Source organism: Culex pipiens, chromosome 1 (genome assembly GCF_016801865.2).
Source record: "Culex pipiens pallens isolate TS chromosome 1, TS_CPP_V2, whole genome shotgun sequence".
In the NCBI taxonomy this organism is placed as follows: Eukaryota; Metazoa; Arthropoda; class Insecta; order Diptera; family Culicidae; genus Culex; species Culex pipiens.
Window position 1 is genome coordinate 64,806,335 of NC_068937.1, and position 72,089 is coordinate 64,878,423.

General features: G+C 37.9%; 2 protein-coding genes and 2 long non-coding RNA genes across 4 annotated transcripts; 1 reads left to right on the top strand and 3 right to left on the bottom strand.

The window, feature by feature from the left end:
• Positions 1-22,510: 22,510 nt before the first annotated feature.
• On the bottom strand, positions 22,511-27,379 carry LOC120430166 (60S acidic ribosomal protein P2-like). The gene has a single exon (XM_052711145.1). It carries the CDS (start codon positions 23,485-23,487, stop codon positions 23,161-23,163), a length of 327 nt encoding a protein of 108 aa, XP_052567105.1. The 5' UTR covers positions 23,488-27,379; the 3' UTR covers positions 22,511-23,160.
• Positions 27,380-36,669: 9,290 nt separating this feature from the next.
• On the bottom strand, positions 36,670-37,687 carry LOC128093620 (AT-rich interactive domain-containing protein 2-like). The gene is made up of 2 exons (XM_052711142.1): positions 36,866-37,687; positions 36,670-36,805 (listed from the first exon to the last, which is right to left on the bottom strand). Exons 1-2 carry the CDS (start codon positions 37,160-37,162, stop codon positions 36,752-36,754), a joined length of 351 nt encoding a protein of 116 aa, XP_052567102.1. The 5' UTR covers positions 37,163-37,687; the 3' UTR covers positions 36,670-36,751.
• A 2,633-nt stretch (positions 37,688-40,320) lies between these two features.
• Positions 40,321-42,229, bottom strand: LOC120430167 (uncharacterized). The gene is made up of 3 exons (XR_005607570.2): positions 41,499-42,229; positions 41,306-41,443; positions 40,321-41,250 (listed from the first exon to the last, which is right to left on the bottom strand). It is a non-coding gene; the product is annotated as an uncharacterized LOC120430167 (long non-coding RNA).
• Positions 42,230-42,933: 704 nt separating this feature from the next.
• LOC120430165 (uncharacterized) lies at positions 42,934-44,637 on the top strand. Its single transcript, XR_005607569.2, has 2 exons — positions 42,934-44,320; positions 44,379-44,637. It is a non-coding gene; the product is annotated as an uncharacterized LOC120430165 (long non-coding RNA).
• The last annotated feature ends 27,452 nt before the right edge of the window (positions 44,638-72,089 follow it).

Genomic DNA, 72,089 nt, shown 5'->3' on the forward strand with positions numbered 1-72,089 from the left:
GTTTTGTATGCTTATTTAAAAAAAACTGTATCTCTTAAAAAAAAAAAAGACCAGTGTTCAAAAACCAATCCTGACAAGTCCAGATTTTTTTTAGGATTTTATCATGAAAAATTAAACGATACTGAAAACAACAGTGTTCGGACAATACAACATTAACAATGAAAAAAAGGTTTCAAAATGCCTAAAAGAAATTTAGTATATTTTTTTATGTAAGAGTGGATAGAAATTCAATATATGATATACCACATAATCATAGACAAGATAGAAAAATTTGCAAAAGAACTTTGAAAAGTTTTTTTTCTTCTCCCAAATGCAAAAAAATAATGGTTATAAATATACCAATATATTTAAAAATCTATTAGTACCTAAAGCTAAAATCAATGTATCAAAATGTACTTATAATCGTAATACGTTAAAATATAGGGTGAATACACCTTAAAACTATTGTTTACATCACAAAATATAAGGTTGCAAATAAAATGATTCAAATAGTGTGTGTCAACTAATGAAAAAATTACTCAATTAAATTTCATTCTGACTGTAAATTATAACTCATGACTCTCGCAAAAAAACAAAAATAATCATAAAAAGGTTAAAAGTGTTCAATATGATTCAAAATTAACTAAAACAATTAATTAAAAATAGTTTTATTTTTCAATTCAATGAAATCTTAAGTACAGCAAAAAACATTAGGAACATATTTTTCCTTTGACAACATATAAAAGAATAGGAATTTAATCATACTAACTTTCAAAATCAGAAAACGGTATAAAAAATATGACTATGTTGTCTTAAAACAAGTAACTGAACTTAATTTAGGTAAAAAAACTGTCATGTATAACTAAGACATCGGAATACATTGGATCAGTTTACAGCGAGAAATAGATGAAGATTTGAAATACAAAATTATGCATAAAAATCGTATGCATAAAAATCGGTAAAGACTACACATGAGTTCAAAAACTATTACAGATACTGTGTCAAATGAATTCTCAACAAACGATAACGTTAAGGATAATAATAATAAAAATTACATAAATTAAATCGGACAGTTATAAGCAATAAAAAAATGTAGTACAAAATAACCTTGATGCCAAAAAGGCTAATTAACATAAATTCATTTCTAAAACCAATACAACTGTTGTAAAAAAGTATCTCAAATATTGTGTTAACTGGTTGAGAAAACAAACTATAATTACAAAAAAAATGTTTATTTGAACAATTATAATAAAAACAAATCCACTTGTGTTAAATTTTCAAAAAAAAAAATCAAGAAGCAAACCATGAATAAAAAATGTATAATTACTCAGTTATTTCATGTAACATTTAATCTATTAACTCTTCAAACAAAAATAGATAGCCAGGAACACAAAGTTAAACAGATAATTTTTAAAATTATAAAAATATTTTGAATTATAGTTCAAATCCATATATATGAGGATCGCCTATGTTACTAAGCAAAACTATAATCAAAAAACACATCTTAATTATTTAGGCGTAAAGAACAGAAACACATTTATATTATAACGCATGAGGACATGCTTTTTCACCCCCCGGAGGAATTATGTTCCGAAGCAAGTCCGATAACACGATCATTATCGGACTCTCTGTTTTCATTCACCAACAAACCGAGCCCGATAACATGATCATTATCGGACTCTCTGTTGCTCTTTCCCAACAAGCCCAAGCTTGTTGATTTAGGCTCACCTGGCTAGGAAGGATTTGTCTACCTAAAATCCTTCCAACTAGCTAGCTAGCATAAGTTTTAGAAATAAGCCAGCAGTCTGTAACTACCTTTTAAGCGGAGCGAACACGGCTCAAATAAAAATGCTTAAAGACCCAAACTGTCTTTAATTATAATTCTTATTCGTAAGGTTGAAAGTTCCTTCTCACATGTCTGAAAAACTAGCAGTTTATCGAGTTAAATACTAACGTTGCATATTCATATGAAAAACTATCAGGTATTAATCCTCCTTTTTAATTTAGTTTTTAATTTATCTGCAAATATTCCAAATACTTCAATTTTGCTCCAGTAACACTCCTCTCTCTCTTAGTTTTTTTCTCAAGTATCTTGAATATTACATTCTCATTTATTCATGTTGTTTATATCTATATATGGAAATAGCATCTTAGTCCATCAAGCCTCTTATGTTGGCATATCAGCACTTAACCGTTCGATCAAACAAGTTTCTATCAAAAGTGTTGCAAAACAATTTGTTTGTTCTGAATATATCGTATTGTGACAAGAAACGTGACTAATCGTGACATAGTAACAAAAGTTTGCTTTCAGTATGATTTCTAATGCAATAATTATATTCTAAACTCACAACTTTAAACTTTTCTGGCAACTAGTATATAATTCTTAAATATTCCTTTTGTTGAATCTACACGAAACACATTTCAGAATTAAATCTATTATTGCCTTTCCAATTCTAAGACAATTTTCTTCATTGCAAAACACATCTAAAAATCCGTCTTATAATCTACTCTAGCGATTACATAATTCTATCCCTCATTCATTCAACATGTTTTGACTGAAATAAAGACAAATCCTTGTTGTATTAATATCAATTCAACCAAGTTCTATCTAAGTAATATCTAAAGCCTAATATCTGTTCCACAATTTCCAGTATGACGTTGACATAATTCATACCTATCGTATTTTAGTTCAACTACGGATTGATAAACATAACTACGGAGTCTGCGATCAGCAGAGAAGCGAGTCAGACGTGCGTCCCTCACAAACCAAAAAAGTGCTTAAAAAGTGCAAAAATGCCTCACGGCAAGAAAAAGAGGCGGTCCTCACCAGCAGGATCGGCAGATTTGAAGAAGCTGAAGAATGCCGAAGCGCTACCTGCAAAGCCAGGCAGTTTGAGCAAGGACGCTCAAAAATTGTCTGGAAACCAGTTCGCTACCCTCCCTGTGGACGTGAGCGAGAAGGAAGAATTTGAACGACGGGAAAAGTTGCCACCCATTTTTGTGAAAACATCGTCATCGGATTCGGTGCGAAAGTGGCTGACCGGGTTTATCAAATCTGGTGCTTTACGAGCTTCCATTCGCTTGTGTGCTGATGGACTCAAAATTCTGCTACCTAGCAGAAAGGATTACAACTACGTTCGGGATTTCCTGAACAACACAAAGATTGAATACTACAGCCATGACGATCCAGGTAAACGCCCCATGAAACAGGTCCTCCGAGGCCTGTACGACATGGATGTGAGTGTGCTGAAAGAAGAGCTCAAAACTCTTAAGTTGAACGTGATCGAAGTCTTCAAGATGACGAGACACAACAAGGACATCAAGTATCGTGATCAACTGTACCTGGTTCATCTCGAGAAAGGATCGACAACGCCGTCTGAGCTGAAGGCAGTTCGGGCAATTTTCAACATCATCGTGACTTGGGAACGTTATCGTCCAGTGCACCGTGACGTGACGCAATGTTCGAACTGCTTGCAGTTTGGGCATGGTGGAAGGAACTGTTTCATCAAGAGTCGTTGTGCAACCTGCGGAGGCGAGCACAAAACTCAAGCTTGCGAAACAATCAACGAGAACATTGAAGCCAAATGCTTCAATTGCGGCGGCGACCATTCGACCAAGAATCGAAGCTGCCCAAAACGAGCTGAGTTTGTGAAAATTCGGCAGCAAGCGACGACGAGGCACCAACCAAATCGTCGCAAAACACCACCAACTTACACGGACGTGGATTTTCCTGCTTTGGCGTCACCAAGAGCAGGATCTACTCGAGTGGTTCCAAATTTGCAGCCATTGCCGTTGAATCAGCGGCAAAGAGTTGCAGAGAATACAACACCTCCTGGCTTCAGTCAGCAACCGAGGGAAAACCAACCAGCATCAACGGATGAAGGCAGCAGTGACCTGTTTTCACCACAAGAACTTTTGAACATTTTCATCGAGATGACAACAACACTGCGTGGTTGCAAAACTCGCCAAGAACAAGTAAGAACTCTTGGAGCATTCATCTTAAAATACAGTTCATAGTTTACTCGTTCTAATGATTTTGAATATTTCAATGAATTTATTTTTTTAGTTTTAAGTTAGGATTAGTTGTTAAAGTGATTTTTTTTCTTTTTTACCCAAATGTATTCGATTCAATGCAAAAATGTAAAACAATTTGAAGCAAATAAATGAATGTGATCAGTTAATAATAAAACAAAAAATATAACAAAGATGAAGAGCATTAGGCCATACCACTTAGCATGTAAAAGAAATGTAATTATTATAAGAAAGTTCAATAAAGACATATTTAATTTCAAAAAATTTCATAAACATAACTACGCGTCAACTAATGTAGAAATTTAAGTTACACTCGTGATACAGATTTATTAAACTTAATAAACTAACAAATGGCAAAACCATATTTATTTACTTTTTATATCAACGTATGTTCAGAAGCTTCTCTCTTCATTCTCTAATAATTTATGTTAAATTTCTAAATTTGACTACATTAGAAACTAATAACACATTGCCAGGGTAAATCTCACAAGATCATCCACAATTTCTTTTTCGGATACGTTTAATCCAAGTAATGAACTGATTATTTAAATACTTACAAACAACTACCTAAAACCCCAAACATCTACATATACATTCTTTGAAGTGTAAACTTTCCTAATACGTTGTTGTACAGCAATGGACATCGAACATGGATGTGGACTATTAAAGCTTTCTACAGTGTCTTGCGAACCTTCGTGGTGAACGGACACTAGAGCTGCGGTATTTTTTACTACCTAAGCTCAGAGTTATTTCAAACAAAATCACAGTCTTTTTAAAGACTACCTGAGTTATTTTCCCAAATTCTAAACAGTCTTTTCAAGACTAACCCCACCTGAAATTTTGTTGTTTTTTACAAACGAAGCTATCTTTTTAAGAGAACTTTGCTTGCAAAATGCGTCAAAACAAAGGTAAACGCAAATCTTCTGAAGATTTGGTCGTTACGTCGGTGAAGCGTTTGAACGCTAAATCGGCTAACGGAAACAGAAAAAGAAAACAGCCTCATCCGAGGTCTGATTCTGATTCTGAAAGTGAGGTCAATCCTCCAATTCCATTGGCAAACAGTTTCGGTGTTTTATCCGAAACTGTTGACAAGGATCCTTCTCCTCGTACTGAGCCTTCTGCCGTCGAGAAACGAGTAAAGGCTCCGCCAATTGTAGTGACTTCCGTCTCCGATTTGGCCAGCTTTCGAACGCAACTGAAGAATTGCAAGGAAACTTGCAATTTGAAGGTTTCGTTCCAGCTTGGTCGAAGAGGAGAATGTCGCTTGTTGACGGAATCTTTACAAGATCACCAAACTTTTGTTGGTTATTTGAAAAACCACAAACACAATTTCTACACGTATGAGACCAAGAATGCTCGTCCATTCAAGGCGGTCCTGAAAGGTCTCTCCAACGACTTGTCGGTGGATGAGATCAAAAACGAACTTAAGGTGTTGCTTGGCTTTGCCCCATCCCAAGTAATACCAATGAAGAAAAAATCAAACGGGAATATTTCTCGCTTTGGTTTGACTTCACAATTTTATCTGATTCATTTCAACAGAAATGAAATCAACAATTTGAAACTTTTGGACAAAGTTCAGTTTTTGTTCCATGTACGGGTAAAGTGGGAGCATTTTAAGAAACATGGCGGTAATGGCCAGAATCTGACCCAGTGCCGGCGTTGCCAGGCATTCGGTCACGGTACTGATCATTGCTCCATGGTTCCAAAATGCATGGTTTGCGGGGATTCTTCTCACGACAAGGACAATTGTCCCGTGAAAGAAGTCACCCAATTTAAATGTGCAAATTGTGGTGGAAATCACAAATCAAATTTCTGGGATTGCCCCGTCAGAAAAAAGGTTTTGGATTCTCGTGCTAAGCATCAGCCGAAATCCAAACCGAAATTTTCTCAAAGTCAGGTTGTACCTGCATCTTTAAATCAAACGTTCGTGCTGTCTCACTCGAACAATACCCCTACCATGGAAAAGTTAGGTAACAGCAATGGTATTTCTTATGCCAACGTCGTTTCGGGTTCGGGTTCATCCACGAATTTTAAATCCTCTACCAATCTTCAAATTGGGCAGGTACCTCAAATTTCATTTGAAAATTTTTCTGCTGGCAACGCTTTGGGATCTTCTGATCTCGGCGATGTTACGTTTGAAAAAATGACTTTTTTGCAAAACTCACTGTTTGGTTTGATTCAAACAATGAGTAATGCTACATCCATGATGGAAGCTATCCAGATTGGATTAAAATTTGCGAATGATGTTGTTCTTACCCTGAAGTTTAATCATGGATCTAAGTAATTCCATCAATATTATGAATTTTAATGCTCGCTCTTTAAAAGCGAAAGAAAATGAATTTTTCAACTTTTTACGAGTTCATAACGTGCATGTTGCTGTTATAACCGAAACATTTTTAAAAACTGGCACTTATTTGAAAAGTGATCCAGATTATAAAGTTATAACCAATAACAGAATGAATCGAAATGGCGGTGGAGTTGCAATAGTTATCCACCGTAGTATGACTTATAGCACGTTACGTGACTTTAAGTTAAAAGTTATTGAAAGTTTGGGCATTGAACTTGAAACTTCTTTTGGGAAAATTATGATTGCAGCTGCATATTTGCCTTTCCAATGCACTGGGGAAAATAAAAATTATTTCAAAGGGGATTTGAATAAACTTACTCGGCATAGATCTCGATTTTTGATCATCGGTGATTTCAATGCCAAACACCAATCTTGGAATAATTCAAAAGTAAATTCCAATGGTAAAATTCTATTCAGAGATTGCACTTCTGGTCTTTATTCGGTTTTATACCCGAATGGGCCAACTTGCTTTTCTTCTGTTAGAAATCCATCAACAATTGATTTGGTTTTGACAAATCAAAGTCAGTATTGTGGTCCTTTAGTGACTCATGCTGATTTTGATTCTGATCATCTTCCAGTAACTTTTTCAATTTCTCATGAAGCAGTTATCAGACCCAATAGTTCTGTGTTTAATTACCACAAAGCTAATTGGGACAGGTATCAGCATTATATTGAGAATAATTTAAATCATGATTTTGTATTAGAAACCAAAGCTGATATTGATTCAGCCTTGGAATCTTTAACTAATGCAATTTTGGATGCAAGGAATATTGCTATTCCTAAAGTCCAAGTCAAATTTGATTCTCCCATTATTGATGACGATCTTCAGCTTCTGATTCGTCTGAAAAATGTTCGCCGAAGACAGTATCAACGTTCTCGTGATCCTGCACTGAAGCGAATTCAAAAAGATTTGCAAAAGGTTATTGACCACAGATTCACTCTCCTGCGAAATGAAAAGTTCGCAAGAGATGTCGAACAAATTAAACCTTATTCCAAACCCTTTTGGAAACTTTCAAAGGTTCTTAAGAAACCTCAAAAACCAATCCCTTCTTTAAAAGATGGTGATAATATTCTATTAACTAATGGGGAGAAAGCTCAAAAACTTGCTCAGCAGTTTGAGAGTGCCCATAATTTCAACTTAAATGTTTTGAGTCCTATTGAAGATCAAATTTCAATAGAATTTCAGAATATTGCTGAACAAGAATTTTCATCAGATGAAGTTTTTAATACGGATCTGAATGAAATAAAATCTATTATCAAAAAATTTAAAAATATGAAAGCCCCTGGTGAGGATGGCATTTTTTACATTTTAATTAAAAAATTACCAGAAGCAACTTTAAGTAGCTTGGTCAAAATTTGCAACAAATGTTTTGATTTGGCATATTTTCCCAGTAGTTGGAAAAATGCCAAAGTAGTTCCGATTTTGAAACCGGACAAAAATCCTGCCGAAGCTTCAAGCTATCGGCCCATTAGTTTGCTTTCATCTATTAGTAAATTATTCGAAAGAATAATTCTTAATAGAATGATGACGCACATTAATGAAAATTCAATTTTCGCTGATGAGCAGTTTGGATTTCGCCTTGGGCATTCAACTACTCATCAGTTGTTGAGAGTTTCAAATTTAATTCGAAGCAACAAATCTGAGGGCTATTCTACTGGCGCTGCTCTTCTAGACATAGAAAAAGCATTTGACAGTGTTTGGCATAAAGGTTTGATTGCGAAATTGAAAAGGTTTAATTTTCCGATTTACATCGTGAAAATTATTCAAAATTATTTGACGGATCGTACTCTGCAGGTATGTTATCAGAACAGCAAATCTGATCAACTACCTGTACGTGCCGGCGTCCCTCAAGGAAGCATTTTGGGTCCAATTTTATACAATATTTTTACTTCTGACTTGCCTGATTTGCCCCCAGGATGTCAGAAATCACTTTTTGCTGATGATACAAGCATCTCCGCCAAAGGTAGAAGCCTTCGTGTCATCACAAGAAGATTACAAAAAAGCTTGGATATTTTCAGTTCTTATTTGAAAGAATGGAAAATTACTCCAAATGCTGCAAAAACTCAACTTATTATTTTCCCTCACAAACCAAGGGCTGATTTTCTCAAACCAAAAAGTCATCACATTATAAAGATGAATGAGGTAAATTTAAAGTGGGAGGATCAAGTGAAATATCTTGGACTTGCTTTTGACAAAAACCTTACTTACAAGGATCATATTGAAAGTATCCAGGTTAAATGTAACAAATATATTAAATGTTTGTATCCACTTATAAACAGGAATTCTAGACTTTGTCTCAAGAATAAACTGTTAATTTATAAACAAATTTTCAGACCTGCCATGCTTTATGCTGTGCCGATCTGGACAAGCTGTTGCTTAACCAGGAAGAAAAAACTTCAGAGGATTCAGAACAAAATTCTGAAAATGATTCTGAAACTTCCTCCCTGGTTCAGCACCAGTGAACTTCATCAATTAGCCGAAGTTGACACTTTGGATGTTATGTCCAATAAGATAATTGATGCATTTCGACAAAAATCATTGCAGTCTTCAGCTGCATTGATCCGCTCTTTATATAGTTTATAAGTTAGTTTTAAGGTATCCCTTTTCCCTTTTGTACATGTAGGACCTCCTACATTTGAAATCACTGAATAGCGAAAGCTACAATATTTCATGAATAAATGAAAGTTGCTAGTATTTAAAATTGAGGTGAAAAGTCATCAATTGTGATTGGACACTCAATAATATTTTAACTGAATGAATGTACATGGAAAAGAAAAACTGAATAAATATAAATTAAAAAAAAAAAAAAATCAAAGCTTTCTACAATAAGTGCTTCCGTAAATCAATTCATTCTTTTGTACTCTTCAATAATGAATCATCAATCATTAAAAAATCATTCTCCTTCATCCTTAAATTTTTGTTAACACACCATACAACTGTTCTCAAACCAACATGGCCAAATATGCTTTTTTTTACGGATCGATGTCCCTAAAATCCACTTACTTTTGCAATCACAGTTATATTACATAACTCAACTACCATGCCATCCTAATATGTTTTACTAACTAATCTATGTAACCTTTTGATACAATCCCTAAAGAACTGATCCAGTCACATAAGCTAGAGATAGGGACATTTCTTTTAATATTCCGATTAGTATTTACTAAATCATGTGACTTAATCACCAAACATAATAAATTCTATTGATTACTGTGTTTTACTTAATCGGTGTTTTCAGTAACTGTGTTAAACTGTGTTTAAGTAACTCCTAACAGTGTTTGAATAAAGTGACAAAATCCAACAATTTAACACTGAATACATCCCTAAATTTGATTTTCTTTGACTTCCCATTGAACACAGTTACCATAGTTAGGCATTACTTGGAACTGAATATTTTACTAAACTTTTGGCTCATTCAAATCTACCAAATAAATGTCACTCTATCAATAACCGTATTGTGTATACATTTAGATTAACCACTCTAAATCTAGAATCAAACGCATTTTCCACAGTATCATTTCCTCCAATAACTCAAATGATAAAAATAAACATTCGATTTCAACTGATCCCCGCAATTATTCTATCATTTTACAAACATTTTGCTACTTGTTTTCACTATTGAGCATTTCCAAACTGTTTCATCCAGAGCGCATTGGATCACAATGATCGATATCAACAGCCACTGACAGTTATTTTCTATACCTGTTACACCCCGAAACAATTGATGTTAGAACATATATGTTCTCTTACTATGACACCCGTGGACAATATATTTGTCCACCACCTGTAACGACAGCTACAGGGACGATTCAATTTGAATTTAATTACAGCTAGCCATCTGATTACCTTCCGCAACTGTTACAAACAACTCAATGACTATTCGTATTCAGCTAAATGACTTAAAACTTTACCCGTGAACATCCATGTGTTCACCACCTATACAAACTATAGGGACAGTTTCAATCAATTCGTGAACAGCTAGACATCTGAACACTTTACCCGTGAGCAACCACTTGCTCACCACCTATACAAACTATAGGGACAGTTTCAATCAATTCGTGAACAGCTAGACAACTGAACACTTCCCGTAACAATTATTGGTGCACCAACTGTGACAACTATAATTGAGACTTTTACCCGTGAACCACATTTTGTTCACCACTTGTTTCACAACAGGGACATTTAACGCTTCAACAACTTCATGTTATCAGCTTTTCATTTAAAGAATCATTTTACCCGTGAACACCTTCATGTTCACCACCTGCTTAACTACAAGGACATCCACCCGTGAACAACCTCATGTTCACCACCTGTTCAATTACAGGGACATTTCACCCGTGAACAACTTCATGTTCACCACTTGTTTAATTACAGGGACATTCACCCGGAAAGGTTTCACCCGTGAACAACTTCATGTTCACCACCTGTTCAATTACAGGGACATTTACCCGTAAACAACTTCATGTTCACCACCTGTTTAATAACAGGGACATTCCACTCGGAACCAATCCACCCGTGAACAACTTCCTGTTCACCACCTGCAACCAATGTTACAGGGACACTATCCCGTGAACAACTTCTTGTTCACCACCTGCAACCAATGTTACAGGGACATTATCCCGTGAACAACTTCCTGTTCACCACCTGCAACCAATGTTACAGGGACATTCCTCTTGGTGCCTGCCTGTCTAAACACAGAATAAAACGTCATCAATCATTCCACGCTCCACAAGTAAGGTTGTCCTTGTCACGCGTCAACTGATACAGAAATCCTAGTTTAAAGAAAATCGTTTCCATTTTTAATCATTGAAAAACCGCAACTCTTAAATAATCCTACGTCAAAAAGGTTGAAGTTAACCGTCAAAACTAGTGTAGTCGAAATTATACGTCAAAACCTGTGTAGTCCTACGTTGAAATAATCAAAGTTCTACGTCAAATTATTTTTGTTTTATTGTCTAATGTGAAACAATTATTGTTTCCGTCAAATTAATTTAAGTCTTGCGCGAGGGGCGTGACAATAGTAAAAACCCGATTTAATATCACCAGAGGTGAAATAGAGCATTTCTTACAAAATGATGAACTCCGAGAAATATATTGGTGCAATTAATTTTTCAAAAACATAATGATACCATCCAGTGAGAATTTTACCTAAAGCTTCGAATGTTTTTAGGCTAAACCTCAAATGCCATTTTTTTTATTTCAGAAGTACATTATTTGTCGCAAGACATTTAAATTTAATTAAGAAAAACATATTGGATTGACATTATTAGAAAAAAAAAATAAGGGGTACTCAATCTATAATGTTAGTCTATGATTAACTTTAAAAAATATGTATCGCTATTGCACTTTGTCGATCAATTTTGAGAAGCCAGAAAGAACACTTTCACGCGCAAGCGTAAAACGCGCAAGCGTAAAACGCGCAAGCGTAAAACGCGCAAGCGTAAAACGCGCAAGCGTAAAACGCGCAAGCGTAAAAGCGCTGGCGTTGAAGCTTCGACTTGACGACTTGTCGAGCTTTCGAGCGAGAATGGGCTTTGAATATGATGTTCAGTATATGATTTTGTATAAATCCAAAAAGGGTAAAAATAAGACGAAAAACACTAAAATCGCAATATCTCTGGAAATACATTTTGGAAAAGCTTCAAATTTTGGGCCCAAACAGTTTATGGCGCATGTTTTCGAATGGCTTTTTGTTTGAAACTGAATTCTTTAAATTTGACAGTGTTATCTGTGAAATAGTCCAAAAAATACCTCTAAAAATGGCTTTGACCACATTTACTGGTCGAAAATTGTGAATCGAAAAATAAAATGTTCGTCTCCGACCCCACGGTTACAGATCTGACTTTTAAAAATTGTGGGTTTTACGAGCGGTTTTCCAGTGATGGAAGACACAAATTTTTAAGAGCGGATACAGACATCGGCCATGTATTTCAGAAAAAGAGCTCTCAAAAATCAGACTATGAGTTCCGGGTTTCGGGCCAAAATTCAATCGAAAGAGCGCATCTAAACCTTCATTTTAGTAATAGGATTTTTTCCTGGGACGAATCCTCGCCGTGCACGATTTTTTTTAGATTTCTGAAAAAAGCGTTTTTCCAAAAGCAAACCTTAAACCTTTCTTTTGTAAGAAAGGCAAAAATTAAATACATTCAATTAATTAACTGCAGAAATTAACGAATTAACTTTTGTTTACGATCATAATATCGTCACCTATCTTTACACTACATTGGTTTGCCGACGACGTTTGACAGTTCGACATCTCGTGTGATTGTTGTTGTTGTTTTTGTTGGAATATTTTTATTTTTATCTTCAAAAAGTACACTGGATCCGTTGGGAAAGGAAATCGTGTTCAAGAGACCTGTTATAGCTGGCCAGTTTAGAGCATCATTTCGGGTTTCAGCTGAAAACTCGTCGGAACTCGTGGACGGATTCGGTTGATAAGAAGTAGCGAGGTGATTCCGAAAGTGGTGGAGGTTGAGTGCGTACTTGAAGCGAAAGAGGAAGGCATTTATAAGAGGGTGGACAACACAATGTCTTTCCACCCTACGATCGATCCGCCGTCAGGAGAACAGGTTGTGCCTCAAAGACACACGTCTTGTGGAGAGCGTACAACCCAACATCCACACCTCGGTAGGACACACCAGCACACGGCGTTGTCTGTCAGGAAGCCAACTCGCAACTCATCATCTTCAACTTCATCTAGAACCTGAACGGCTATAACGCGATCTTTAACACAATGGCCGTGAACCTGTAAAGTGTCCCGTGTCAACGGAACCATGTTCTTCTGCGACACCGGGTACAACTTCCAGCAATTCCGCTCCTGGTGTACAGCATGGTTGTCCAAATGCTGACAACTCGTGCCATTCGATTTGGTCAAATTCGATTACCATTACCGACCGATGTTCGCTATTACCAATGCTCGGTGAAGGATTCAGGAGACTGAACGTGCTATGGATCATGAAAAAAACGACCACGACCGCCCTCAGCTGCGACTGCTACAAGCAGGCGCTGCTCGTGCCGGAGAATAAATCCTTAAACGTGATTTGCTGATTGTGACGACTCAGCGCTGGAGGTTTCAGCGTGTGCCTTCTACAAGGGCAAGCTTATGATGCTGGCCAGGTCGGCGCACAACACTGACCACGCGCCGGCAAAATACTTTAGATGACCAAAAGGTAGGTTGCCCCCAAACAGTGGATCAGTATCAGACTCTATTATTAGGTCTATTCCCGTACTGCAGAATTCTGCAATTCTGCACAAAATCGGCAGCAGAGCGTTTCCGTACTTTTCTGCAACAAAAGTAACTTTTCTCTCAGGCAGAACTTCTGCAATGAGAGAGGTTGAAGTTGCAGCAAAACCGTTCCCGTACTTTTCTGCAAGCTCTCTCTTCTCTTTCGTGTTGAAAAGTAACTGCAAGTTGGTTCGAGTACACGCTTACATAAAATTGGCAAGTTGGGTTAAATTAAGCATTTTATTATTATGTAGTTGTAATAAATTTTATGTTTTGTAGGGACGTTTGTATATTTGGAATTGATGGATTTTGGGGTATTTTTTTAATGTCTGGTTTTATTGAGAACTATATTTTATGTAAACGATTTCAGGCTTAGTTCATTAATGTTGAGTTGAAGTTGATAAGTAAACTCAGTATTACAACATGGCTAATAACCCAACCAACAATTTGTATCATAAAAACAAAATGTTTTTAAAAACTTTTAACATTTCTTTTGAGTTTAATATATTTTTAATAAATATTTGTTTGAGAAATGATTTTTGATCTTAAATTGTTTTTGAACAGACTAAATATGTGTGTTAAAATAATAGGTAAATTTAATTGGCAAATAATAAATTGTACCTGTGATGGTGCTAACAACTTGTATTCTTAAATGAATTAAAATATTAAATGTATTTTGTTGAACTTTCAATGAAGGAATCATAAAAAATATAAGGCTGTACCAAACAAATAATAAATATAATTGATTATATAATTTGTAATTTGTTGTTTTATTGGGTACGATAACTTGTTAGTTAAACTATGTATCAAGTCAAGGAGGGAACCAGCCAGAAATGACCATATTTTTTTTGCTGAAACATAGGGTACGTTAACCATTAGTGGACCCCTTTCCTATAGTGGACCCTCTGAAGCGTTTTTGATGAAAAATTCAATAAAATCACAATTTCAAGCGTGTTGTTGTCTACAAATATTTTATTTGGCATGTTCAGCATCATTTAAAACAATGTTGACTGACATTGAATCGTCCTTTTCACCAAAATAAGTGTTTTGAGTTCGACATCTGAAATCAGCCATGGCCACTAGCATTTTCACAACAAAACAGCATTTATATTTTATTATTGAATTAACTATCCAATCATTTTTGACTGATCATTTAACTTCAGCAAGTCGAAATAATGTAAGTTTAAGGAACTTTACTAAAATAAAGCGAAGAACTGCTCATTTTCGAGCAAAAATTAGGGGGGTCCAATATAGGACAACGAAAATCCAAACTTTTCCAAAAGTGGACCCCTGTATATTTAACCTTCAAAAATGAAGAAAACGTTGTATTTAAGCAAAAGTTTGTCTTAAACATACAATAAATGCTTGTTGTAATCAACCTAAACGCATATTTTTTCAATTATGAGTATAAATATAGCTGTTTTCATGTTAAAAGTACCAACAATTCTGAAGCCGTAAGAATTTAAAATTTATCGAAACTATAGTTAATTGTACTTAACTGAAGCATCATAATTGTAGTTTGAAATGATATTTTATAATAATAAATCAATAACAAAACATTTTTTTTAAATAAACGTGCGTGGTTTTATCAGCAACTGTAAAGCAACTGTATTGTTTAGTTTCTGTCCACCATTTATGTAATAAATATGGAAAAATTTGAATCAAAAAAACATTTTTAAATTTATTTTTATTTTTACAGTAGTTTTTGAAAAGTTTTCTCTGATCTTTTACGGAAATAAATGTGTTTAAATGTCTGTTAGATTTTTCCGTTGTTTAAAGCCAAATTTGTTAACAAAACATATTTTCTTATGATGAAAAGTGAGCAAAATCCATCTTTTATTCGTTATATCTATCATTAGACCTACACCATGCATCAAAACATCCAAAATCATTTAAATTTGGTATAAAAATAACAGTTTGCCTATAGTGGACCCGGGTCCACAATCGGATTATGGACCCGGGTCCACTATAGGAAAAGGGGGTCCACAACAGGCAAAAAAAAACTTTTTTTTCAATTGGCTATTTTTCTGCTCAAAAACAAATAACTGATGAAACAAATAGTCAAAATTGTTCAAAAGACTTCAGATTTCATTGTTTTGTACAGAGGGTTATGAAAAAGTGCTTAAAATATTAAAAATTTGTAAAAAATGTGTTTCGGCTCTACTAGGGGGTCCACTAATGGTTAAAATACCCTAAGTAACGTTGTTTACACATCATATTTTATATTATTTTAAATTGATTTAAATTTTATTAAAAAATATACGGTATACTTAAATTCTCAAAATTCTTAAATTCTTAAATTCTTAAATTCTTAAATTCTTAAATTCTTAAATTCTTAAATTCTTAAATTCTTAAATTCTTAAATTCTTAAATTCTTAAATTCTTAAATTCTTAAATTCTTAAATTCTTAAATTCTTAAATTCTTAAATTCTTAAATTCTTAAATTCTTAAATTCTTAAATTCTTAAATTCTTAAATTCTTAAATTCTTAAATTCTTAAATTCTTAAATTCTTAAATTCTTAAATTCTTAAATTCTTAAATTCTTAAATTCTTAAATTCTTAAATTCTTAAATTCTTAAATTCTTAAATTCTTAAATTCTTAAATTCTTAAATTCTTAAATTTAAATTCTTAAATTCTTAAATTCTTAAATTCTTAAATTCTTAAATTCTTAAATTCTTAAATTCTTAAATTCTTAAATTCTTAAATTCTTAAATTCTTAAATTCTTAAATTCTTAAATTCTTAAATTCTTAAATTCTTAAATTCTTAAATTCTTAAATTCTTAAATTCTTAAATTCTTAAATTCTTAAATTCTTAAATTCTTAAATTCTTAAATTCTTAAATTCTTAAATTCTTAAATTCTTAAATTCTTAAATTCTTAAATTCTTAAATTCTTAAATTCTTAAATTCTTAAATTCTTAAATTCTTAAATTCTTAAATTCTTAAATTCTTAAATCTAAATTCTTAAATTCTTAAATTCTTAAATTCTTAAATTCATAAATTCTTAAATTCTTAAATTCTTAAATTCTTAAATTCTTAAATTCTAAAATTCTTAAATTCTTAAATTCTTAAATTCTTAAATTCTTAAATTCTTAAATTCTTAAATTCTTAAATTCTTAAATTCTTAAATTCTTAAATTCTTAAATTCTTAAATTCTTAAATTCTTAAATTCTTAAATTCTTAAATTCTTAAATTCTTAAATTCTTAAATTCTTAAATTCTTAAATTCTTAAATTCTTAAATTCTTAAATTCTTAAATTCTTAAATTCTTAAATTCTTAAATTCTTAAATTCTTAAATTCTTAAATTCTTAAATTCTTAAATTCTTAAATTCTTAAATTCTTAAATTCTTAAATTCTTAAATTCTTAAATTCTTAAATTCTTAAATTCTTAAATTCTTAAATTCTTAAATTCTTAAATTCTTAAATTCTTAAATTCTTAAATTCTTAAATTCTTAAATTCTTAAATTCTTAAATTCTTAAATTCTTAAATTCTTAAATTCTTAAATTCTTAAATTCTTAAATTCTTAAATTCTTAAATTCTTAAATTCTTAAATTCTTAAATTCTTAAATTCTTAAATTCTTAAATTCTTAAATTCTTAAATTCTTAAATTCTTAAATTCTTAAATTCTTAAATTCTTAAATTCTTAAATTCTTAAATTCTTAAATTCTTAAATTCTTAAATTCTTAAATTCTTAAATTCTTAAATTCTTAAATTCTTAAATTCTTAAATTCTTAAATTCTTAAATTCTTAAATTCTTAAATTCTTAAATTCTTAAATTCTTAAATTCTTAAATTCTTAAATTCTTAAATTCTTAAATTCTTAAATTCTTAAATTCTTAAATTCTTAAATTCTTAAATTCTTAAATTCTTAAATTCTTAAATTCTTAAATTCTTAAATTCTTAAATTCTTAAATTCTTAAATTCTTAAATTCTTAAATTCTTAAATTCTTAAATTCTTAAATTCTTAAATTCTTAAATTCTTAAATTCTTAAATTCTTAAATTCTTAAATTCTTAAATTCTTAAATTCTTAAATTCTTAAATTCTTAAATTCTTAAATTCTTAAATTCTTAAATTCTTAAATTCTTAAATTCTTAAATTCTAAATTCTTAAATTCTTAAATTCTTAAATTCTTAAATTCTTAAATTCTTAAATTCTTAAATTCTTAAATTCTTAAATTCTTAAATTCTTAAATTCTTAAATTCTTAAATTCTTAAATTCTTAAATTCTTAAATTCTTAAATTCTTAAATTCTTAAATTCTTAAATTCTTAAATTCTTAAATTCTTAAATTCTTAAATTCTTAAATTCTTAAATTCTTAAATTCTTAAATTCTTAAATTCTTAAATTCTTAAATTCTTAAATTCTTAAATTCTTAAATTCTTAAATTCTTAAATTCTTAAATTCTTAAATTCTTAAATTCTTAAATTCTTAAATTCTTAAATTCTTAAATTCTTAAATTCTTAAATTCTTAAATTCTTAAATTCTTAAATTCTTAAATTCTTAAATTCTTAAATTCTTAAATTCTTAAATTCTTAAATTCTTAAATTCTTAAATTCTTAAATTCTTAAATTCTTAAATTCTTAAATTCTTAAATTCTTAAATTCTTAAATTCTTAAATTCTTAAATTCTTAAATTCTTAAATTCTTAAATTCTTAAATTCTTAAATTCTTAAATTCTTAAATTCTTAAATTCTTAAATTCTTAAATTCTTAAATTCTTAAATTCTTAAATTCTTAAATTCTTAAATTCTTAAATTCTTAAATTCTTAAATTCTTAAATTCTTAAATTCTTAAATTCTTAAATTCTTAAATTCTTAAATTCTTAAATTCTTAAATTCTTAAATTCTTAAATTCTTAAATTCTTAAATTCTTAAATTCTTAAATTCTTAAATTCTTAAATTCTTAAATTCTTAAATTCTTAAATTCTTAAATTCTTAAATTCTTAAATTCTTAAATTCTTAAATTCTTAAATTCTTAAATTCTTAAATTCTTAAATTCTTAAATTCTTAAATTCTTAAATTCTTAAATTCTTAAATTCTTAAATTCTTAAATTCTTAAATTCTTAAATTCTTAAATTCTTAAATTCTTAAATTCTTAAATTCTTAAATTCTTAAATTCTTAAATTCTTAAATTCTTAAATTCTTAAATTCTTAAATTCTTAAATTCTTAAATTCTTAAATTCTTAAATTCTTAAATTCTTAAATTCTTAAATTCTTAAATTCTTAAATTCTTAAATTCTTAAATTCTTAAATTCTTAAATTCTTAAATTCTTAAATTCTTAAATTCTTAAATTCTTAAATTCTTAAATTCTTAAATTCTTAAATTCTTAAATTCTTAAATTCTTAAATTCTTAAATTCTTAAATTCTTAAATTCTTAAATTCTTAAATTCTTAAATTCTTAAATTCTTAAATTCTTAAATTCTTAAATTCTTAAATTCTTAAATTCTTAAATTCTTAAATTCTTAAATTCTTAAATTCTTAAATTCTTAAATTCTTAAATTCTTAAATTCTTAAATTCTTAAATTCTTAAATTCTTAAATTCTTAAATTCTTAAATTCTTAAATTCTTAAATTCTTAAATTCTTAAATTCTTAAATTCTTAAATTCTTAAATTCTTAAATTCTTAAATTCTTAAATTCTTAAATTCTTAAATTCTTAAATTCTTAAATTCTTAAATTCTTAAATTCTTAAATTCTTAAATTCTTAAATTCTTAAATTCTTAAATTCTTAAATTCTTAAATTCTTAAATTCTTAAATTCTTAAATTCTTAAATTCTTAAATTCTTAAATTCTTAAATTCTTAAATTCTTAAATTCTTAAATTCTTAAATTCTTAAATTCTTAAATTCTTAAATTCTTAAATTCTTAAATTCTTAAATTCTTAAATTCTTAAATTCTTAAATTCTTAAATTCTTAAATTCTTAAATTCTTAAATTCTTAAATTCTTAAATTCTTAAATTCTTAAATTCTTAAATTCTTAAATTCTTAAATTCTTAAATTCTTAAATTCTTAAATTCTTAAATTCTTAAATTCTTAAATTCTTAAATTCTTAAATTCTTAAATTCTTAAATTCTTAAATTCTTAAATTCTTAAATTCTTAAATTCTTAAATTCTTAAATTCTTAAATTCTTAAATTCTTAAATTCTTAAATTCTTAAATTCTTAAATTCTTAAATTCTTAAATTCTTAAATTCTTAAATTCTTAAATTCTTAAATTCTTAAATTCTTAAATTCTTAAATTCTTAAATTCTTAAATTCTTAAATTCTTAAATTCTTAAATTCTTAAATTCTTAAATTCTTAAATTCTTAAATTCTTAAATTCTTAAATTCTTAAATTCTTAAATTCTTAAATTCTTAAATTCTTAAATTCTTAAATTCTTAAATTCTTAAATTCTTAAATTCTTAAATTCTTAAATTCTTAAATTCTTAAATTCTTAAATTCTTAAATTCTTAAATTCTTAAATTCTTAAATTCTTAAATTCTTAAATTCTTAAATTCTTAAATTCTTAAATTCTTAAATTCTTAAATTCTTAAATTCTTAAATTCTTAAATTCTTAAATTCTTAAATTCTTAAATTCTTAAATTCTTAAATTCTTACATTCTTAAATTCTTAAATTTTAAATTCTTAAATTCTTAAATTCTTAAATTCTTAAATTCTTAAATTCTTAAATTCTTAAATTCCTAAATTCTTAAATTCTTATTTTCTTATTTTCTTATTTTCTTATTTCCTTATTTTCTTATATTCTAAAATTCTTGAATGCCGCCATCTTGAATAATAAAAAATACACTTATTTTGGAGTCATATTCTAGGTTAGAAATGCATATTTAGAGGATTTAGAGATTAGAAATTTTTTAAAGGTCTTCGGATAATAGAGTACAAACTGTTTCTATTTTTATAATTCAGTTTTAATTTTTTTTATTTACATTTTTTTTTTAACTTTAAATGTTGAATTTTTGATGTTCTGAACTCTTAAATATTCAAAATTTTGATTTTTTATTTCGAGTTCAAAATATTTGAATTTTTGAGGTCTAACTTTAATATTTTCAACCTTATTTTTTAAGCTTTGAATTTGTGATTTTTTTCTGAAATAAATATTTGCATTTTTAATTTCTCAAATACCTGACTTAATTTTTTTTTAGTTTCTCAATTAACAAATATTAGTTTTTTTTATATTTTCATATATGATTTTCTAAATTTCCGAGTTTCTAAATTTTTGTGTTTCCTTATTTTTGAGTTTGTGATTCCTTTACTTTCTAATATTTTTCAATTTTGCTGCGTCGCCGTTGTTCTTCCACGTGACATCCATAATTTATTTATGTTATCCTTAGTAAAAAATCCTTCAAATGGTCTGCTATCAAAACATGTATTTATGATCCCTTCTATATTAAACCTTTGTTTGTAATTTTTTAAAATTATATTTGTTAAACGTACCTGCAACTCTCATTTCTATTTTTTTACCTAATGTAAAAGTTTTGAATTGTTTCTAATGTATAATTTCTACCTAAGCATAAGCATCTTTTAAATAAAATGTTGAGTTGCATAAAAAATAAGTCCCCGTACCGCTTTCAATTACAATTTTTGTTAATCCCTTTTTTTTAAAAAAAATAAGAAAAAACTTTAATACCCAATTTGAGTAAATCCACTCAACTGTGTACAATATTGCAGAAAAAGTACTGGAACGCGCTACCCAGGCAAAAGTTTTGCGGCCTCTCTCCTTGCAGAACTTCTGCAAAAGAGAGAGATGAAGAGAGCGAGCTGAAAAGTACGGGAACGTGCTGCAAAAAAGTGACTTATGCTGGCTGCAGAATTCTGCAGAAGTTGCAGAAATTTTGCAATTCTGCAGGTACGGGAATAGACCTATTCTCTCAATTCCAGAGACCAGCAGCATCCGTCAACAGCACGAAGCGTGAAATAGTTGCTGGTAGGTTGAAAGCTGACCCTGGAGGAAATACACGTGAGCCTGAGTTTGCCTGAGCAACGTGCCCAAGTAACCACAAGCACTAAATCGGAACTGTAAATCAACACTAAATCGTTATTTCCATGTTTTGAGCCCCTAAAATGCAAATTATAATGTTACTTTAGAGTTCTAACTCTATATAAGCTTTGGTGAAAGTTTCAAAACTTTGACAATTCATGTTACTCTAAAATAACTTTATATCAACTGTTCGAGTGCTTCATTAAATTGTAAACAAAAGCGACATTGAAATATTCAAAGTGTTGATTTTGGTTTTGAATTTTTCGCCTAAACTGTGATAATGATGGGTAAGCTGGTGATAAACTGCAGTGGAAATTATTTGTTACTAAAACATTATTGAAAATTTTCAGCATACTCCCAGAATTCCGGGCTTTCTCATCGACTACAAGACTACAAGATTAGTCTACGTGTGACGGGACCAGAACCATCTCAGGCAAGAAAAAACCGGCTGCTGCTTAAAATCCAATAAATGGTGATTTGTGTTCAAGTTAAAAGTGATTGTGTATTGAAAATGTTTAAAATAATAAATAAATAGCGATCAGAGAAAGGAGTTTCTAAATTGATTACTCAGGTGCACTTTTGGAACGATCTCTGGGGAAGACAACATCGATAATTTTCTTCGTTGAAAAGCGTTTTACTTTACAGAGCAGTTGGTTAGTGCACGGCATCATAATCTTGGAGTTCATCACAACATCATCACCGACCGACCCGGACCCGGAGCAGCAAATTGGAAGAAATCACAAAAAAAACATATAAGCTTTGGTAGCGCGCCATCTGAACTTGAAAAAGTTCACCAATCAGATATGCAACAGATGGCGCGTTGCAAAAAGCTTTTTCTTCTTTTGACATTTTTAAGGTGTTTTTCCAATGCACGTAAACTCTATATCCACTGTTGCAGTCGCCACTTTTGGCTTTAAACTCACTTTACAAGGGGATATAGAGTTATGTGACTGTAAATAGCTTACTTTATATTTTGATATAGAGTGGATTTAATGTTAAGTTTTAGAGTCCCGCGGTTACTTGGGTGGAGCCCTACCTAGTAGTTTCTTGGTGAAGAAGATGCATGAAGCGATCGTCGATTTGGTCAGCGTAACTCCGACTGCTATCTTTCACGAAATATCGGTTAAATCAAACAGCGCCCGCAGACGGGAACAAGTTTAATTGTGACAACATCCCGATCGCAATGGACTACGCAATGGAAGAACCAGCCGGAATTCTATGAAAAGAACAAAGCAATCACCGCCGAGATGGAACCCGAGTTTAGAAGTTCGTCCAAGGTCGAACCGGTACTTGCGGCTGTTGCGCATTCGTGAGCCTCCTTGGGAACCTCCGCCGAAGCAACCAAATCCAGTTTCAACGCACAGTAATTATCCCAGCTGATCGCCGTGCCGGCGGAAACTTCGACGGACCTGCGATCGTGCTGATCGTGGGAAGTATAAACACAAGCAGATCATTCTTTATTTATTGTTTCAATTCCTACAATTCAAAGCCAAAAGTACCAACATGCAGCTGAATAAAAAAACGAAATAAATAAATATTGAACTTATTTTTTGTTTATGTACTATTAGCATCGACCTTTTTCCTTCTTGTTGTATTTCGTAGAAACAATTAGCGCCGTCGTACCGTCTTCGGGGGCAAAAACGCCAGTGTAACCGCCAGCAGCCATCCGGGGATGTGGTCACGGGGAATATTCCCTTGTTCAAACAAACCGCAGCCCATGTCGTCCTCGAATCCGGACCCTTCCATCTTTTTATCCGCTTTCTTCTCCTCGGTGGCAGCGGTGGGCACAGCACCACCGGATGACAGCTTCTCGCGGCCGGAAGCGATCAGTTTCTCGACGGACTTGCCCTTCAGCACGATGACCTCCTTGTTGATGCGGGTTGAGTCAGCCTCGAGACCGACTGAGCGGCATTTCGAAACCTGCGCAACCGACATTTACTAATTCCTATCGGAAACATTCGCGAAAACAAATTAAAAACAATAAAAATGACCGGCATCGCCTCATTTTTGAGCAAGAACCGCAAGAACAAATCAACACAAACTTGACAGGCGGGTGTGCGAAGGAGACGCAAAACAAATCAATGTTTTCGACAAAGCAGGTTGGGCGCTGGTTTAGTGGTTAGCGTGGTAGCCTCTGAATCCCAGTATGGCCTGGGTTCAATCCCAGACGGACCCGGTGGCATTTTTCGAGACGAGATTTGCCTGACCACGCCTTCTATCGGATGGGGAAGTAAAACGTCGGTCCATTTGCGTAAAAGAGGTTTTGAGTGACTCACCACACATAACCTTCGGACGCCTAGAAATGAGCAGAAACTTGCAACAGAGACCACAAAAGACCCGGAGGTCGTTAAAGTGGATTACTTTGCTTTTTTGGTTGGGCGCTGTCAAATGTTAGTTGACAGGAGGAATTTGATTCCTTAATATATTAAATGCGCAAATTAAATACATTAAGGCCAGTTTCGCGCCTCTCGGTCTTGCGTTAAAAGAATCGAAATTCTACGTCAAATTTATTTTAGTTCTACGTTAAAGCAATCGAATACTGCGTCAACATTATTGTAATCCTACGTTGAAATAATTCAAGTTCTTCGTCAAAATTACTGTAGTCCTACGTTAACCACCAAACCAATCTGTCATCTATTCGTCTTGATTATGCATGGGCCACAAAACGCACCCGACCATGTGACGTTTCTCTTATGTGTGTGTCAAGAAAATACAAAAAAGAACTCATCGAGAATGCATACACAGAACAATCCATGCATCACAGCAATCGTCATGATCTGCCAAGATCCTTCTTGCCCTCCTTCTCAGAACTATCTGATCGAAAGAGAGAGAGCACTTCCTCTTTCCTCCTCTTTTTTAACAGAATTTGAAAACAGCGCAACTGTCTTCAAAACAACGGCCCAACTTAGCACCTGTTAATACCTGTTAATCCTCGTCGCCAACTTTGTGGGGTCCTCGCGTAACGGACGCAGCTCGTAAAAGCCGCCGATCGTCCACCCGTTCGCCCACTGACCGAAGTCCGTACGCTAGTCGTCCCGGAACCACTCGCGTCGTGCAGCAGCTCATCGTTGCGTGCACTCCTCCACACTGTCCGCATTAGACTAACTCTCTCGCGTCCTTTCCCTCTCTCACACAACGTCTCTCACACAACTTGTGCCAAGGGGCAGCACACTCGGAGGGTCGGACCCTACATTGATCTTGCTTGCCATGTTGATTTTTCTACGAGTGAGCGAGAGCTGTGTTTTGCTTTGTTCTCCTTCTCGCTCACTCGCTCTCACACTCACTCAAAATGGCAGACTTGATGCCAGTTTTTTTAGAAACAGCATGACAGTGTTGCTAGTGACCGCTGTAAATCAGCTCTATTCCAGCTGTTAGCAAAGCAGTTGTATTAGAGCTAATTTGCAAAGATCTTAGCTGTTTTATGACATATTGCTGGTGAATGCTGTTTACCAACTAATTTATGATTTCTTTTAGTGCTGGATGGTTACTTGGGTATCCACTGGTAAGGTTTCCTCGGCGATGTCACTCCAGGCACAGAGAACCGATGTACATCTAGGCTCTAACTTGTGTGTAAACACTGTTGCACTAAAAAAATGCGTTGCATACAATCTTGCATCAAAGTAATTAGAGTGTGCAGGATACGCTTGGCGGCGCCACCGTCGCGGTTGAGAATACTTGACTTAACAATGAAAAAGGCTCAATAATTTCGGAAAAAAATAAATGTTAACCTCGTTTAAATATAAAATTCACTTCTGTATAATTCCAGTTGACTAACAATAATGCAAAAACGCAACGAAAACATAACAGAAAATTCATTCAAAAATGATTTTTCCAGCGACAACTTAAAATAGTCCCTTTACACATGTTATGTCCGATTTCGTTTTGTTTACTTTCTTTGGCGCGTAAAATTGCAACCCTCTGATGAAGGCGTTCAGATATTGGTCTGATGTCGTTCGTACGGAATGTTTTATGCAGTGATTAGATGGTCCAACGTTCTGCTACTGTGGGCCATCATGATTTTGGAAGTGGCGCTATCTAGGCGGATGGTGCACACCCTAGCTCTTTTCAACGTATTTTTGTTTGAATTTTTACACACGTTTTTCAATGCTGTTTGTTCAATGATATACATCTGTTCTCTGTGCTCCAGGTACTTACTTCGGGACACTTTTGCACCTTACTCACTGCACTATTACTTTTCACTATAACTGGACACCACTTGTATTTCTTTCTGAGGGAAACACGTTGGTAGGATGATCTTCGAACTTAATTTTATTGAATTTTCAACAGGGTTTTGTTCCAGGTTGGATAAGTTACAGTAGCAATGTATGAATCACCGTATGCTTGATCATGTTACGTTAGCATTCGATATCTACGTAGAGAAATTTCGTGACCGAGTACATCCCTTCGATGCCCTAGTTTATTAATTAATTGATCCGATAGCATTGATAGCATGATAAATTAAGAAATCGCGTTGCCCTTTGCTTAGGGTAAAACAAAAAATCTTAACCTTAGGTTTTCCGAGCTTGGTGGCTCTAACCTGCCAAACATTGCCATAGATTCAAGTAGGCAATCAGCTAAAATTTGTCTCACAATTTGACTACGTGTCACTAAGTAGGTGTCCATTTGTCTGTGAACTCGACAATAACAATGCGTCTAAAAATATACTTGATCCGTGTGTCGGTATTCTAAAGAAGCCTTTGAGAACAGAATAATAGTGTTGTGGAAGAAGCAACCGTACACTGGTACGATCGGTGGAGAACGGTAGATCACAAAACAACTAGCTGAACTTGCCTCGGCAAGCACGGCGCGTTGGCGAAGTGGTGTACGCGCTCGCACGGTATGCGAAAGAGCGGGGTTCGATTCCCCGGCGCGCCAGATGTGCGGTAGCTTTTTCCTCGCACTGTTAATTTCTGTACTCATTCGGCTTGAAGAATTAGCATGATAAATTAAGAAATCGCGTTGCCCTTTGCTTAGGGTAAAACAAAAAATCTTAACCTTAGGTTTTCCGAGCTTGGTGGCTCTAACCTGCCAAACATTGCCATAGATTCAAGTAGGCAATCAGCTAAAATTTGTCTCACAATTTGACTACGTGTCACTAAGTAGGTGTCCATTTGTCTGTGAACTCGACAATAACAATGCGTCTAAAAATATACTTGATCCGTGTGTCGGTATTCTAAAGAAGCCTTTGAGAACAGAATAATAGTGTTGTGGAAGAAGCAACCGTACACTGGTACGATCGGTGGAGAACGGTAGATCACAAAACAACTAGCTGAACTTGCCTCGGCAAGCACGGCGCGTTGGCGAAGTGGTGTACGCGCTCGCACGGTATGCGAAAGAGCGGGGTTCGATTCCCCGGCGCGCCAGATGTGCGGTAGCTTTTTCCTCGCACTGTTAATTTCTGTACTCATTCGGCTTGAAGAATTAGCATGATAAATTAAGTGATCCGATCTTCTCCTAGAACTCGACATGTACCCCGAAGGGTCAAATAGTTAGGCGGGTTGCCTACATTTCAAGCAACACTTAGATGTCCTGAGATCAGGGAAGGCATTTGCCGATGGGCCTCCAAAAAGCTTTTTTCATTTATTACCTTCCAGTTAAGGAATTTATTATAAAAATGTATGCCGGGTCCGGTGGTTTAGTGGTTAGCGTGGTAGCCTCTAAATCCCAGTATGGTCTGGGTTCAATCCCAGACGGACCCGGTGGCATTTTTTCGAGACGAGATTTGCCTGATCACGCCTTCTATCGGATGGGGAAGTAAAACGTCGGGCCATTTGCGTAAAAGAGGTTTTGGGTGACTCACCACACATAACCTTTGGACGCCTAGAAATGAGTAGAAACATGCAACAGAGCCCACAAAAGACCCGGGGGTCGTTAAAGTGGATTGCTTTGCTTTTTTTGGAGCACTTGCAGATATTTTACTAATGAACAACTTTGTAGAACATTGTTTTGTTCTAAACTGACATTGTTTACGCTCTAGTGTCAACAGCATTCACTTTTGAACAAAACAATGTTCAACAAAATTGTTCGTTTGTACAAAATCTACAATTGCTTCATACATCATTATAGTGAATTCTGTAACTGGAAAGAAATAAAACAAACGAGGGCTTCGCGATGGTTTTTTGCCATCTGCCATCTCTGCCTGAGATTTCAAACCATTCTTGCCAGATTTACCGTTATTATTCTATGGATCTTTAAGAGCGATTGAACGCATTTGTAACGTTCTCGTCCATTCCTCCTGTAGAATAGGCAATCAAACGTCAAAATTACCCCCCACTAGAGGGCGCTGAAACTTGGGGTGATGTTTTCATTATAACCTACAGCGAGTAAGTTGGTTTGAAATTTGAAATTGTTTTATTTCATCATAAAATCGACATTAATAGCAAATTATACCATTTTCAGGTAAGAAATAAATAGCTTAATTGATATAAACGAAAATATTTTTGTGATGGCCGATCTAACCTGTTCATTATCTGATTCAAAATAAGGGAATGTTTTAATCAACCAAAACCTAACTAATCAATTGAGAATGTAGATTATTCAAGTGGACAAATATTTTTTAAAGTCACTTCTACCACAAAAGCAAAGCTCTGCTTGAAAAACGGTAATTGGAATGATTTTCAAAATTTGCAATCTAACCTCATTCTCGTGTTTTCAATCCGGATCTCAGAATTTTCAATGAAAAAGGCAAGTTAGCAAAAAAATCAAAAAGTCAATCGATAGAACTTTTTATTTCTTACCTCCTGTTAAGTTTATTTTATTCCAAAAGATCAATTTTCTTTTAAAAAACCTTAAAACAGTTTTCACTCGCCTTTGCACTTATCGCGCAAAACCGTAAACGTAACCTTGCACCAAAGTTCTCCTACTCGAATGTAGGTGGCGAATCGAGTTTTTAGCTTTGGTTTTGGGGGCTTATAGAAAAGGATGGCATACTAAACATGAGTAGACCACGCCTTCTTTTAAGTTGTAGTCCGAGCAGATGCCAGACATTCTTGTAAATCGATCGTACGATCTCGCCTGATTCTTCGCACTTTCTACATCTTGTGCGCTGAAAACAATAGATTCTTTGTATCCTCACTTATGGTTTGCTGTGACGCGACTTGGTTTTGACCTTGATTTTAGAAATGTTGTGACTTCTCACGACACTTGCTTTTCGTTTTGTTCATCGATATTGAGTTTGTTTTATACTGGACTGATTTCAAATATTTATTATGCTCGCGCGGCGACATTCCGGGGCCCGTGAATCGTCCTAGATTTACAAAGTATTATTAATGCTGTGCAATGTATATACAATAAGTTAGGGGGACCAAGTCAGCCTTTTGAAAACTAAATAGTCCATAATTTGTAGAAAATTTGTGGAAAATTTGTGCAATAAAATAAAATTTGTGCACTGCACTTTTGAGAAGTTATTAACAAATCAAATTTTTACCTACAGGTTGGGCGGACCAAGTCGTTACTTTCAAAAACCAAAAACGTCATAATTTGTGGAAAATTCGTGGAGAATTTGCGACACTAATAAAAAAATTGTGCATTTTCAAAAACCATGGAAAATTCAAATTTTCGATTTTTACCTGCAGGTTGGGTGGAGCATATGACCCCTCTTAAAAACCAAGTATGGCAAATGATAGAGAAAATTTGTGCAAAATTTGTGGTATAGTTTTCAAAATTTGTTCCGATTCGTGCTTTATTTTATTTTCAAAATAAAATTTATGTTTTTCAAAAAACACATGTCACGCCATTCACTATGCAACATATGCAGCAAGTCGCGCGACACAGAGCTCTGTTTCCCAAAGGGTGGGTTGTAGCACGCGGGTTGCATAACTTCCGGCAGATTACGCAGATGTCACCACGAATCGTTTAGGTGTACGGAAAAGGAAACTAACATTTTGTGAGAACAGATGTATATCATTGAACAAACAGCATTGAAAAACGTGTGTAAAAATTCAAACCAAAATACGTTGAAAAGAGCTAGGGTGTGCACCATCCGCCTAGATAGCGCCACTTCCAAAATCATAATGGCCTACAGTAGCAGAACGTTGGACCATCTAATCACTGCATAAAACATTCCGTACGAACGACGTCAGACCAATGTCTGACTGTCCTTCATCAGAGGGTTGCAATTTTACGCGCCAAAGTAGGTAAACAAAACGAAATCGGACATAACATGTATAAAGATAAAGGGACTATTTTAAGTTGTCGCTTGAAAAATCATTTTTGAATGAATTTTCTGTTATGTTTTCGTTAAGTTTAATGCATTTTTGCATTATTTTTAGTCAACTGGAATTATACAGAAGTAAATTTTATATTTAAACGAGGTTAACATTTATTTCCTTTCGAAATTATTGAGCCTTTTTCATTGTTAAGTCAAGTATTCTCAGCCGCGACGGTGGCGCCGCCAAGCGTATCCTGCACACTCTAATTTCTTTGATGCAAGATTGTATGCAACGCATTTTTTTAGTTAACACGGTTTACACACAAGTTAGAACAAAGATGTACATCTGTTCTTTGTGCCCAAACCTCTTTCTACTCTAAGGAACCGTCCACTCCAGGGTTCGAACTGACGACCTTTGGATTGCGAGTTCAACCGCCGCCAACGATGCCACCGGAGTAGGTTTGGTTTGGTGTGTTGTTTGTACCATTTTCTGGTAAACTAGTTCTGGCGAGGGTTCTGGCCACTGCGGCAATCGAATGTACCGGCGGGTTGCTTCCGGTTGCATTTGATTTGAGGAGAAGGTTTTTCAATCCACCAGGGGCTTATTCGGGGGCAACAACTTCGGTAATCCGGAACATCCGGTAAGTTTCATATTTGCAGTGTTTAGCATGAAAAACAAACTTAGACCAATCTTTCAAGTGCGCGCTCTTTTTGAGGGGGGGGGGGGCACAAACCGAAGAAGAGAGTGCATCTCGGGGGAGCGTTGTTATGGGGTTTGAGTGCAAATCGAGGAAGCATTATTGCGGGGTTTTGGCGTAAAACGGGATTTTCTTTTTTTTAATTTTAACGAAACATTCATATAAAGATGGAGGATGGACCCCCTGTTGCCCTCGAATAAGACCCTGGTGGATTGAAAAACCTTCTCCTCAAATCAAATGCAACCGGAAGCAACGCGCCGGTACATTCGATTGCCGCAGTGCCCAGAATTCTCGCCAGAACTAGTTTTATAGATCGGAATAATAAATTAGCCACCCTTACCTTTCATTTGCGGCCAGCCAAAACATTTGAAATTTCCATTTTTGAGCGATTTCCTTCAACGTTCGACATTTCCAAATGTTGATCCAGCAAACAAATCAGCGCGCTGCTGACAGACCGCGGATGAACTTTTCTTTTGTTCTACAAGGGGAATTGGGGGTAAAACGGTCAAATTGGCAAACATTGTTGTGTTAAAATTTGGCCATTCTAATGCGTTTGAAAGGTCAACTTTGATGTAACAATGCCTAATTTACTGTAAAACTTAATTACGCATCATCAAAGTAGCGATATTTACGAAAAAATAATTATTTTTCAATTAAACCGAATGACGCAATGATCATTTAACCCCAATGCACCCCGATTCTTTTTTCGCGGTGTTCATTCGCTCGCGTCAACTAGCGATCTCCGGGAGATGAACATTTCGCCCAATTTTGTCGCCGGCATCTTTCAATAAGAAGATTAATAATAAAGTTTTTTGGGAATCTTTTAACAGTTAAATGCCTATCAAATTGTGTTCAAATTCAAAGCATTTGAAAAAAATTCTGTCTTCAAAATTTATTTTAAAATTGTAATTTAAATTCGCCGGGAACCGTGGTGTGGGGATAAGCGTGATTGCCTCTCACCCAGTCGGCCTGGGTTCGATCCCAGAAGGTCCCGGTGGCATTTTTCGAGACGAGATTTGTCTGATCACGCCTTCCGTCGGACGGGAAGTAAATGTTGGCCCCGGACTAACCTAAAAAGGTTAGGTCGTTAGCTCAGTCCAGGTGTAGGAGTCGTCTCCCTGGGTCCTGCCTCGATGGAGTAAAAAGAGGCTTGCAATTGCCTCAACAATCAAGCCTTCGAACACCAAGTTTCGAGTAGGAATCTCGCAATCGAGAACGCCAAGGCAATGCTGTAGAGCGAATAATTTTATTTATTTGATGTTGAATTTAAATTTCCAATAAAATTTTCAGATATTTGAAAATTACAATATTTTTAGATTTCTACTTGCCGGGAACCGTGGTGTAGGGGTAAGCGTGATTGCCTCTCACCCATTCAGCCTGGGTTCGATCCCAGACGGTCCCGGTGGCATTTTTCGAGACGAGATTTGTCTGATCACGCCTTCCGTCGGACGGAGTAAATGTTGGCCCCGGACTAACCTAAAGGTTAGGTCGTTAGCTCAGTCCAGGTGTAGGAGTCGTCTCCCTGGGTCCTGCCTCGGTGGAGCCGCTGGTAGGCAGTTGGACTCACAATCCAAAGGTAGTCAGTTCGAATCCCGGGGTGGATGGAAGCTAAGGTGTAAAAAGAGGCTTGCAATTGCCTCAACAATCAAGCCTTCGAACACCTAGTTTCGAATAGGAATCTCGCAATCGAGAACGCCAAGGCAATGGTGTAGAGCGAATAATTTGATTTGATTTAAAGTTCTACTTCACCCGTGGTTCTACTGCAATATAGTCATTTCAATACAAACAGTCACTTTTATGTGGATACTACATCAACACAAAAATTTAGTTTTTGTTGGGTTTTATTTAATTCTTATTTGAAAATTTCGTAAAAAAAAGATTAACTCAATTTTGACTGTTTCTGTTGAAGTACAGGCCAACTCAGAGTGGTTTTTTGGACAGTTACATTTTTTTTCTAGAAATCATCCCATCAATACCTGAAAACTTGCCGAAGATAATAAATCGATGAGCCAAAAATGTTTTAAAATACCGATTTATTTAAAAAAAAATGCAGTTTTTCTGCACTACTGCCAAAGTCTATATAGATTTGTATGGACTTATGATGCACATTATTTTGGTAGTATAATACAAAAAATAAATTCCAGGAAATTGCTAATTCTAGGAAGAATCGTTCTTCTTAAACTTACGAAAGCTTTTTCAAAGAAAACTGAAGAGCTTTTGCATAAATGCTGTTGTCTTTTGCAAATCTTCTATTTGATACATTTCAAATGCTATTTCCTGCTTTCCAGTAATAATTTAGGTAATTCTCAAATTTAATACAAAACGATTTTTATTGATTTTAAGTTAAAAAAATTTGTGGAGCATGGAAATTAGGGGTTTGGATTTTTTACTGATAAAAACGGTTCGTTTACAACTTACTTACTCTTTATACTCAAAAAAGCGTTCAATTCTTGAGAAATAAAAATATTGAAACAATTGTATACGTTGTGTATGCGTTCAAAAGGTATTTTGATACTAACGTCAGTCTATAAAAAAACATTGTAATTAGATTTAAAACTATATGGAAAAATTCCTTGTGGCCTTGGGAGAAAACCGGGAAAAAACCGGGAAATTGAAAATACAAATCTGGTGGCCACCCTGCGGATATAGCTTGTAAAAGGCCATAAGTGCTAATGCCGCGATAGTCGTGTTTTAATCGGTATTCGATCAATTTATTAATTATTTTTCACCTCAAAAATGCATAAGATTATTCATCTGCATTCTTTATATGCGCATAATTTGAAAACAATGAAAATTCTATTTTCTTCAGAGAAAACGAAAAAGTACTCCGCAATCACTCATTCTTGACTGTCCGCAGGGCTCTTACAAACTACGGGCAGAACGAACCGATTTCTAGCAATTGTCGTGTTTTTAACTTGTGCTCAGATCTTTTCGACTTTGACATTTCCAGTGACACAATCAAAATACGCTTCCTAAATTACCTGAAATTCCATCCCTGACTTAACAATACTCATGTAGATTTAAGAAACTGTGATATTTATGTTAATTTATTGAGTTATTTTCAAGAATGACCTCGTCTTGTATCATTTGAGTTTTGTGTACTTAAGGTTCGTTCAAAAACTACGTCCATGAATAGGGGGAGGCCCCCCCCCCCTCTGGGGTTCTGGGGTTTGTGACAGCCCATGTTAAAGGTATAGGAAAATGCGTGACAGGGGGGATTTTTTCGCGAAGGGAAAAGCTTTTTGTGGGACTGTGCATTGGTATTTTCATTTTCAATTTTAAATATTTTCAAAGGAGTTCAAACATGCAAAATATGATTATAAACGCAGGAAAATGCATTTTAACTGGATTTCGGTTGATTATTTTATAAAAAAAAATTGAAGTTTTTCGAAAAAATATTTTTTTTGCCCCCTGATTATTCAGGTCAACTTTGAAGGGGGGAACGACCACGGCCGTAAAAGCAAACATTCATTTAAAAGTAACATTCCGTGACAAAAGTCGTCTTTCCCTTTTCTTCCGATCAATGATATAGGCTAGTACGCTGATCGAAAGGAAAGGGGTCAAGAAACAGCTTTACGAACAGCAGAACAAAGAAGATGGAGCGATTTCTTGGGGCTTTTCTTCACCCTCTCTGACTTGCTTGCGCTGCCGCTGCTGCCCATTTGATTTTTTTCTTGACCGGTTCCTTCCGAAGTGCGTATACAGCTTATAACCGGAGGAGCAAACAAAAAAAAATAGATTGAAAAAATTAATTCCATCAGAGAAGAGGAAGAAAAATATTGCTATTTTCTTGATACTATAAACAAAAGTTTATCAGTTTTTCTTAGGAAACTAACTGAATTTAACATTATTTTCATTCGCCGTTATAACAATTTAACTTTTATTTAGTTTGAATTTTGAAAGATATCATTTTAAAAGAAGTTGACAGATTCAAGCTTGGTTTATCGTTACAGATTAAATTATTTTTGCCTATTGATTTTTATTTTAGTTTTTGAAAAGTGAGATGAAAACCTTAAAACTATTTTTACTGGGCAAAATGTCGCAAAAAAGTGATTGTTAGATTGTTTTGTTAAATTTGGCTTTTTTCCCTAAAAGAGCACTCAGGTAGCAAAATATAAACGTAGAAAAAAGTACCTTCCCTGCAAAGGTTTTTGAATTGATCTTAGTAGAAAGGTCCTCCAAATCTCTGAATTGCAAATGTAACATCCTGGAACAGAACTGGTAAATTCTAATAATAACACAAATTGAATTGAATTAAATTTGGCTTTTATATGAAATTCAATAAAATGTAAAATGCTAAATTAGTAGCAAATCAGCAAAAACTGTTTAGCTATATTAGACGAACATTAAAAAAGCAGCTCAATAAATGACAATACGCATGCCCAACATTTTTTTTTTCAAAATATTCATAGAGCCCAACCATAAACCAAATGGATTTTTTTTAATTCATCATTTGTTTTTCACGTTGAAATTAAAGTAAGATTGTTTAGTTTATTGAAAAATAATATGTAATAAAGCATGAAAAGTATATTCTGTGTAGACTTACAGAATATACTTTTCATTTACACAAAGAAAAATTACTCTAAATTTAAAAAGATCGTTCGTTGGATTAAAAGTTCGCGTTGGTGAATATTCGTAGAAAGTTCAAACTTTGTAATTTAAAAGTTGGAAAGTTTTTGATACTACCATGCATTTATGGAACAAAATCGTTGTATTGGTAAAAGTATTTTACTTTAAATTGGAAAAGAAACCTTTTATGGTAAGAATACACAACATTTAGCACTACAGAAATATTTTCACAAAAATGTGCCTGGTTTTTTACATTTATTTAAAAAATAAATAAACAGTATATTAGAAAAACACTTTTTTTTGTATTTAACGCTTCTCAACTAGCTTCTGCTTCATACGGTACGCCACCGGTCACTTCCGAATACCCCAGGCTGGACGGTTCCGGATGGAGGCTTCGACGCGCGACAGCAGTGTAACACGCCCAAGTAACATTTTAGGCTTTATCAAAGCTGTCACAACCGCTATAAAACCTATGAGCCAAAACCAACATTAAAACCCCTTAGTCGTAACAAACTCCCCAGAACCTTGATAAACCCCACTTAAAACCCAAAAGGACCTCCGCAAAAAGTTGTTACGGCCTATTTATAAAACCTACATAGGAGTTCAAGGCTTTACAACTGAATCCTAACAACATCCTCAAAGCCTTGATCAAACCTTTGTTAAAACCTAGTCAGGAGTTATGGAAAAATGACATTTCATACGTCTTTAAACGTCTTATGCCAAATAGGTTTTATTTTGGCAAAAAATAAGTCTTCGTCTTGCCAAATGAAATTATGGAGATGGTTGTCAAAAATGGCGATGATAAATAATAGATATTAGAGGTAATCCAAATAATTTGAATGCTTATTTCTCACAATTGATGGCTCAAATTCAGCTGCGGTTGAAATTTTATTGATAAATGTAGGGGAGATAGAGCCAAAAAATTCAACTCGCTTCATCAAAAATCAATATTTTGTAATCATAGTGTTAAATGTTAAAAAATATTTTATTGCAATTCTTTGAAAAAAATGTTAAAAATATTTTTAAACATCTATCGCTATATAAATCATACCAGAAATTCAGCATAAATGTGTGTTTCCATCAAATTTAAATCAAATTTTTCAGTTTTCTATTTTTTCAATCAAGATGGCGGTTAATCATATTCAATCAGAGCACGCGTCTAGCGCCATATTTATGCACTGCTATTTGGCCGCGATAAATGCTCTTTAAGGAGCTTATGGTTTTAGGTGAGCTTTTTACATGTCTAATGGCACTTGACAGCTACAACACCCTAGGTTTTAACAAAGCATGCGATAAAACCGTTTGGCATGGCATTGCCATCTGGTTTTCAAGCCTCTGTTAAAACTTTCATAAAACCTTATTGAAAGCCAGTCGGCTTTTATTTCCACCCGGTTTTATGTCCGAGGCATAAAACCCTGTTAGAACCTATTAATTAGCTCTTGCTTGTTGGTTGCGGTGAATGCCCAAATAAAACTATTAGGCAATCAAGATGCTACAATAAACCCTTAATAAAACTTGGTGGTGGCTAGTTGGTTTAAAAATGTTACTTGGGCGATGGTCACGTTTCCGGCCTCAATCAGGACTTGGAGGAGTTGGCCATTGATTCAGGAAGGGTGGTCGACGTTTCCCGGCTGGAAAGTAAAGTGCCTGAACGGGGAGTTCCCGATCCTGGAAGCGCATCCGGAACATGGAGTTGATGAGGCCCTCGTAACGGAGTTCGATTTTGAGCACGTAATCCTACATCGAGAATGACACAGATTTTTTTTTGGCTCACTGTCCAGATTCATTCGGCTGAAGCTGCGCCGTCGCGACGTGAGTGTTTGTGGGCGGGAAGTTGCTAAAAGAGATGGAAAGTAAGTGAAGTTGGCTAGCCACTGCACACATTCTCAATACTCACCGGTGCTGTAAACCGCCGGCACCGAGTGCAACATCTGCGCTGACCACCTCCGATTATGTAGCTTTTCGTCGTCCTCCTCTTCGTCGGAGGCCCATCGTGAAAATAAACTTTTGCGTACTTGTCCAAAAACCGGAAGTTAATCTTCTTCAACGCAATCTCGTTGTGCACGCAACACTTCGGCAGCGCCATCTCCTCGATGATCTCGCCCCAGTCCTCATGCGAATTGACCTTCAACCACCAATCCCGGGCCACCACCACACAATACAACCAGTGCGAATCCACATTCCAACCTCCCATACTACAAAAAAAAAAACAAACAAAATCAATCACAAACCCCACAAAAACACCCAAGCTTCCTTCTTACCCATTCCGGTCGTGGAACAGCAGCAGTTCCTGCAGGAAGCTCGCCTTGTCCTTTTCGAGCACTCGACCTTGTCCCGCTCCTGAACCACCCTCCTTCGAAGGCATTCCGCTGCTGCTGTTTGACTCACGAAGGTTTCCGCGTCCGATTCCTAGCTGCTGCCGCGGTCGGCTTTGCTTTGCGTCCTAGAATCACCAGCACCACCAGACCCACCAAAGTGTTTGTTTACATTTGCGACTTAGGCGTACACGGTTACACGAGAACGTCAAAATGAAAGAAATTTTACAGTCGAATTAAAAGTAAAAACTTTCAAATCAGTGAGCAATGAGATTTTCAAAAACTGTAGCAGTAAAAGTTTTCATTTTCAAAACAAGAAAAAAACTTTTAATGTAGCAAATTTTAACAACTTTTTAATTCAAAAGTAAGTTACTTTTGTCATTACCGTAATATTTTTTTGTGTGTAATATAAAATTTTCATAGTTATTTTAATATTTATCACGTTCCGTGAAATTTGGTGTTTTGAAATTAAGGTCCCCGTGAAATTTGCAATTTTTGTGCGTGAAAAATCACTAAGCCTATCCATAAAGTATGTCACACTAAAATCGGCCAAAATTAGCCTCCCCTCCCCTATTGACATAGGGTCACGGTAACACTCTCAACTTTTACGCGCACGATCACATCACTCAACTTTTCGTTGCTAATTTCATTAAGACCTTCGTCGAGCCAATTCTCTACGTTGAAGCCAGACTTGTCCTCCAGACCTCTTCGCCGAGCCATGCCAGACCCCGAACTCCTAAGTCCCGGGTGGACTCTTCACGGCGGCTAAGTCCCGACGGACTCTTCACAGCGGCTAAGTCCCGGCGGACTCTTCACAGCGGCTAAGTCCCGGCGGACTGCGGCCTCCACCGCTAAGTCCGGCTGGACTGGGGCCTCTGCTACTGGTGGCTGCTGGCGGGTCCGGCTGGTCTGGGGCTTCTTCAGGATCTGGAACTGGACTGGAACAAGAACTGGAACTAACTGGAACTAACTGCCCTCCTCAAGAATTTTGGGGTTTTTATAGTCAGTCCCCGAAAACTCTACTAAATTTTGTTCTACTAAAAGTGGTCCGTTTCGATGAGAAGCATCGATGAACCTCATGAATTAAATTATGCAGACCTCTGCAATTCTTCATGACTTTCCGTATGGTGTAGTGAGTACACCTCAAAATCGGAAGTCATGGGTTCGAACCGTTGTCGTGAAACTTTAAATTATGTTATTGGAATATCAAAATTATGTTCCTCAAACATTCTCAAAATGTAAGTCAATTATGAGCAGGTCGAATTCTTCATTGAACAAACATGCCAATGAATTTGGTTAAGCCACACCCTCAATTTCCCCTGTGTAATAACATCGCACATTCATAATTGAAAGCTTAACCATTTTTTTGATTGCCTAACAATTGGCGAAATTTAATAAAGGGCTTTTCAGGTGAGGATGACTCTTGATCCACACCTGTACATAAGCTTAATTACTTGTCGCGCAACGCGAGTCGACGGGTAAAATTATTTATGCTTGCGTAAGCGCGCATGGTCAGAACTGTGGTGAGGTTCAAAAATGGACAAATTTAATGATTTAAATTTGAGGTCGCTGCACTGGTAAGGTTTTTCTAAAGATTATTATTTTTAGAACATGTACTGGGGTAGGCAACGCAAAGTTCATGCACTATTTTTGAAAAAAAAAAGTTTTTTCTATAGTGTTGAGAAATATAGTTACGTTAAAAATTCCAAGTTTTAATTTCGGGGTTACTTTAATAGTCATAGTTTTTCTTGTTATAATTAAACTTAAGGTGTTCAAACTTTATTTTTACGTCAAATGTACCATCACCTAGGTTGCTGATATAGTTTTGAAGAAAAAAATCAATGTTTATATTTAGTTAATTAAATTTATAAGCTTTTTAACAAAATATTTATAAATTTTAGGTAAAATTGCTATTTTTTTCAATATTGGATTTTTTTCTGAAATTCGTTGAAACTAATTTTGTTTATAAATATATCGATTTATATTGCAACTGAAATTGAATTCGAAGCATGAATCACAAGTTTTCATATTTTACAAGAAAATTGTTCAACTGAAATCGGTTATAAGTGTGGGTATTTTTTTATTGTATTTCAAAAACACATATTATTTATCAATTATTTATTATTTTCAAACTTATTTACCTTCTCCTAGTGGAAAATAGTCCAAAGAATTCGAAAATGGATTCCGTCTTCCGATTTTAAATCATGTTTATTAAGAAAATCATGACACTTTGAGAAGCTTGAAATAATGCTTTTCCTCAAAATTTTCTTAATTATAGTTAGCTAACTTTTTAAACTTTTCAAAATTTACGAAAAGTTCTTCTTGAGGTGATTGAGGCCTGGCATCACTGGCTGGACGCGGTCGAGTTGGAAATCGTGCAAGTTTTGTTTTGATATTTTGATGGTTAAAAAGCCAAATTTAAAGTCGTGAAGTGTTTCATTCGGCGCGGTAGTTGCTCGTCTATCCGGGAAAGATGGAGTTTTTGTGAAAATTTGTTATTAAAGTGACATAATCGCAATCACAATTTTGCTATCATTTGAGCCATTTGGGCTTCACTTTGAGCGCTGTGCTTTTTCGCAAAGCAGTGCGATAGTATTAGTGTTATCCAACGATGCTTATGTGCTTATTCGTGAGAGTGTTATCTGGCCTGCATGTGTGTAGAAGTGGCTTTGATGTGAGGAGAGGAGAGGAATCAGCATGGCCGGGTCTGTCGCGAGAGCATCGATTTTGTGAGGCGGTTCTTGACGTGGTGTTGGTGCAGAGTTGCTGTTGTCTCGGCGGCAGGAGAGATAGTGTGGTGTGTGTGGGGTGTTTTTGGTTTGCCGATGACACGTCTCGGAGTGCTGGATGGATTTGAAAAGGGTGGAAGAGTCGTCGAAGTGGACTCTGCAGCGAGCTGTGGAAAGATTGTGTATGTGCGTGAGTGGAAGAGGGAGAAGAGGCTCCACTCGCACACCCCTTCCCTTCTTGGCTTGCACCTGGAGATTTGCGACACAAACCGCAAAGCAGCGGTTTGCGCCTATGCTGGTCCAGAGCAGGGATTGGCGACGTCGGGGCGTGCAGAGCAGTCTTCTTTGGTGAGCCCGTTTTGATCTGAGTCGGGCGGAGAAGAATACACCTAGTTGTCAGTGTCAGCCACTTGCGAACTGTCAGTGAGAGCCGCCTTCATTTTTTGTTACTGTTCTTATTTGGCTGGAGTAGTATTGAATTTGAAGGAAAATAAATTTAAAAAATGTTTTTGAATTTGTAAATGTATTGTTCCGAAATTCTCACAACTAAAGCGGTAAATCTCAAATCGGCAGACAAAAAGGCGATACTCAGGCTGCACCATACAAAATCAAAAATACCCAACGAAAATGCGCTCAAAACATGTTATTTCCTCAAAATACGGTACAAATCGTGCGTTTGCGTGTGTGCCTAAACCTAGCGAAACATGCGCAAAGATGGCGCTTCTCGCACGTGTGCTTATTCTTCTCGCCCTTGGGGCTCTTCTTCTGGGGTGCGCACCCACTTAACTTCTAGCACTCACTCTTGCCGCAACCTGCATTTCGTCGTCCGCGTGTGCGCCGGCTCGTAGGTTCACCCATTGACCGCCACGTGTTACCGCATGCCCACGTGCGACCACAGCTTGGCAGGCTGCTCCACTTCCGCGCCCTCGCGAACAACGCCTAGCGTTGTCTCGCCCAGCGCCCTCAAAGACGCATGCACGCCGTGCCGGGACGGCGACTCGAATCGCCCCGTGTGCTTGCCGACGGGATGTTCCGTTGCTCGCCAGCAATCCTGCACCAGCCTCCAGCAGCCAATGTCGAGTGCCCACAGAATGTTAGTGGCCGGTTGCTACAACGGTCCCTTTCCTTCTCTCACCCTTTTCCGGGGCCTTTTGCGTTCTTGTTGATGGGGTGTGCGTGTTGCGCTTGCTCCTCCGGTTGCACCCGGACTGGATGACGCCGTGTGGATGTTTGCGGGTCTGAGGAAGGCAATCGGTCAGAACTGTAATGTGGGACCTTTGTGAAACTATTTACCTTGATTTTGGCGGCGCTCTTCAGGGATGGCTCTTGTGCGATACAGATTCCCACAGTGAAATAGGGACAGCAACTTCTGTGGACGATTCTCCTCCTGTTGCACCCGGACTGGATGACGCCGTGTGGATGTTTTCGGGGCTGAGGAAGGCAATCGGTCAGAACTGTGTTGTGGGACCTCTGTGCCACTATTTACCTTGCTTTTGGCGGCGTTCTTCAGGGATGGCTCTTGTGCGATAGATTCCCACAGCGAAATTGGCACAGCAACTTCTGTGGGCGATTTTCTTGGATTAGTGCGACGATTCTGACAAGAACGCTCTCTGGTCTTTACCTGATTGCTTCTTCTTCCGGCGGTGCCTCCCTACGGGTGGCTTCCAGAGTTCGGTTCGGAGTTGAGGTGTCTTCCAGAGTCCGGTTCGGACTTGACGCGCTTTACAGATTGCCGTGTCCCCGGGCAGGTCTGATCGTGCCAAACGTGGCTCACTTCACGGGGTCTTCAGGGACGAGTCTGTCCAGTCCGAGCGGCCGCTGGACGCTCCAACAGATGCACGACTTACGCGCCGAACGCAAATATCGCGATATCGCAACCGCCGAACGAAGGCCCGACAATTTTCCGCGAGGAATCCGCACGTGCGGTCCAAAATCGTGCGACACACGCGGAGGTCTTTTTCTCGCGACCTTCTCCTTTCGAGACGAGAGCAGCAATTCTTTGCCGCTGGCGGCGGAAATGGTTGCGGACGCTTGTGTGCGTGTAGTATTGCCCGATCGGCGTGTGGTGAATTTGACTACGAACGAGGGTTTTTTTTGTTTTTGCACATGCACGCTGCGTGGAGTTTGCTTGTTTTGTTTACAATAACTAACTAATTACAATATAGTGTTGATTCTGAGACCCCAGTCAGATGTAGTAAAGGCGGAACAGTTGGGAGGGAATTTGTGGCAATCTAATTTTAGAAAAAATACTATTAGTATAAACTAGGCATCCGGTACTTCAAGAGGGAGAGAGAGTTTACCCTATCGTGCGGTTTATCTATCCGCGCTCGCGATACGCTCGACACGCTGACCTAAAATACGATCTAAGCCGGTCTGGGTTATTGCTAACTGCTGTAAATATAGACTAAATTTAACAAATAATCCACGGAATAGAAATTCACATGGTACCAGGTGTTGTTTTGGGTTCTACTTTTGATGATCTTTCTTCTTGTTGACGTTTGCTAGCCGATTTGATCGTCGATGACTCGGCTTGTCAGCTCCAGGGCTAAAGATGTAGCTACTTTGTAGCGAGGGGCTATCGGCCTGTGCTTTACCGTCGGTGCTGCTTTTACCGCTTAAAGATCCTTTTCACTTATTATTCACACTTCATATACATATTTATCACCACAGAAAGCATAAAAACGACTTTATCGTTCGTCGCGCGAAACACAACAAAACATTTGCGTAGTTTGTTTTGACAGCGCTCATCCAAGCAGGCGATGAGACGCGCGGCGCGCGCAGCTGTAGGGACCGTTCACAGATCACGAAATTGAAAAACAATGTAAACATTGTACGTAAATTTTGTTATTTATAAAACTACAATATTTTTGATTTTACTAAGCATCAAAATAGTAATGATATTTTATGAAATCAGCGCTGGGTTAAGTCCTTATGGCAATATTATTAAATTATTAAATTATTTGATTCCATCTTTTTCATGAAAAGATCCGGCAATGTACTCGATGATATCTTGTTGACAAGAAATAAATTCTGAGTACTTTGTAGTACTACCGAGGGGAATGTCACTCCGCGACACTAGCGTGCCTAGCTAATCGAGGAAGGTGGGGCGATAATATGAACGTTTTAAAAATTACGTCATTTATGGACACCCTCTGACCAAATTTAGAACAAATTTCTGAGGATGGTGAGGCAGTTGCCCCATGTTGCCCCACCCCAGCTCCGCGATAACACACTAAAACGCACGAAAACGAGCTCGAAAAGCATCAACGCTACTCATCGTACCGAATTTTCACATAACGCCACCAGAAAGTAAGTTATCGCAAGTTAACGCGCGTTAAAGCGAGTTAAAGCGGTCAGCGTCTGCTCGATTTTTGAACCAAACCAAATCGATCTTGCAACCCTGTCGTCATTTTCGAGTAGTTTTTCTTCGGGTTTGGCAACCCGTTCTTTGTTTTGATTATTTTCCTGCAGTTTTCGTAAATAAACAAAACAATCTGTGAGTTTAATTTGTTTTGCCCATTCGGTGACGAAAACGCTGCAGATTTGCCGCCCCGCTGGTGGTCTCACGGGGCAGGTGGAATCATCCCGAGTCCGAGGTACGAGGAGATTTTTGAACCGATGGCGGGTCAAGCGAATCCGGGTTTGACGGAGCGGATACGGGAGCCGAAGAATATGCTTCAGGGTTTGTGAAGGCGGCACATATTAGTGACTTTCAATTTGAGAACCAGCGAAAGACGATCCACAACTATGGGACGCGTTTGATCCGTCGGTGGAGGAAGGACCGAGTGGAGGTGGTGGGGCACTTGCAGGCCGCGTACGGCACGGACGGGAAGACGGTGTTTGAATCTTTTATAGCGAATCAGGCGGGGGATAAAAGAAAAAAGTTGAATATCGCCAATCTGAAAGAAGTTGATGGATTTTTTGGACTGTGAGGCGAGGACGAGGAACTTGTGTCCAGGCCGAACGGGGCCGAGCAGGTTGTGATCGAGGAGATGATGGCCAAAAAGCAGCGCCGGAACCGCATGACTGAGAATAAGCCGAACGAGTATCCCCGAACAGTGCTTCCTGCTAGTGGCGGGAACGTCCGACGTCCGATAAGATCTTTTGCGTGAGTAGATTCAACAAAAAATAATGGGATAAGAAGCCTCAAATTTTCTTCTATTTCAGTGGGGCGCCCGCAGTGGAGATTTCGTCCAGGAGTACGAACGACATCTGGGCGCGGTAAACTTGATCACCTTCGACGACTAAAACCTGGCGACGCAAAGTCTACATCTGTTTTACGGCCTGTACGAGCAGCTGAGTGCCTACGTAAGTTGGTCCGAATCTACCTGGAGGTTTTAGTGATTTAATTCTGGTTCTTTCGCAGACCAACAGTATCGCCGTGCGCTGATTCTCAAGTTTCTCCTGTTCCTCGCGGATACGAATAGTTTCGCGGGTGCGTCCAACGGAGGTCCGCTGTTGAATCTGGACCACCGCGAGGACAGCATCAACAGTAATGGTTTGCCGGCACCGGTGCCTATGCTGGCGGAGTTCTTCAAGGACGGGCAACTCCAATCTGAACATTCCCGAGCCCGGCCTCATCGAAGGGATTCTTCCGCGCAGTGAATTGACCGGTCACGATTGGTTCAACATGATGCCCAAAAAGATGAATCACCGACACAAGTCCTAAGGTCAGCACAGTGCTGCTGGCTGTTCCATCTGCGCCAGATCAACAACCACCATCCTCAAGCTGAATATGGCCACCAAGAAAATGCTCAAGTCGATCCGCGACCTGGTCTACAAGCGTGACTCCTTTAAGCACCGACATTGCTGCATCACAATCACAGAAAAGATCGAGCGCTGAACGCACTCAACCATGCTGGGCAGCATTCAGAGAAAGATCAACGGCTCAAGTGCAACGTTCAGTAAGGGCGGCAACTCCAAGCTAGACGTTCCCAAGCACTGGTCTCGCGCACTGGTCCCACCCCGCGGCGCATCTGTCCCGCAGCCTCCTTAGTTCGATATGATTATGTACACTTAATTGAATAAAATCCTGTTTTTTTTTCTGTTGAAACTGTTTTTTTAAAGCTTAAGATTTATTTATGCAGAATCTACCTGATATGTTCAGGGGTTGTTCGGACATATATGACGAGCATATGGGCTAAATATGAGCACCCACACGTCTTCATCAGCATGTCAGGTTGTACAGGTAGATCTTCGTTTTACTCCTTGTCGGCCGCGTCCGGCATGTTTAACAGTGTGGCCGAGTTCTTTACCTAGAGGCTCAAGTGGGATCCACCACCTCTGTTGGACGCAACTGCGACGGTCTCCGGCTGCAGTCGACGCTGTCCTCCGAGCTGGGCAACGCGTCCCTATGCTTCGTTATAGTTGTCCACGGCCAGTCTCTCAATCATGCCGTCCTGTAGGGTGAAGAAAAAACTATTTGAGTTAAAACTAAAGTAAGAATAGTGTTTGACTAACCAACACCATGTAGCGCATGTAGCAGGTCGCGCTGCTCGGTTTGGTCGGCGGTTTTAGCTCTGAGAGATTCCGGCCGGCTCCGATTAACACTACAACAGATGTTCGACCGCTTCGCCCTGATTTTCACCGACCGATCCGTCTCGAACCCTTCGCAAGCGCAGGAAACGGTTCCGACGGCTGATCTGTCTCCACCGGTTTTGCTCTCCGCAGGTTCATCGTCGTACAGCTCCGTTGGCAGGCTCTTCGCACCCAACACCGGCCCCGGAACACGCTCGTGTCCATTAATGTTCCGTCCGAAAGTTGCATTCTTTTAAGCCGAATCTTGCTTCCTCCTTTTAGGGCGCCACCGTTTTTTTGACCACCATCCGTCCGGTGACGGAGAAAAATTTAGCAAAACAAACTGCTCGACTAATTTGACAACGAGAACTGTCATTTGCTCTTGACAGTTCTCGCTGTCAAAAAAAATCGAGCAGTGTGATGCGAGAACGCAAGAAAAAGTAAGCCAAAAAGCAAGTTATCGCGGTTAACGCGTGTTAAAGCAAGTTAAAGCGGAAAGGTGAAAGTGAACGCTGCAAAGGTTTGAAAAGGAAGCTTTATCGCTCGGCTAGCGCGGAAGTGACATCCCCCTCGAGTACTACCCAAAAATTAGTAGCTATTAATCGAATCTCTAAATTTCAAGTATATCTGTAGCAACTTGACAAAAATATCTGCAGAATTGCATTTCCGAAATGACGACACCTTGAAAATCCACCCCGCTCTTTTGACATTTCAAATTTCAAAACAATCGCAGCAACCCATTTTGTGTGCGCGTTTTGTGTGGTGTTTGGTGGTTTGGGCGGTTTGGGCCAACGTCGGCCAACGGAATCGAGTTGACCGAGCAGGAAGCGGAGCTTTGCGACCGGCGGATTCGCCTCTGGGAACTCGACTCGCAGAAACGACCTTATCGGGGCACAGACCAAGCAGCCAAGAAGTTTTTTCCGCCGATTTGTGAGGCATGTTCGGGTTCAGCTTTGCCGACCCGTAGGAACACAAATTTGCCAAAGACATCGTGAAGCTCAAGATCATGTCGAAGCCCCAAGAGAAGACCAAAACCGAACTGGTCACGTCGACGGTGGAGCGAACCCTTTTCTATCCCGACCACCAGACGGTGCTCGATTTCGACTTCACTGCTGCGTGTTTCGCAAAAGTTCCGTGACGCCGTGACTTGCTGTACACGGAACGGGACATCGAGCTAAAGAAGCTGCGCAAAATCCGCGACAAAATTGCGCCCAAACTGGTGCCGGACCCGGCCTTGGTGCACATGTTTGCACAGATCTCGCCGGCCGTAGACAGTTTCCGTCCTTTTCAATCTTCTTCTAAGACACTAGTCATCTATCCACCTATCAGTTTCATTTCTTTCTTCTAATTTGTGAGTTTAATTTCACCGAAAACTACCGATAAAGCCCGTAAATTAAACAATGCAAGGTGATTAAAACAATTTGGGTAAATTAACAATCAGTCCCAATACTGAGCAAAGAACATGTCGGCTAAGAAAAGTAAAAATTAAGAATAGTTCTATTTCGGTAACAACCGGGTAACGTAGTACGGCCTGTGTTATGGAAGGGCGAAATAATAGTAGTTCCCAATACATACAGAAAAAACCCGAAACACTTGGTTGTAAATCATGTATCGAGAGAATCAAAATTACGTGCCGAAAGCGTATCTAGGCGGTGTGTGATCATTTCTTTTGACCGTCCTGGAGTCATTTGGATGACACACAGGGATGATTTGTCTGTGTACACTTACTGAGGTTGCGACTCCAGCCCTCTGTCACGACGGCCATGTTTATGAAACCTAAATGTTCGACGCGAACATGAAGACAACAAAGAAGATGAAGAACGCATTTGCTGTCAAAATTTGAAAATAAACAACCCGCGTGGTAAAAAAAGGCATAATTGCATAATGTTGAAATGATTTCCATGAAAAAATAACGACACGGGACGGATTTCCAAACACAAGTTCCCAAAGGAACCTATCCGCCAGAGACTATGGATAAATGCCCCGCGAAGTGGCGATGAAGACGGTTTTGCAAATTCAAAGTTCAGATTTGTTCGGACCACTTCGCGATGAGCTTCTTGTGAGTCCACAAAAGGTCGGATTCTACACAAGCACGCGATTCCTTCGATGCCCTGTGCGAGTCGATAGCGGGAGTGGGCCAGTCCTCGGAGAAGGTTATCGAGAAGCTCAGAAAGACCAGCTCCGCCACAATCACCGGAATCACGGATGATTCTGCACTTGGTCGGTTACTCTCTGCCGGAGCCGACTCGGTCCTAACCAGGTCCCAGTACCGAAAAGGACCTAATAAAAATAATTTTATGAAAAAAAAATACTCTCTGTCGGAGATTGGAGCGACTTGTTCGGAAGGATCAACAGCGGGACTTGGCCAGTCCCCGTTCCAGTACTACCCGGCAAATCTTACCGGTCAATCCGAAGCAACAGTTCTCATCTTTTTTCGTAACAGATTTGCACACACAAAAAGTGATGTTTCTTGAAGATTTGGTGTAAACAAACAGGCAACGCCAATACTGCTACACTCACAGATCCCACGTAGTAGTATTAGTGAAGAGCCCACGATAAACAACGTGGGCTCTTCACTAATACTACTACGTGGGCTCTTCGAGGTTTTGGTGACTGTCAAACGTTCTAGCCATTTACAGTGGTGCCAGAGGGTTGTGCGACTCAGTACTTGTACACAGCCAAATTAGAAGGTTAAAAGACCTGCCCTGTTTGAAAAATGTCGCACGTCGTACGCGTTGTCGCACGATTTTGATTTTACCGTTTCGATATCGATTGGTCAAAAGGACGACAAACGTACGACAAACACTCGACATGCCCGACATTGTTTTTTCCATCGATTTACCTTCAATTCGACGTCGATTATCAGTTTGACAATTCTCTTCAGTTGATCTTGTTCGGACTTGATTACAACCGAGTCGAACCAGTTGTTGCTGGTTTTAGGCTTTTGGAGGATTTTGGACAGTTAATAGGTAAGTTGTTTACTAGGTTCAATTACTTTTTCTGCCGGAAAGTTCCGGCCGGAGTGGGCGAGCGACCGAATCAAAGTGTCTTGTATTCCAGATTTCGGTCTTCGTGGCGGTATAGGAGGAAGAGGAGGAGGAGGAGGACGGGAAATATGGTTTACTCGGCGGGCCATTCCGGAAAACGGGACGAGAAGGAACCCGTTTGCGATCGAGGAAGCGGTTAGTGTTTGGTGTTTTACTTTCCGTGGGAGGTTGCTTCGCATATCTAATGGAACTGGTGAGTCATGTTTTAGAAACGATGGAGGAAGTGTGCTGGGAGTGCGATTGGACGATCGAAATTAAAAATAGGATGATCATCACAATTTCTTAACTTTTCAATCCAGTAATTCCAAACTGAAAAATGAAAAAATCTAAAATACTAAAGCTTAAAAAAACTTCAACGCTGATTTGATTTGATAATTGTAAAATTAAATTATAAAGTTTTTCATTCTTAATTTCAAATTGTAGCATTCCAGAACTTAAGAATGCAAGAAATTGAAAATTCTAAATTTATTTAATTTCTTGATATTGTGCAAATTGTTAATATTCTTGAATTCTAGAATTTATTAATTTAAAATTCTCAAAGTCTTCAAACATTTAAAAAAAAAATAAATTCTTAAATGTGAAAATTTTGAAATTGACGAACATTTAAATACTAAAATTTCCTGATTCTTAAATACTAAAATTCTTCAATTCATAAATACTAAAAATCTAACATTATAAAGTTCTTAAATTCCCAAAACGTAAGTCGCGCGAGTTGGAATTTTGAATTCAAAAATTCCAAAAATTATAAGTTCTAAAATTCCAAAATTGTAAATTCAAAAAATGCTAAAATTCAAATAATTTATATTTTTAATAAAAAAATCGAAAATTTTTATTTGTTTGAAGTTTCTTAAAATTCTAAACATCAATCCGGCGGAGGTCCAAGATCGTCGCCAAGGTGTCACATCCGGGTTTTGATCAGCTCGTCGAGGAGCAAAAGTCCAACACGACAAAGATGCTGCCACGGCCGCCTCAGAAGAACACCAACATCCAAGCCGGAAGCTGCGGTCAAGGCAAATCCCGAAGAAAGCCAAGTTTGAGAAGAATCAACAAAACGCAAGTGAAATTAGGTGAACAAGTGAATATTTTTGTAAATTTTTGACAGCTTGAATAAAAAAAATCAATAAAAACAAAACAAACAGTTTTTCAACTGCAACATAACCTAAAAATCCGAAATGACAGCACACGACAATAGCACGACATTCTAAACAACAAAACCGTGCGATGTCGGTCGAATGTCGTACGACAATGTCGTACAATTTCGATCATCGATCGCACGACAAATACGACATTTTGGTGCAAAAACGTATGACATTCGCGCGAAAGTCGCACGACATTGTCGTGCGACGTCATACGATTGCACGGACGACAAACGACGGACTTTTCAGTCAGGGTGATCACACACGTACGCTTTCTCATATGGACCTTTCGCTGACTTAGTTTCCGTTCTTTTCAATCTTCTTCTAAGACACTAGTCATCTATCCATCTATCAGTTTCATTTCTTTCTTCTAATTTGTGAATTTAATTTCACCCGAAAACTACCGATAAAACCCGTAAATTAAACAATGCAAGGTGATTAAAACAATTTGGGTAAATTAACAATCAGTCCCAATACTGAGCATACTTCAATTTTCGACCAAATTTTCATTTGAAAACCGCCTGATCAGGTGAAAACACACTCCGAGTCCCCTTAAAAAATGGATAAATTCAAATTTGGTATGGAACTGGTTCAGTTTCAGCACATCCCCTTTCAAATGCGCCCAAGAGAGCTTAAATCCATAATGTGGGCTCTGAGAAACCCCCTACCACAAAATTGAGCACTTTTCTACCACACACGGACGTCACGCGTGCTCTACAGTAAATTAAGCGCCAAAATTCGGATATTGGAGATGGACCAATTCTGTCATTGTCAAACGATCGGGCGTCGAAAATCGATCATCCATGATTTTTTTGCAGATTTCTCGAATGAATATTTCTCGAGAAATGATTTGGGAACGAAGCTTGATTTGGCGTCGGAGCCAAAAGCAAACACTATACCTTTCTTTAGTAAGAAAGGCAAAAATTGTGGAGATAGCGTTGAATTTCCAAAATGTCACAATAATTTTCCAAATCACGAAAAATCCAAAGTCTCTATATTCCATTTTTTTTAATTAAAAATAAAAGTTTATGAAAATATTCCTAAAATTGCATAAGTCCAAAAATCCACAGTAAAATTTCAAAAAGCCTGGTAATGTTTCTTATCAAAATAATTTTTCAAAATGCTGAGAGCAAAAATTGCGCAAAGTCCTGAAAATCAAATAAATTCTACCAAAAATCTTGTCGTGATACGGATCCCGTAAATTTTCTAAGTTCCGGAACGATTTTTGTAGGGGGTATATCAATAATTATTAAAAACCAACTTTCGAATTTCAAAATTTCAATGAAGACGCTTTGTTAGGGATATCATTTTAGGAACAAACTGATGTTTTTGTAAAAATCGGACGAAAATTTCCTGTAATTTCGACGATTTTTCCGAAATTTTGGTTCAAAGCAAAAATAAACATCTAAATAATTTATCATGTTTCCAAACTCCTAAAAAATTTCTAAGTCCCAATTTTTTTTTTCAGTTTACTGTTCTCGAAAAATTTTCAAGTGTTGAATATATTTTACTGGCCGAAAGCCAAAACTTTGCTAAGTCCAAAAAATCAAATAAATTCTACCAAAAATCTTGTCGTGATACGGATCCCGTAAATTTTCTAAGTGCCGGAACGATTTTTGTAGGGGGTATATCAATAATTATTAAAAACCGACTTTCGAATTTCAAAATTTCAATGAAGACATTTTGTTAGGGAGATTATTTTAGGAACAAACAGATGTTTTTGTAAAAATCAGACAAAAATTTCCTGTAATTTCGTCGATTTTTCCGAAATTTTGGTTCAAAGCAAAAATAAACATTAAAATAATTTATCATGTTTCCAAACTCCCGAAAATTTTCTAAGTCCCAAAAAAATGCTTTTTCTTTAAAAAGTAAAGAATTAAAAAATATACGCAAAAATTTCAAAGTCCAGCATAAATAAAATCAAACTAAAATATCAGCTCATGAAAATTATTCTAAATGTCGGAAATTGATAATTCTGTCAGTGACTGCTAATTTTTCTAAGTCCAGCATAAATTTGAAATAAAGTCAAAATAATCATTTCATGATGTTCGGGTAAAATTTTGGAAATTTTTTTGCAAAGTCCGAAATTTTTGTTAAGTCCAAAAAAACTACCACTAACAGCTCAATATCAACTGTAGATTTCCCTTGTGGAACACCAATCAGTGAGGTACTCCTGGATATTAGCTCCTGAAAAGTGCTTAAAAAGTGCAAAAATGCCTCACGGCAAGAAAAAGAGGCGGTCCTCACCAGCAGGATCGGCAGATTTGAAGAAGCTAAAGAATGCCGAAGCGCTACCTGCAAAGCCAGGCAGTTTGAGCAAGGACGCTCAAAATTCGTCTGGAAACCAGTTCGCTACCCTCCCTGTGGACGTGAGCGAGAAGGAAGAATTTGAACGACGGGAAAAGTTGCCACCCATTTTTGTGAAAACATCGTCATCGGATTCGGTGCGAAAGTGGCTGACCGGGTTTATCAAATCTGGTGCTTTACGAGCTTCCATTCGCTTGTGTGCTGATGGACTCAAAATTCTGCTACCTACCAGAAAGGATTACAACTACGTTCGGGATTTCCTGAACAACACCAAGATTGAATACTACAGCCATGACGACCCAGGTAAACGCCCCATGAAACAGGTCCTCCGAGGCCTGTACGACATGGATGTGAGTGTGCTGAAAGAAGAGCTCAAAACTCTTAAGTTGAACGTGATCGAAGTCTTCAAGATGACGAGACACAACAAGGACATCAAGTATCGTGATCAACTGTACCTGGTTCATCTCGAGAAAGGATCGACAACGCCGTCTGAGCTGAAAGCAGTTCGGGCAATTTTCAACATCATCGTGACTTGGGAACGTTATCGTCCAGTGCACCGTGACGTGACGCAATGTTCGAACTGCTTGCAGTTTGGACATGGTGGAAGGAACTGTTTCATCAAGAGTCGTTGTGCAACCTGCGGAGGTGAGCACAAAACACAAACTTGCGAAACAATCAACGAGAACATCGAAGCGAAATGCTTTAATTGCGGCGGCGACCATTCTACCAAGAATCGGAGCTGCCCAAAACGTGCTGAGTTTGTAAAAATTCGGCAGCAAGCGACGACGAGGCACCAACCAAATCGTCGCAAAACACCACCAGCATACACGGACGTGGATTTTCCTGCTTTGGCGTCACCTGGAGCGGGATCTGTTCGAGTGGTTCCAAATCTGCAGCCATTGCCGTTGAATCAGCGGCAAAAAGTTGCAGAGAATACAACACCTCCAGGCTTTAGTCAGCAACCGAGGGAAAACCAACCAACATCAACGGGTGAAGGCAGTAGTGACCTGTTTTCCCCACAAGAACTTTTGAACATTTTCATCGAGATGACAACAACACTGCGTGGTTGCAAAACTCGTCAGGAACAAGTAAGAACGCTTGGAGCATTCATCTTAAAATACAGTTCGTAGTTTACTCGTTTTAGTGATTTTGAATATTTCAATGAATTTATTTTTTAGTTTTAAGTTAGGATTAGTTGTTAAAGCGATTTTTTTTTCTTTTTCTTTTTTACCCAAATGTATTCGATTCAATGCAATAATGTAAAACAATTTGAAGTAAATAAAATAAATGTGATCAGTTAATAATAAAACGAAAAATACAACAAAGATGAAGAGCATTAGGCCATACCACTTAGCATGTAAAAGAAATGTAATTATTATAAGAATATTCAATAAAGACATATTTAATTTCAATTTCAAACTGTAGATAATGCAGTATGATCTTGGAATATACTTACCATGATACGCAGTCGGTTTCAAAAGTCGTCATAACTCGAGGAGTTTACAGCAAGATGCGAATAAACAAGCCAAGATAGTTCGAAGTTATATCCACTAACTCACTTTCCGCCCGGGAAACATAACTCAAACTGTTATTATTATCTTATTCCACATTTCCAATTGAATATTGATCCTTGCACTGTAACTTGGATTTGGCCCGCACTTTTCTCTCGCACTTTTGACAACAAAATTTCCAAAAACTAGGCAACTAGCAGTTGTTTATTTACTTTTCCAGTCGCAGTTTTCACCAAACTGGACATTCGCACTTTGAAATTGCTATTGACAGGTGAGCAACATCGTCTCGCTTTGATCATTTTTTGAGAAAATTAGAATTTCCCAAGCCAGTTTGACAAGTCGCAACACAGGGCCAGGACGACTTGGACGGCAGGAACAGTGTTGTTGATTACAGCAGAGCGGTGGCGCGACTGTGTCGGTGGATTGGGAGCCATCCATGTCGCTTTTGAACGAGCGTCCCGGGTCAGCCTGATTGCCGCTGAAGCCGCTAGAGTGATCCGTTGTAGATATTGTAGATCGTTGGCTGCAACTTGGGAGGACATCAGGGCGAGCAAGTAAATCAAAACGAGTTCTCAGTTTGGATGACTCCGTTACCGCGACCGGACACAGGGCCGGGAAGGCTTGGATGGCAGGTACAATTGGCAGGAACACCGCAGAGCGATGGCGTGACTGTGCCGGTTGATCGGGGGTCATCCCTAATTCTGTATAACGTGCGTCCCGGGTCAGCAGTAACAGCAGCAGGATGGTTTCGAGACGATGATGGTAGAACGGCAGCGGTCAAGTGATGAGGTTCAGTGATGAGTTTGCGACAGCGAGGTGGACACACTAATCTAGCCGACGCCTTGAGAACCCCCTTGGAGTTACTAGGGGGTCAATTGTTCATGTCAACAAATTCCCGGAATGCCAGGCCCTCTGGCCAGTTACTCGGGTCCAGAGATGACTCGCGGTAATCCCGACTGACTCCGACCTTGAACGTGATTGATGTCAGTGTAGAAATGTCGACGCCCTTCTTCATCAGCATCTTAACCGCGATGGGGTCGTCGTCATCAACGGACAGGCACTCCTTCACCATCAGGCGGATATCGTCTTCCGTGACGCTCGGCGGGAAACTCGATAGCCAGATATACCACAAATCATCCTGTTCTGCGCTGCTGGCGAGGACAGGAACTGTGGTCATTGCCTTCGTACCGCGTGAGGCGGAGGGGATGCTGACTTTGGTGGGCGTTTCGCTGTCCCTAGGACGCTTGCTGGGCCAGGTGGTCGTAGACGCCGAATTTTCAGCAACCTTTTCGGTGAATGCGATGACCGTGGAAGTCAATTTGGTGATTTCATTCTGCATCGTCTTCACAGCATCAGCAATCTCCGAATTGCCCTCATCATGTCCCTTGGCAATGAGACGGAAGTGACCGTTCAGGAATAACTTCGCGCAGTCATCGCACATCCAAAACGCATTATTAGGACGTTGTCCCAGAGCGTCTTTCAACGGGATATCCACCTAGGCGCAAATCATGTGGAAGCTGCCCCCGCAAAATCCTTGGCATATGATGCGCTCAGAGTCCCAGACCTTTTTCTGGCACTGTTTGCAGCCCATTTTGAGTAACCCCACTCAAAGTGACTTCAAGTTGGGTAGCGTACAAGACCTTAAATTGGGTGGTCCGTTTGCAGTGTGTTGCTGGATTTAAACAAGTGATGACGTCCACCCAAGTAACCAAACAGCACTAAAACAAGTCAGTGAGTTACAGCTAAGAAGTTTTGACATCTGCACTAAAAGCGCTTTTACAGCTGATTTGCAGTCGGTTTTGGACTTTATATTTCTGATTTCCAGCTGACCTCTACTGTTGTTGATCCAACCCTGCACAAAACGTCAAAAAATTGGGAGAAGCAAAAATGTTGCTCTCTCTCCCTCATTTTCGTCCCCTCCTTCCATTCTATTTTAAGATTTGTTTACTATTCTATGTTACCGACGCTGCTGACCAAGTGTTGAAGAGCCGATTTTTTTTTATTGAAAGTGAGATGTCGGAGATGTAATGCCAGGAGCTAGATGTTGCCGCCGATGAGTGGAGATTTCTGAGCCTAAGCCCACACGCCCAATTTGAAGATGGCTTATCTCAGAAGTTGGAACACCTACAGATGGTAGTATCTTGCGTAAAAGCTATTTTTATTCACTCAGACAGACACTGTAGGCGAAAGATTCCTCCAATCCGGCCAAGGATCGTAAAAAAACTCTAATAAATTTTGATTCCCCCTGGTAATCCTGAAGCAAGCGATTGTCGTTTACGATTGGCACCGGAAAGGCCCGGGTAAGCCAACGTAATAATGCATCCTGTAGAAGAGATTCTTCCAAAAACATGAATTGCAACTGAAAAGCATGAAATTACGATAAATCTCGCACACCGACTGACAGCCGATTTTTATTTTTCTCCGCTGGTTTGTTTTGGTCGTACTGGCAGAAACTAGGGATGAATGCTAATAAACAGCCAATTTATGATTTTTCTTAGTGCTGGATGGTTACTTGGGCAGCTCGCTGTATTGCTCACAGTGCTTGTGTGGGGGCTCCTGCCCGGTTGCACAGTTAGAGGTTGGTGTTGCCGTGCGGTGGAATCAGGAAACCGATGGGATTGTTGTCGTGGTCAATACTCCGAAACCGACTATCACTTCACGAGTACTCCACCCAAGTAGCAAGAAAAACATCGCTCTTTATTTTTTTGTTGAACAATTGCTGCATAAGTGTTTTTATTCGTTAATTATTGAACAAGTGTCAAAAAATTTGGTCAATTGTTCACATTTTGATCAAAAAACCATTGTTCAACATAGCTGCGTAACACAAATGCCAAATCTAGCAACGGATTACGAATAGTTCATTTTGAAGTTTATTCTGACCTCAATGAAACATGCTTGTAGAACTCGAAAAGCAAAATGACATTTGCAGACATGATGTTTCATTTCAGTTTGCTAAATGTGATAACATAGTAGATTTGACCGTTGGCTTCGGCTGAGATTTCCCGTAAACAAGTTGTTTTTGTGAAGTTCGCGTTCGTGTTCTAAAAACCGAGCAAGGACTTGTTGACGAAACAAGCAAGGATAGTTCTAAAAATAGAAACAGCTTATGTTCGAAAGAAGTTTTGGCAAACTGTTAATGAACTTGGTAAAACCTAGATGACCGCAGACTTCTTATTGACGTTTAGGCCTGCTCATCCATCATAACCGCTCGTGGAAAGAAGCAGACGCGCGCCCGGACTTGACATTTGGAGTGATCTTGGGTTCGATACTTGCCCTGAGCATTCATCATCAAAAAGGAAAACTGAAAATGCAGCACCGGGAACCAGCAGCAGTAGTAGAATAGAAGTAGCAAGCGATGTTAATTAGCACTCAAACATAATTGAAAAAAAAAATCCCCATAGGCATAATTAGGAAATTGAATGTTTTTTTATGGTTGATATTTTTGTATTATCCATCACATAAATGGCGTATCCCTGTGTAAACTAATAAATTACAAAAAAAAAACTAGTAGTTAAAGTATCGTAAAGCAACTTTACTCACAAATAAAGGATTAAATTAAGAAAAAAAACTTTTGAGCGAACACCTTGGACGTATTTTATGAAAAACCTGTTTAACATTCTTGTCTGCCACGATATGTACTTGAACGGTTATAAAAACGTTTGCCTAACTCCCTCCTGAATCTTAAAGGCAGAATGTTGTTAAACGGTTCTAACGACGTTATTCAACCCGGTTCAGAATCTTATAGTCAAGAGTTCTTATGACATGTTCAACAAACGTTCTCTATGCAAGTAGGACGTGCGCTGGTAAAACTTAATTAAACCACGCACATTTCTAACAGGTTAAGAGATGTTCAACAACAGAAAAACGTGCGCTTTTTCCAGCGTTCAAGAGTTCTCAGGGACGTTGGGAAAACATAGTAAATGAGTTCAACAACAAGTTCGGAAATCTTTTGGCGAACAAAGTGTGCTACTTGGGCACAATACCGTGCGGAATTGGTGATTCGCGATCAGATTGAACGAACCGGACTTTGAAAACGACGCGTAAAACAAGGTAATATTACTGTTTAAAGTGTATGTAGAATAAATAATACTGCACAATTGTTTGTTTTGAAAACATAGCAACTTGAACATAGGCTCAAAATCACTTTAAAAATGGTTATAACTCCTCAATAAAGGCACAAAACATTTTGCTGTCTTCTGCGAAGATGTGTAATTTTATGTCATAAACAACTCTTCAGAACATAGTAGGCCGCTAAAATGCTAACAATTTGAGTTATCACCAAAAAACTGCTTTTTTTGATCATTTTTGCAAAAATTGCGTATATCTCGAATAGATTAAGAGCTACAAATTTGGCGCCTTATGCAAACTTCCATGAAATTTTCTCCTCTACAACTTTGCCGAAGACACCAAAGCCCTACAACGTAATCCAACAAAGTTAGTTTTTGGTTGACACCCTGGAAAGTCATCACCCTGTATGTCAAAAACTTCAAAAGATTGCCCTTATCAAGTACAACAACTCTTCCGAAGACACCATTTGGCAAGGGACGTCAAATAAAGAGTTATCAATTTATTCCACATGAGCAATTCTCTGAGATTTCGGTCATTCGATTTTTTTTTTATTTTTTAATCCGGCTGAAACTTTTTTGGTGCCTTCGGCATGCCCAAAGAAGCCATTTTGCATCATTAGTTTGTCCATATAATTTTCCATACAAATTTGGCAGCTGTCCATACAAAAATAATATGTGAAAATTCAAAAATCTGTATCTTTTGAAGGAATTTTTTGATCGATTTGGTGTCTTCGGCAAAGTTGTAGGTATGGATATGGACTACACTGAAAAAAAATGATACACAGTAAAAAAAAATTGGTGATTTTTTTTAATTAACTTGTTGTCACTAAAACTTGATTTGCTAAAAAACACTATTTTTAAATTTTTTTTATTTTTTATATGTTTTATCACCAACTTTTCAGAAATTTCCAGAATGGGCAAAAATTTTTTGACCGAGTTATGATTTTTTGAATCAATACAGATTTCTTCAAAAATCGAAATAACGTCATGATTCGAATTCCCGGACGCTTCGAAACCCGGACACTTCGTCTTGTTTTATCAATTATTTGGATATAAGTTCGCATTATAAATGTCAAAAATGGGTTATCTGATGAATTCTAACATCAACTTTCATTCAAAGTTTGTTTGAACGCTGTAGTTAATGTCAAAACAATTGAATAAAATAAAATTACCAAAAATGCGAAACATTTCACGTGAAATATTTCATAGGCGTCCGAAGCACCGGGAAGGCAAAGCAGAAATTTATGTTTATGATTTCCTTAAATTCAAGCAAATTTTTATATAAAATATCGATTGTTTTGATGTTAACAGCTTATTTGAGACCTAAAGAATGCCATTCACAAACATTTCAGTCCAAATTTGTGGGATTCATTAGCAAAAACGAACGTCCGGAATTCGAAGCAAAAGTGTCCGGATTTCGAATCAGCTTTTATCAGTGTCCGGGATTCGAAGCACAACAAGTCATTTTAATTTTCAAATTCTGATGAAAAATTGTTAGAAAATACATATTTTGCATGCATTCTTCTAAAACTGACAGTTGATACTACGTCCTGATGATATTTCTTCATTTCCAACTTATTACATGTTTTTTTGTCAGCTATAACAAAAATGATATGCTACAAAGTGTCCGGATTTCGAATCATGACGTTATTGGTCGCAAAAATTTTTCAACTTCATTTTTTACTGTAAAATCGAATTAGCAATCAAAAAGTACTTTAGTGAATTTTTGATAAAGTGCACCGTTTTCAAGTTATAACCATTTTTAGGTAACTTTTTTTAAAAATAGTCTCAGTTTTTCATTTTTTAAAATTAGTGCCCATGTTTGCCCACCTTTGAAAAAATATTTTTGAAAAGCTGAGAAAATTGTCTATATTTTGCTTTACTGAACTTTGTTGATACGACCCATAGTTGCTGAGATATTGCCATGCAAAGGTTAAAAAACAGGAAAATTGATGTTTTCTAAGTCTCACCCAAACAACCCACCATTTCCTAATGTCGATATTTCAGCAACTATAGGTCGGATTTACAATATTAAAACATGAAACATTCGTGAAATTTTCCGATCTTTCCGAAAAAAATATTTTCAAAAATTTTAAATCAAGACTAACATTTCAAACGGGCCAAACATTCAATATTACGCCCATTTGAAATGAAATCGATCAAAAAATTCCTTCAAAAGATACAGATTTTTGAATTTTCACATATCATTTTTGTATGGACAGCTACCAAATTTGTATGGAAAATTATATGGACAAACTAATGATGCAAAATGGCTTCTTTGGGCATACCGAAGGCACCAAAAAAGTTTCAGCCGGATTAAAAAATACAAAAATTAAAATTAAAGAAAAAATACCGATTCCGTAGAGAACTGCTCACATAATTTTGCCATTCCGAACACTGTGCAGTGTACGTATTATTTTAATACCATCATTTTTACCCTGCCTTTCATTCAATGTTTTTTTTATACATGTTTATTTCTTTTAGTGACGTTATAAAGTATGGTGGAATAAAAGTGGAAACTGCATTAGATTATTAATCCCTTGAGGCAAGATCAAAATAATGAATAAATAGATATTCTCGTAGCAGTGCTTAAAACAAGCTTTAAAGGCAATAATAACATTGTTTAAAGTGTGTCTACGCTAAATATTTTTAGTAAAATGTAAGCAACCCACCGAACGATTAACATATACACACAAAAAAAATCACAAACTGCTATAAATATCTAGCAATAAACTTAATCTTATCAAAAGAAATCTTTCATTTGATAAGAGTCCTACATAATGCGTGTGTTTTGAGTCGTAAGAGTCTTAAACTTTTCCAGGAGTCTCTTGGTGTTAGTTCACTGAGGGTTAACATCGTTGGCTAATTCTTCGACTGTCGCGTCAGTGTACTTTGCCAAAACAACGCTACCTCCCAATCAGTTCAATTCGAATCGATTTCCGTTTCAAACGGAAACACCGGTTCCGTGTACGAATCGGTTGATGCGTTTGAAACGAAATTCGTATACGATTTCGGGTGCTCAATAAGCAGGGCATCCCATATATTCGGAACACCCACAAATTCGGAACAATTTTGTGATAATTTGTCAATAGCATGCACAATGCATCTTTTCTGGTAACACTACTATTTTTTGGACCTTTATTTTTACATTCTCTTGCTTTTTCACTAGTAAAGGTAGTACTTTTAAAACAAAAAACAGCATTTCAAGACTATTTTATTCGGAGTAGCAAAACAATGCCTCCAAATTGCCCGTTCCATAATTGTGAGATGTTATTGTACCTCCCTGGAACACCTGAATTTAACTGATAGGGGCAGGGGGGGGAGGGCAGAATGGGCCACCCTTGGTTTTGGGCTTTAGGCTGGATTTAGACCAACTGTAAGGCAAGGGTCGTATAAAGGACGTCAAATAACATCACCACACCGAAAACGACGTTTGAGTCCGTTGGTGTTCTTGTTCTATTTCAACGATGCCAACATCACCCTGAGAGGACCTCATCTTTCCTACGCAGACGACCTCAAACTGTTCGCCAAGATCGACTGTCTCGAAGATGCCGAAGCCCTGCAACGCGAACTGGATAAGTTCGCTGATTGGTGTGAGGCGAATCACATGGTCCTAAATCCCGGTAAATGCCAGGTGATAACGTTTAGCCGGAAGCACTCTCCGATACTGTTCAACTACCATCTTGGCGACCTATGGGTTAAGCACTTCGAGTCCAGTGTCTTGCGAACCTTCGAGGTGAACGGACACTAGAGCTGCGGTATTTTTTACTACCTTAGCTCAGAGTTATTTCATAAAAAAATTCACGGTCTTTTTAAAGACTACCTGAGTTATTTTCCCAAATTCTAAACAGTCTTTTCAAGACTAACCCCATCTGAAATTTTGTTGTATTTTACAAACGAAGCCATCCTTTAAAGAGAACTTTGCTTGCAAAATGCGTCAAAACAAAGGTAAACGCAAATCTTCTGAAGATTTGGTCGTTACGTCGGTGAAGCGTTTGAACGCTAAACCGGCTAACGGAAACAGAAAAAGAAAACAGCCTCATCCGAGGTCTGATTCTGATTCTGAAAGTGAGGTCAATCCTCCAATTCCATTGGCAAACAGTTTCGGTGTTTTATCCGAAACTGTTGACAAGGATCCTTCTCCTCGTACTGAGCCTTCTGCCGTCGAGAAACGAGTAAAGGCTCCGCCAATTGTAGTGACTTCCGTCTCCGATTTGGCCAGCTTTCGAACGCAACTGAAGAATTGCAAGGAAACTTGCAATTTGAAGGTTTCGTTCCAGCTTGGTCGAAGAGGAGAATGTCGCTTGTTGACGGAATCTTTACAAGATCACCAAACTTTTGTTGGTTATTTGAAAAACCACAAACACAATTTCTACACGTATGAAACCAAGAATGCTCGTCCATTCAAGGCGGTCCTGAAAGGTCTCTCCAACGACTTGTCGGTGGATGAGATCAAAAACGAACTTAAGGTGTTGCTTGGCTTTGCCCCATCCCAAGTAATACCAATGAAGAAAAAATCAAACGGGAATATTTCTCGCTTTGGTTTGACTTCACAATTTTATCTGATTCATTTCAACAGAAATGAAATCAACAATTTGAAACTTTTGGACAAAGTTCAGTTTTTGTTCCATGTACGGGTAAAGTGGGAGCATTTTAAGAAACATGGCGGTAATGGCCAGAATCTGACCCAGTGCCGGCGTTGCCAGGCATTCGGTCACGGTACTGATCATTGCTCCATGGTTCCAAAATGCATGGTTTGCGGGGATTCTTCTCACGACAAGGACAATTGTCCCGTGAAAGAAGTCACCCAATTTAAATGTGCAAATTGTGGTGGAAATCACAAATCAAATTTCTGGGATTGCCCCATCAATCATTAAATCAAACGTTCGTGCTGTCTCACTCGAACAATGCTAGAAATACCCCTACCGTGGAAAAGTTAGGTAACAGCAATGGTATTTCTTATGCCAACGTCGTTTCGGGTTCGGGTTCATCCACGAATTTTAAATCCTCTACCAATTTTCAAATTGGGCAGGTACCTCAAACTTCATTTGAAAATTTTTCTGCTGGCAACGCTTTGGGATCTTCTGATCTCGGCGATGTTACGTTTGAAAAAATGACTTTTTTGCAAAACTCACTGTTTGGTTTGATTCAAACAATGAGTAATGCTACATCCATGATGGAAGCAATCCAGATTGGGTTAAAATTTGCGAATGATGTTGTTCTTACCCTGAAGTTTAATCATGGATCTAAGTAATTCCATCAATATTATGAATTTTAATGCTCGCTCTTTAAAAGCGAAAGAAAATGAATTTTTCAACTTTTTACGAGTTCATAACGTGCATGTTGCTGTTATAACCGAAACATTTTTAAAAACTGGCACTTATTTGAAAAGTGATCCAGATTATAAAGTTATGTGGCGGTATCAGCCGTCGTCGTAAACCCTGCCACTGCTGGACGACGATCATCGAAGATGACCATCGTCACTACTTTGTCCATTCGCTGGACAATACCTTTTTGTTCTGCGCTTCTCGCATTCTTGTGTGCACACACACTTTCTGTGTACACCACCACGAATTGTAACCAAACTTGTAGAATTAGTTTAATTATACTCTGGACTCCATCAAGCACACAACGCGTTTTATTTCGTCCGCCAAATTGGTGACCCCGACAGTTTTTTTCGGTCCAAGTTTTGGTTTCGCGCACGGAGGATGACGAAAACCGAGGAAGAGCAGGCCGCCGCCGGCCAGGTAGAGACGGTTACCGTTCCGCGACTCAACCCGCCAAGCATGGCTGACTCGAACATCGAATCGTACTTCATGTCGCTAGATTTCTGGTTCGCGGCATCCGGAATTACGGCTCAACATGATAACCGGAAGTTCAACATTGTCATGGCACAGGTCCCCCCGAACAAGCTGACCGAATTGCGTGGTATCCTCGAAGCGGTGCCGGAGGTGGGCAAGTACACCTACATCAAGGCGAAGCTGATCGAGTACTTCGCCGACAGCCAACAGCGACGCTTACAACGTGTGCTCTCCGACATGCCGTTGGGAGATATGAAGCCCAGTCTTCTGTTCAATGAGATGAAGCGGGTTGCCGGAACCTCGCTGAGTGATGCTGTCCTGCTGGATCTTTGGGGATCGAGATTACCACCACACGCACAAGCGGCAGTCATCGCTTCAACAGGAGACGCAGCGAACAAGTGTGCCATCGCGGACGCCATTGTGGACTCGATGGGTTTGCGAAACATTTCCGCCATCGCGTCCAATTCTCCACGTGTTGCGCCGGGTTCTACGGATGCGCCAGCTGTAAGCAGTATTGCGGCAATGCAGGGTGAGATTGCAGAGTTGTCCCGAAAGCTGGAACAGGTCCTGCGCTTCCGAAATCTCCGAGGCGAATCGCGGTCCCGTAGCCGTTCTAGGCGCAGCTACGGACCGCGCGAGCGTGACTCGGCCGACGGACCGTGTTGGTACCACCGCACGTATGGGAACGATGCGGAACGATGTCGAAAGCCCTGCACCTTCGGGCAATCATCGTCGCCGCGCCTCCAATGACTAGACCCTGCTGAATCTGTGTTGGAAATTGGCGGACTTTCCGACACACCTGCCATTTTTCGCCTCAAAATATCGGATACCACTACAAACATGCAATTTTTAATAGACACTGGAGCGGACGTGTCCGTCATTCCGAGAGGATTGCGTTCAGCTGGGGCAAAACCGACATCGATGCAATTATTCGCTGCAAATGGAACGCCGATCAAAGTCTACGGAGAAGTGCTGCTCAAGGTAAACCTGGGTCTTCGTAGAGAGTTTTCGTGGCAATTCCTCATCGCCGACGTAACCTCGGGCATTATCGGCGCTGACTTCATCAGCCACCACGACCTGCTGATCGACCTGAAGCGAAAGCGGCTCATCGACAACACCACTCGGTTGGAAGCGGCTGGCGTATTGGCACGAACCAACGGATGTGCCATCAAAACGTTCAGTGCCCAGTTCCCCTACGCAGAGGTGCTCGCCGAGTTTCCAACCATCACGCGTCTTGCGCCACCCGGAACGGTGAGCAAATCAGCAGTTTTTCATCGAATCGAGACAACGGGGCAACCAACATTCTCCCGTCCAAGACGTTTGCCGCCGGACAAGCTGGTAGCCGCGCGAGCCGAGTTCGAGCACCTGATGAAGCTTGGAATATGCCGCCCATCCAGCAGCAACTGGGCGAGCCCACTCCACATGGTGAAAAAGGCTGACGGCTCATGGCGGCCGTGTGGGGACTTCCGAGCGCTGAACGCCCAAACTTTACCGGACAGATACCCGCTGCCGTATCTCCAGGATTTCACCACCATTTTGCAAGGTAAAACCATTTTCTCTAAAATCGACTTGCAAAAAGCTTTCCACCAGGTGCCCATTCACCCCGAAGACATCCCGAAGACGGCTATCACAACGCCGTTTGGCTTGTTCGAGTTCGTGTTTATGACCTTCGGACTTCGAAATGCGGCTCAAACGTTCCAGCGCATTATCCACGAGGTCGTCCGAGGACTCGACTTCGTGTTCCCGTACGTTGATGACATTTTCATCGCTTCGTCAACTCCAGAGGAACACCGGTCACATCTGCGACAGCTCTTCGAGAGACTTCAGCAGCACCATCTGGCCGTCAACGTGGCTAAGTGCGAGTTTGGCCGCACTGAAATCACCTTTCTTGGGCATTTGGTAACCGCCGATGGTATCAGCCCCCTGCCAGAACGTGTCGAAGCAGTAAGCAAATTCCCGAGGCCGGCAACAGCGATGGAACTCAAAAGCTTCTTGGCCATGATCAACTTCTATCGACGGTTTGTACCAAACGCGATTGTGGCCCAAGCACCGCTGCTGGCAATGATACCTGGGAACAAACGCAATGACCGGACAGTCCTGGTGTGGACGGATGCGACATCGGCCGCCTTCGAGCAGTGCAAACAACAACTCGCCCAGGCAGCTCTTCTTGCACATCCAGCGAAAGGTGCCGAATTGTCACTTTGGGTAGACGCTTCCAACATCGCTGCGGGGGCGGTCTTGCACCAGATCGTCGGTGGGAAAGCACAGCCACTTGGATTTTTCTCCAAGAAGTTCGACAAGGCGCAGCTTAGGTATAGTACATACGATCGCGAGCTTACCGCGATTTTCCTCGCGGTGAAGCACTTCAAGTTCATGCTTGAAGGACGGAGGTGCCACATCTACACGGATCATAAGCCGATCACCTTCGCGTTCCAGCAAAAGCTCGACAAAGCAAGCGATCGCCAAGCTCGTCAGCTGGACTACATCGGGCAAATCACAACTGACCTTCGACACGTGGTTGGGCGCGAAAACGTAACTGCTGATTTGCTGTCAAGAATCGATGCTCTCCAAGCTGTTCAGCCGATCAATTTTGAAGCCCTCGCCGACGCTCAGAAGATCGACCAAGAAATCCTGGACATCGTGCATGGTAAAGCTACAACAAGTTTGCAACTGAAACTTTTTACCATTCCAGGCAGCTCCAAAGCCCTCTATTGCGATTGCTCGAACAACACCATTCGGCCGTTTGTTACGAAAGGCTTCCGTGACAAAATCCTTGCGGCAACGCACAACCTTGCGCACCCCGGGACGCGCGCGACGGCTAGGTTGATCACGCAGCGGTTCGTCTGGCCTAATATCCGGAAAGACAGCATTGCGTTTGCACGGAGCTGTGTCGAATGTCAGAGGGCCAAGGTGGCTCGACACACCCAGTCACCTGTAGCACGATTCCCGACGCCTGACAGCCGCTTCGACCACATCAACATCGACATCGTAGGACCATTTCCTCCCAGCGATGGTCAGCGGTATTGCCTCACAGTGATCGATCGCTTTTCTCGGTGGCCAGAAGCGATTCCTATTCCTGACATGACGGCATCCACGGTCGCACAGGCCCTGGTCGCGGGGTGGATTGCTCGGTTTGGTGTACCTTCGTTCATCACAACAGATCAGGGACGCCAGTTTGAGTCGACGCTGTTCGCTGAGCTAGGTCGTATTCTTGGCATCACCCATCTTCGCACCACTCCGTACCACCCTCAAGCGAACGGAATCATCGAGAGGTGGCACAGAACGCTGAAAGCAGCCATCCTCTGCCACGATACGGAGCGCTGGACTGAACACCTGCCGATGATCTTGTTCGGACTGCGCTCAACCTACAAAGAGGATATCAAGGCTTCACCTGCGGAGATGGTTTTTGGCACAACACTAAAAATCCCTTCCGAGTTCTTCGTAAGGAACGGAAAGATAGCCACCAATACCGATTTTGCCAACAGTCTACGTAAAGCTATGCAGAACATGCGACCCACCGAAACTGCTTGGCACGATCAACGGAAGGTGTTTGTCCACCCGGACCTCAGCACGTGTGAGCAAGTGTTTGTGCGAAATGATGCCATCCGGCCGTCCTTGTCACCACCTTACAGTGGTCCTCACCGTGTCATCAGCCGCAGCGAGAAGCACTACAAGGTCATCGTGAATGGGAGAACGGTAAACATTTCGATCGACCGTTTGAAGCCAGCGTACACGACCGACGCACCGACGCAGCAGGACTCCAGTACAACAAACAGTACCAGCGCATCGACTATGACAACTCGCTCGGGGCGACGAGTGGTCATTCCACTTCGGTATCGTTAGGTTGGTGCCTAGTCTAGGAGGGGAGTACTGTGGCGGTATCAGCCGTCGTCGTAAACCCTGCCACTGCTGGACGACGATCATCGAAGATGACCATCGTCACTACTTTGTCCTTTCGCTGGACAATACCTTTTTGTTCTGCGCTTCTCGCATTCTTGTGTGCACACACACTTTCTGTGTACACCACCACGAATTGTAACCAAACTTGTAGAATTAGTTTAATTATACTCTGGACTCCATCAAGCACACAACGCGTTTTATTTCGTCCGCCAAAGTTATAACCAATAACAGAATGAATCGAAATGGCGGTGGAGTTGCAATAGTTATCCAACGTAGTATGACTTATAGTACTTTACGTGACTTTAAGTTAAAAGTTATTGAAAGTTTGGGCATTCAACTTGAAACTTCTTTTGGGAAAATTATGATTGCAGCTGCATATTTACCATTCCAATGCACTGGGGAAAATAAAAATTATTTCAAAGGGGATTTGAATAAACTTACTCGGCATAGATCTCGATTTTTGATCGTCGGTGATTTTAATGCCAAACACCAATCTTGGAATAATTCAAAAGTAAATTCCAATGGTAAAATTCTATTCAGAGATTGCACATCTGGTCTCTATTCGGTTTTATACCCGAATGGGCCAACTTGCTTTTCTTCTGTTAGAAATCCATCAACAATTGATTTGGTTTTGACAAATCAAAGTCAGTATTGTGGTCCTTTAGTGACTCATGCTGATTTTGATTCTGATCACCTTCCAGTAACTTTTTCACTTTCTCATGAAGCAGTTATCAGACCCAATAGTTCTGTGTTTAATTACCACAAAGCTAATTGGGACAGGTATCAGCATCATATTGAGAACAATTTAAATCATGATTTTGTTTTAGAAACCAAAGCTGATATTGATTCAGCCTTGGAATCTTTAACTAATGCAATTTTGGATGCTAGGAATATTGCTATTCCGAAAGTCCAAGTCAAATTTGATTCTCCCATTATTGATGACGATCTTCATCTTCTGATTCGTCTGAAAAATGTTCGTCGAAGACAGTATCAACGTTCTCGTGATCCTGCACTGAAGCGAATTCAAAAAGATTTGCAAAAGGTTATTGACCACAGATTCACTCTCCTGCGAAATGAAAAGTTCGCAAGAGATGTCGAACATATTAAACCTTATTCCAAACCTTTTTGGAAACTTTCAAAGGTTCTTAAGAAACCTCAAAAACCAATCCCTTCTTTAAAAGATGGTGATAATATTCTATTAACTAATGGGGAGAAAGCTCAAAAACTTGCTCAGCAGTTTGAGAGTGCTCATAATTTCAACTTAAATGTTTTCAGTCCTATTGAAGATCAAATTTCAATAGAATTTCAGAATATTGTTGAACAACAGTTTTCATCAGATGATGTTTTTAATACGGATCTGAATGAAATAAAATCTATTATCAAAAAATTTAAAAATATGAAAGCCCCTGGTGAGGATGGCATTTTTTACATTTTAATTAAAAAATTACCTGAAGCAACTTTAAGTAGCTTGGTCAAAATTTGCAACAAATGTTTTGATTTGGCATATTTTCCCAGTAGTTGGAAAAATGCCAAAGTAGTTCCGATTTTGAAACCGGATAAAAATCCTGCTGAAGCCTCAAGCTATCGGCCCATTAGTTTGCTTTCATCTATTAGTAAATTATTCGAAAGAATAATTCTTAATAGAATGATGACGCACATTAATGAAAATTCAATTTTCGCTGATGAGCAGTTTGGATTTCGCCTTGGGCATTCAACTACTCATCAGTTGTTGAGAGTTTCAAATTTAATTCGAAGCAACAAATCTAAGGGTTATTCTACTGGCGCTGCTCTTCTAGACATAGAAAAAGCATTTGACAGTGTTTGGCATAAAGGTTTGATTGCGAAATTGAAAAGGTTTAATTTTCCGATTTATATCGTGAAAATTATTCAAAATTATTTGACGGATCGTACTCTGCAGGTATGTTATCAGAACAGCAAATCTGATCAACTACCTGTACGTGCCGGCGTCCCTCAAGGAAGCATTTTGGGTCCAATTTTATACAATATTTTTACTTCTGACTTGCCTGATTTGCCCCCAGGATGTCAGAAATCACTTTTTGCTGATGATACAAGAGCAACTCTCTACGAAATCGGCCGATTTCGACCATTTTTATTTTTTGTATTTTTTTATTTGACTCAAACTTTGTGGGGGCCTTCCCTATGACCAAATAAGCTTTTTTGCGTCATTGGTTCACCCATACAAGTCTCCATACAATTTTGGCAGCTGTCCATACAAAAATGATATGTAAATATTCAAACAGCTGTAACTTTTGAGTGAATTTTCTGATCAATTTGGTGTCTTCGGCAAAGTTGTAGGTATTGTTGAGGACTTTTGAGAAAAAAATAGGTACACGGAAAACAAAATTTGCAGATTTTTTAATCAACTTTTTTTTCACTAAAACTCAATTTCCCAAAATACGTATTTTTTGATTTTCGAGATTTTTTGATATGTTTTGGGGGACAAAAATCCGCAACTTTTGAGCTATAGAGAAACATGGTCAAAAAATCTGCCGCCGAGTTATGATTTTTTGAAAAAATTGTGATTTTTGGAAAAAACGTCAAACAAGTTTGACATTATTTTTTAATGCAAAATTGAATTTGCAATCGAAAAGTACTTTACAGATTTTTTGATAAAGGGCTCCGTTTTCAAGATATAGCCACCGAAAGTTTGATTTTAGCAAAATATTTGCAGTTTTTCAATTTTTAAAAATAGTGACCATGAGTGACCATTTCCAAAAATATTTTTTTTGAAAAGTTCAGAAAATTTGCTATAAAATAGTCTAAGAGACATCGAAGATTGGACATCGGGTTGCTGAGATAGAGCCGCTTTAAGAAAAAGAAACACGAAAATTGAAGTTTTCTAAATCTCACCAAAACAACCCACCATTTTCTAATGACGATATCTCAGCAACTAATGATCCGATTTTAAATGTTAAAATATGAAACATTCGTGAAATTTTTCGATCTTTTCAAAAAAAATATTTTGTAAATTTTTAAATCAAGACTAACATTTTAAAAGGGCCAAACATTGAATATTACGCCCATTTAAAATGCTAGTCCTGATTTAAAAAATTTCATGAAATGATTATTTTGACTTTATTTCAAATTTATGCTGGACTTAGAAAAATTTGCAGTCACTGACATAATTTTCAATTTCCGACACTTAGAATAATGTTCATGAGCTGATATTTTAAAGTTTGGTTTTATTTATGCTGGACTTTGAAATTTTTGCATATATTTTTCAATTCTTTACTTTTACAGAAAAAGCATTTTTTTGGGACTTAGAAAATTTTTGGGAGTTTGGAAACATGATAAATTATTTTGATGTTTATTTTTGCTTTGAACCAAAATTTCTGAAAAATCGTCGAAATTACAGGAAATTTTCGTCCGATTTTTACAAAAAACATCAGTTTGTTCCTAAAATAATGTCCCTAACAAAACGTTTTCATTGAAATTTTGAAATTCGAAAGTTGGTTTTTAATAATTATTGATATACCCCCTACAAAAATCGTTCCGGCACTTAGAAAATTTACGGGATCCGTATCACGACAAGATTGTTGGTAGAATTTATTTGATTTTTTGGACTTAGCAAAATTTTGGCTTTCGGCTAGTAAAATATTTTCAACACTTAGAAATTTTTCGAGATGAGGAAACCGAAAAAAAAATGGGACTTAGAATTTTTTTGGGAATTTGGAAACATGATAAAATATTTTGATGTTTATTTTTGCTTTGAACCAAAATTTCGGAAAATTCGTCGAAATTACAGGAAATTTTCGTCCGATTTTTGAAAAAACATCAGTTTGTTCCTAAAATAATGTCCCTAACAAAACGTCTTCATTGAAATTTTGAAATTCGAAAGTCGGTTTTTAATAACTATTGATATACCCCCTACAAAAATCGTTCCGGCACTTAGAAAATTTACGGGATCCGTATCACGACAAGATTTTTGGTAGAATTTATTAGATTTTCAGGACTTTGCGAAATTTTTGCTCTCAGCCAGTTGAAAATTTTTCAACATTTTGAAAAATTATTTGGATAAGAAACATTACCAGGCTTTTTGAAATTTTACTGTGGATTTTTGGACTTATGCAATTTTAGGAATATTTTCATAGACTTTTATTTTTAATTTAAAAAAAATGGAATATAGAGACTTTGGATTTTTCGTGATTTGGAAAATTATTGTGACATTTTGGCGATTCAACGCTTTCTCCACAATTTTTTAATGAGTTTTTAAAGTACAATAATTTTTCAACTTTGAAAAATCTTGTTTTGATGTAAGTGCGTATATTCCTGCAATATTACTCATATTTGTGAAGAGGAAGAAGAAGGGGGGGGGGGTCTGAATTGTGGCGGGGTGCATTAAAAACCAATAAAATTATTTTTGGGATCAAAATCTACTTTAAGAACTTGATATGATTTTTGGAAGATTTCAGTTGTTTGCTACTATAAACTCAACTTGATGTGGCATTGTTGGTCAAATAAACTCAACAAGATTTTTCGCAGATACGCCTCGAACAATTTATGTTCGTGGCCATGTTCGGTTATCTCTTAACCATACCCTGGGGTGAACTTGACTTGTTCGTGTTTTTACGAACATGGGTAGATTTTTCCAAGATGCAACTTTCTGCACGGGCCGGGTAGGGAGCACCCAAATAACAAAAACTGTTATTTATATGGATTGATTGCATAACAAAAAATGTTATTATTTTATTACATGGATTTTGATCCCAAAAATAATTTTATTCGTTTTAAATGCACCCTCCCAATTTAGGACCCTCCCCACACCCCTTC

Excerpts from the sequence above, each read along its gene's own strand:
- LOC120430166 (XM_052711145.1), bottom strand. The coding sequence starts at position 23,487 with ATGTCGGTTGCGCAGGTTTCGAAATGCCGCTCAGTCGGTCTCGAGGCT.
- LOC128093620 (XM_052711142.1), bottom strand. The coding sequence starts at position 37,162 with ATGGGAGGTTGGAATGTGGATTCGCACTGGTTGTATTGTGTGGTGGTG. Across the intron at positions 36,806-36,865 it reads GCCGGCGGTTTACAGCACCG|CAACTTCCCGCCCACAAACA; the intron begins GTGAGTATTGAG and ends CATCTCTTTTAG.